General features: G+C 48.5%; 1 protein-coding gene across 1 annotated transcript; it reads right to left on the bottom strand.

The window, feature by feature from the left end:
- Window positions 1–5655: 5655 nt before the first annotated feature.
- Window positions 5656–49698, bottom strand: STUM (stum, mechanosensory transduction mediator homolog; the record flags this gene model as incomplete). Its single annotated transcript, XM_080940160.1, has 3 exons — window positions 5656–5690; window positions 10196–10375; window positions 49497–49698. 3 exons carry the CDS (start codon window positions 49696–49698, stop codon window positions 5656–5658), a joined length of 417 nt encoding a protein of 138 aa, XP_080796286.1.
- Between the last annotated feature and the right edge of the window lie 16593 nt (window positions 49699–66291).

The following is a 66291-nucleotide window of genomic DNA, read 5'->3' as shown; positions in this document are numbered from 1 at the left end:
GGCTGAGTTATGCCAAGTAGTCTCCAAGAATACTTGCAGTGTTTGGAATAGGCTGGCGATCCCCCCCCCCCAACTCCCGGAATTGGACTGGGGCATGTGGGGTCCCTGTGAGTAGAAATGAGAAAAGAAAGCCCTGGATCTTGTCAGAGAATGTGAAAATGTACAACAAACAGTTTATCTAACAGAGAAAAGCCAATGGCAACACCAAAACAGCAATTCACAACACAGTGCCTGCTCATAATTTAGTGATGCAGCCAGCATCTTCCAAAACAAAAGAGCCCCCCCCCCTTGCCCCGTGCGACGGAGCCTGGAAGGGCCAGCTACAACTCCATCAGAGCCTGCTGAATTCTCAGAACCCCTTGCTGGCTCCTGGGCTAGAGCAGGCAGTTCACAAGTTCAGAAATAAAATCCTGCTAGCATCAGAGAAGAGTATCAGGAAGAGGTCACTGCCCCCTCCTTCCCCACTCTGGAGCCCAGGGGCTACAGTAGATCTGGATAGGGTGCAGTGGGGATCCTCATTCCACAGACCCTAGGAGAGAGGGCAACCGGTGGCCACAGTGGACAGAGTTGATGAAGGATGACTGGCCGGGGTGAGGACAGCAGTTTCATGACTTCCTTGAGTTGTCATGCTGGGGTGTGACTTTTCAGTGATGTAGCTTACCAAGAGTCACCCATGCTCCTGTAACTTCATAAACTCCGTGGGTCCCAAACTTTGGTGGGATCATTTCTTTAGTCTCTTATGGGGGATTGTGGGATACTGGACCCGTGCTTGTTTTACCAGGAAGACACTGGGCTCTCCAAGCTTTGGGGCTGCCAGCTTTGTAAGTCATGTGGTCAGCATACCTTCTCTACTTGACTGGGTCTGGGCTTTCTAGACCCTTGGCTTTGGCAGGGTTGAGGGAAATGGCAGACTGACTTTCTTTTTCTTTCTTTTTGCATAAAACTATATGAATATATATTTTATTTTTTAAAGGTTTGATAGTATGCATTGAAATCTTACTAGTTACAATGAGCATCTGGCTTTATTTCTATACTGTAGATGGTTAGGTGAAGGACAAGCAGTTGTAAGGACATTGCTGAAACTAGACTATAGTCACCCTGGCCTGTGTATGGCACCCTGGATTGGGATCCACTCTGTCCTGGTGCATCATGAGACTGAGGATGGGTCATACTCAGAGTGCTCATACATTGCCTCTGTGAACACTCAGAAGCTCTCAGGAGTTGACAGGAAGACATATGAAGATAGACTCCGAGCCTTTTAGCCCACTACTTAGATGACCTCTTCATAATACCATCGTTTACTGTCCAAGATGACCTCCGTATCCCCTACAACCTGGGCACAGAACTCTCTGGAAGGAGACAGAGCTCTGCTTCTCTCCCCGAGCTTGCTGTCACTGGTGGAGGCTGTAGGGATGTGACCTGGAGAGCATCTTTCATTTGAGCTCAGGACCTGAGTATTTCAGCACTGAAGGAATACTTTCTAAGGGCAGAACCTCCTCACCCAGCGCAGGGAGCGAACCCACCCTTATGCTGGCAGATGGTATCCTGGCTTCCTGCTTCCACTAGGGGGAAACCTTGCTCTGTATCGGACGCACTTCTGCCCCGAGTAGGAGAGGCAGTGGCCAGTTTGTTCCCTAAGCACAAGCCCTCTAGAACCACAGAGACCAGCCTCTGGAAGCTCTAATAAGGCTGGGAGTGTCTTTGATCTCCACAACGGGCTTGAACATGATCCAGAGGGTTCAAGAAAGACCTACCGGGAGCCATTCCCACTAACACAGCACCCACTGCCTTTCTGGTCCCAGCACTTCTGCCCCAGAGCACACACACCCACCCCATCCCCCCAGCTGTCTTCACGCAGGTCATTCACCATCACTAAGGCCTTGCATTTTGAATCTGATTTAGGACCCTTGGGCCTTTAGGAGTATTTTCCTGGTCTTGGGGTTTCAGCCCACTGTATGCTAGCCTTAGAATCGGTGTTTGAAGTGTGAATGGTTTTTCTTTTGCACACCTTGATCCTTTTCTGTCTGGGGGACATGCTAACCACATGGTTCATTTACTTCTGACGTTTCCTATAGCTGATCTCCCTGCTGCTCCTCAGCCCCAGCATCCTATACCCCATGATATAGGTGCAGCCTCGGTACTGTGAGGGAATTTGGGACCTGGACCCCACGAGCCAGCTCTGAGCACTAGCCCTGCTATTTGCTTCCACCCTCCATCAGGGACCTGCAGAAGCCAAGGGACATGACTTTGGGGACAAATGAGCTCAAGGATCCAGGAGGGCCGACGACGAAGAAGTACTGCTCTCATCCTTCTGAGGTTCACTATCCCTCCCTGTGACTTCTGAGTGGTATGTGTCTTGGGGAGAAGCCTCTGGTCTCCTTGTGAAAGGGAAACACAAACTCCCCAGAAGTTGCTCAGCAGCAAAGGAAATGAGCAGCAGCTGAGCAGCAATTGGGCCACGGCCAGGCCATCGCAGGGGTGGGCTGGGGGGGAGGGGCCGCTGGGCTGGACGTGGGTCCGGGCCATGGAGGCAGGCAAGAGCAGCAGGTTTGTCAGTCTGAGAGTAGAGAGTGGGCAGTTCCATAGCGGCTTCCTGGCCACAGTTTGGGGTTCCTCAGTGGTCCCCACATTACACTACACAGTGGTGAGTAGTTTTAGCTTAACAAAACCTAGACTAGTCCTAAAGAGGAATTATTTAGAGCAGACTGGCCTGTGGGCTCCTCTGTGGAGGATTATCTTGTTTGACCGAGAGCAGCGCCAGTTCATGGGCTATTGGACCTTATAAGTTTGCATGAAACTGGTGGGGGCAGGAGGCACAGCATGGGTGTGTTTGTTTCTCTCGGCTGTTGACTACGGATGTGGTGACTTAGATGCTTCCAGTTCCTGCCGTCATGACTCCTCCGCTATGACAGACTGTTCATAACCTGGATTATAAGCCAAAAAACCCAACTTTCCTTTTCTGCTCTTTTTCTTGTCAGGATATTTTACCACAGCACCAGGAATGGAGTTAGGACACTAGGCTACCTGGTCCTCACTAATTGCTCCAGGGTCCCGGTTTGGTGGAAAGAATGGCCACTCTGATTACAATGGCACATTAGGTCCTGGCAGTGTCGAAGTCTCTGTGGATGCTCTCTGTATATCTGTGATGTCTGCCCCTGTGGATGCTCTCTGTGTGCCTGTGATGTCTGCCCCTGGCACGCATAGCCAGGGAACATTCTTCTGAATTATTTCCCAAGGTTGGGACCACAGCCCTGAGCTATGCCACCCAGGCAGCTTCGTCACTAAAGAGTCCTGGAGCCACTAAGCACATTCTGGGTTCATGGCCCTGCTTTCTAAATAGCTGGTGTTTAGTAAATGAACTCTGGTCACCCAGATCCAATGGCCTGCTTGGATTGTGTGGAGTGGATCAGCTGCTGGCCGTCGGCTGAGAATGAGTATGTTAATCAGGACTTGCCTAAGGGCTGCTGCTTGGAGCTGGTAGCAACCCTCAGACTCACTATTCTAGGGACTCCTAAAGTCTACCCACATCAGCCACCTGGAGTGAGGGGGTGCGAAGGGAGACAGCTTTCTAAGCTAACAAACCCCTGTATTAAGCCATCCCACACTGGAACTCATGGTGACACCTGTCATTCAGGAAAGTCCCACTTGAGTCTGGCTCATGTCACTAAACAAGCAATACAAATTGCTATCTCCTTTCAACTCCCCCAGTAGCCACCCCCGGCCCAAGCCAGGGAAATAGACTTCTCCCTCGCTGTGGGGGCCGCTCTTGCCAAGGCCTGTCATCACTGGCTGTGTAGGATAAAGAGCTGTGGGCTAGCAGCATGGGAGGGCGCAATGACCCATCCTTCCCCTCTCTGGTACAGCTTTGCTTCCTGAAGTAGCCTCCTTGAGAACAGTGATCTCCTGTGGAAAGAACCAAGCCTGGTCCCATACCACAAGACAGGGACTGCAAACAAACAGAAGCAACAGAAAGAAACACAGGAAGAAATAGGTCCCTGGCAGGCATCCCAAAGGTACAACTCGATCCCACACACCCATGGAAGGAACTAATGGGTAGACACAAGGTAGGACAGGCAAGCCAGCCCAGAGTCAGGGAAAGGAATGAGTACATTGTGGGACTACATCTCTTCATAATGTCATGGGCTGTCCAGTTGGGGGCCGATTTACGAGGGTTGTAATTAAGAAAACTGGCAGGGGCTGGAACTCCGGTGAAACAGGAGCTGCTTTACAAGAGCTTCCATCCACCAAGGCGGAAAGTGGAAGGCTCCTTTCTTTAGCCCTGGACACGCTGTGACAGAGCCTCAGGCAGATGACGATGATTCTCCAAGAGGGACCCACTGATGGCTCCAGGCCAGTGTGACCGGGAACTAAGCCCTGGGCCTGTCCCACATGTTAGCGCTTCCCACGTTAGAATGAGAATGGAGAGAGATAAATAGCCACCCCATCACCATCAGTTTGGATCAGCCTTTCTCTTAATCTCAGATCGGTGCCTTCACACTTTCTGTTGCTTTCTCTGCCTTAGTAAGGATCTAGCTCTGTATGGATCGGTCCCAGCTTCGCTGCTTAATGGGGCATACGCCATGCCAACAACTTCAGCCTGACCATGCGTCTTCTTGCAGCACATATGAATTTCAGGTCAAAGTCCCCAACCTCATGATGTTAACTCTGCAGGTCTCATGGTTCAAATGCAGTCCAGTCTCCAATGCCCCCCCACCTTGCTTGGGCCAGGCGGTTTACATTTCATGAGTCCCAGCGCATCTGACTATTCACAGAGTTCCTTAGTGATATCTGCATGTTTGGCGGTGGGTGGGAAGCTCGGACTCCGCTGGGGTGTCAGGAAACACTAATGAATCAATGCCATCATCTTCCTCAAAGCAAACCATCTGGATTCAGAAACACGTGGATGTCAGGAGGAAAAGGAGAGGGGACCAGAGACGGCAGTAAATATATCCAAGAAGATTACTGGTCTGCAGCCATTCATAACGCAGTCTGGTCACTTTGCATATAAACATCTGGATACTAGCAGTGGCAGCCCAGAAGTGGAGTGGGTGCCACCCCTCGAATCAGGTCACAAAGTCACATGAACACCCAGCAACTCAAACACTAGGGTATCATCAGACTCCTGAGGGGACCCAAGGACTTTTCCACACTGGGCTATCTATCTCCTGGCCTTTCCACACTGGTAACCCCTACCCTGATACTGCTCCTGGGAGACCACAGAGCAAATACAGGGAACCACATGGCTGAGCAGGGCACAAGGACCCAGAGGAAATGTTTCATGAAGTCCTGATGCTCCGGAGAGTGACTGATCACCTGCATGGGACCTACAGCAGCCCAGCCAAACAGGTCTGGGTGCCTGGTCGGTGTGTAGTTGGATAAGTATTCCTAGCATCCCTGGCACTGGGTCACTATCCCACCTCTAACCCAGTCCTGATGGCCCGTTCCTCCCGTGCGCTGTGGAGCAGGGAGAGAAGTTAGCCTCGGAGCCTGCTAAGAAAAGCAGGTGTGTTTTCCAAGATAAATAATATTTTGTAAGTACTCCCTTTCTACCCCAATCTGAGAAATGGCAGAAGAGAATATGTGAAGGTCCTTGTACTGAAGCCACCTGGCGTGGCCCTCACAGGACCCTGGACTTCCCCGGCAGGTCCTGTAGGCTCACAGCTGTTGTGGGATACCCTGATCCTTGTACCCTGTAAGAAAGAAGGAGAGAAGTAGTTAGGGAGACACTCCCTTTAGGATTTATCCAATATGGCCCCCGGCCAGAATATACTCATGAGACCTTGTGTTTACTGTGAGGACCTTATTTGTACAGGGAGCAGCAAAGACATTTACAGGCAAGGTTACTGGCAGCCCAGGAAGGGAACAACTGTCTGACATATGTTCAGCCAGCTGGGGAACTGGGACAGACGGGACTAGAGCACACACTGAGTCTTCGCTGTTAATCATGAGATTTTTGTTTTTCAGTATCAGAGTTGAGAGCCAGGCCCTCACACACATCAACCAGTGCTTCGCCTCTGGCTGTACCCCCATCTCTCCCTGGGAAAGTTGGAACACTGATGTCAGCAGACTGTTGCTAATCCGATTGGGTGAGATTACAGAGCTGAGATAACAGGGAAGGGTGTACTGAGCTGTGACTCTTCCATCCAGTGCCTTTGGTCTGAGGGGGAATGCCAGGAGCTCCAAGTGGGTCTCTTTCTACATAGCAGGCCACCTGTCAATCATGGGCCCGAATAATCCAGTGCTGTTTTAGGAGCATAGAAGCAATATAAGAGAGTGACCAAAGATGGTGTAGATGTTAGGAACCTGTTTGCTAAGTACTCCTTTCCACAGAAAAGTGAAAAATGCAACCAACAATTAACCAATGAAGAGGATGAGATGTCTGTGGGTCTACCAACAAACTCACCTTGGGAGACTGCGGCATCAGGGATTCAAGGCAGCAGAAGGAAGAGGAGAGAGGAGAGAGACAGTCTGAACACAAGGCAAAGCACCAGGAGTGTATAATAGGGGAGGGGCTCTACCAAAGAGACTGCAAAGGCAGGGCTTCAGCTAAGGGGCAGTTAGTCTTCCCAGTGACCAGCCAGATGGCCAGGAGCCAGCTCCGCCTGTTTCCCACCTCCCTGCCACTGTGTGCCCAGTGTCCCCTTTCGCAGTACCCACACTCCTGCTCACCTCCTGTCTTCATCCCTTTTCCTTTACTCCCTGCCCCCAGTCCTGCTCTCAGGTGCATTCTGAATGACTTAAGGGAGACAGATAGGACCAAGGCAGCTGTAACCGACAAGCTAAAGATCCTGCAGTGACCTGCCTTGTCCCAGTCCGGCTCTGACTGGCCTTTATGGTTAGTCCTTTCTATGGACTGGACCCATACTTACAAAGCCTGATGCACTGGGAAAGACCGGAGGAGAGAAAATATTTCGCAGACATCTTGGATCAATTGGTAATGACTGCCCAGAGCCTCGTGCTGAGACAAATGTCACGAACGATTACCAGTGTCTGCTCTGGATGTAGTAATAGCAAGAGCAGTCAGGAGAGCTGCCAGGCAAGTGCTGACCAGTGAACAAGACAAGCTATGAGCACTGCTGTTCATTATTAATATGAATGGAGTTTCTGTGTTCAGCCAAGGCTCTGACTCTTCCCTGAAGTTTTTAATTCGATGCTGTGTTTCCAGTGCCCGGGAAACCTGTGTTGTTTGATCAGCAATGCTGTAGGAGTGGAGCCTCTACCCAGCTGTTCCTGGGCCAAGTCAGGTCTAAGGACCTATTCCAAGACAACCCCACAAACATGGCTGCTCAGAGCAACCCCAGCTCAGCCTATGGGGGTGGTACATTCATCTTTGGAGGGTGAGAGCAATGATCAGAAAGACTAAAGAGGTAGTGGCTATTGAGATCGGTGCGTGGGTCTGGCAGAGGAGGCAGAGACTGATTTCCTTCTGCAGCCTACAAAAATCATGGTGAAAATTTTTGTGCTAAGACAGAATCCCTGGATACATATATCCCAGATACCTAAGAGGCTGACCAACCCACAAGGGAGCCGGAGGGCAAAAAGGAAGGGCTGGGCTGGGGGCCCTGACATCTGTTCAACCTGTAGCCCTACACCAGTCCACAGAGTTTTGGACAAGTCAGCAGCCTGGGAGACAGGCAGGGAAGGAGTGCATTGGTATCTGTTATCTTATCTAGGACTAACGGGGGGCTCTTGAGCTTATGACTCTGATCTAGATCCCTTGTTCCTGGGGTGGCGGGCAAATGACAGATGCAGAAAATTCCTGACTTACAGTGGTTCAACTCTTAACATTTCAAGGTTAAGATGTGTTACTTGGGGTGCTGAGCTCATTTTTTTGGCATGATAGTCCTGCCTGTGATGGCTTCAATGGTCAGTAATCCACAGGAAGCCAAAGAGCATCTGGAGACTGGGAAACTGCAGGAATTAGATTTGGCAACAACACGTTTACTGGCACATTCATCACTGACATGGCAGACCTGGAATATCCCCTGAAGGCCTAGGTGTGAAGGTTTGTTCCCCTGATGGTAAGTCTTCAGCTTACATGGGGCATTCTCTTGAGGGGGATATGGAGACTCTATTCTCTTTCCTTCTCATCCTAGGTATGAAGTGGGTGACTTTTGTCCTGCCATGAAAGTGGGTGACTTTTGTCACAACTCAGAACAACCAAGCCTGGATTGAAGGCTCTAAAATTCGGGTTCATGTAACTCATTTGTCTTGATAAGTTGATTTCTCTCGTGCATTTGTTACAGACAGAAAGCTGATTAGTCCTCTTACAAAAGTCCCAGCACTGCTGACACCAATGCCAGGCTGATGAGCAGACAAGCCAGTAGTGTGAGGTTGCTACAGCCTTCCCAGGCCTTCTAGAGCAGCCACAACTCCCAGAATCTAGCTGGGAATGGGATCTGGCGCCTGCAGACGTCCCACATGTCCCTGAGGAAGTGACCCAGTGGCCCCTGGGAAGTCTCGGAGCTATCTTTGGAACTCAGAGTGGCTGGTGGCACAGATGGTGGTATGCCTCTCCTGAAAGCAACTGTTGGACCCTCTCCAACAGTGCGAGTGAGCGCCAGTGGAGGGGTCACCAGATGCAGATGAAGGAGCTGTAAGTTCACCTTAATCTGACAGCTCTTCCCAGCAGGCAGGGTACATCACATCTGCTTGGTGCTCTCCTCTCCCTGACTGCCATCTGAGGGGTTAGCTCTGCATATGGAATATCCTGACAATCCACTCGCCCACTCACTGACTTCCTCTCTAAATTCCCAGAAGACCTGCTGTCAGCCCTGGCCACCCACACTGAATACCACTAGGCTCTGACACTTGGCTCTTCTCTGGTGGAGCAATTTGATTAGTCTCTGACCCCCGTCCTAGCACTGTGTGTGCACAAGCTCCTGTGTTCTTCCAAGGAATTCTAACTGAGGCTAAGTAAGTCCTAGATCATTCTAGACCATTCTAGATCATTCTATGGCCTTCAGGTCTTGGCTTTTCCTCCTGCCTCTCCTGGTACAGTTTGCCTCTACACTGAAAATTTAACCAGTGGACCTAGTGAGGAGCAGCAGATAGGAACAGGGGGTACAAAGAACAAAGTGGCTGAGGAGACATGGCTTTAGTTATTGAGACTCTCCAGTTAATGAGGCAGGAACAGGAACGGAGGTACAGGGACACAGCTGTTAAGACAGGTGATGTTGGGCTGAAGAGATGGCTCAGTGGTTAAGAGCACTGACTGCTCTTCCAGAGGTACTGAGTTCAAATCCCAGCAACCACATGGTGGCTCACAACCATCTCTAATGAGATTTGATGCCCTCTTCTGGTGTTTCTGAAGACAGCTATAGTGTACTTATATATAATAAATATAATAAATCTTTTTTTAAAAAAAGACAGGTGATGTCTGATGTAAGATTCTGCCAGATTATTTTTAAAATAATCATTTGTCTCTGGCAAATTTGATTTTGCCACTTTAAATGCTTCCACAAAGCACTTTTGTACATAAATTGATGTTTACATTAACAATGGGTGAATCATGAACACCTTCAATGACAGTGAAAACTCCTAAGGCTTTAACTCCAACCAACCAAAGACTGTAGTTTAACATGGTTAAGACTCACTCAGGTCTATGTGTAAGAGTTACACAAAATTCTGTGGGTGAAGACAATTCATGGCCCTGCTCTTCCTCGGGATGAAACTGTGATGGAAACATACAACCATGGGACATGAGGCTTACCCAGTTTTAGTGAGATGACCGCTTCCTTGGCAAAGGCAATGAGTGATGTCTTAGCTGGAGAGGACCCCTCCCTTGGGGACCCACCCTGCAGGGATGGTCCGGACTTGGTGGCCATGGCACCAGGGTGGCAGGACAGGTGTGGCCTTAGAAGCTGTGTCAAGAATACAGGTGTCTTTAAGCTGGCTCAGTGGTTAAGAGCACCGACTGCCCTTCCAGAGGTCCTGAGTTCAAATCCCAGCAACCACATGGTGGCTCACAACCATCTATAATGGGATCTGGCATGTCTGAAGACAGCTACAGTGTACTTGTACACATTAAATAATAAATAAATCTCAAAAATAAAAGAAGAATACAGGTGTCTTTAGGACGAGAGGTCCTGGACCAAGTGTAGGCCTCCTATTCTTCCCAGGTCCCTTCATAGCTCTGGCACCCTGGCTAGACCCCAGCCCACTATGCCCTCAGAACCCACTAGCAATTACTCACTGGCAAGGATGACCATGTCCATGCCCCAGAAGATGCTCATGATCCAGCCCACCATAACGATGGCCGTGAGCACCTGAATGAGGGCCGCAGCAATATTCAGCCAGAAGACGCAGCACACGTGCCTGTCCGGGAGGTCAGTGCGTGCCCCGCACAGCACAGTAAAGGCCGAGATGAATGTACCTGGGAGAGGCCAGAAGGGACAGCTTCAGAGGAGGCTGCAAGAGCCAGTCCACGGCTACTGCTCAGCCACCAGCGCTGGGAGAGGAGCTGGTAGGTCCTGCACCTCTTGGGTAGTACTCCTGCTCAGGTCCCCATCGCGGCTTGTGTCCAAGGTGAAGAGATTAGGATACTGCATGGAGGATGTGTGATGCAGGGCCAGGGTCTAGCACGGTGTCTATGGCTTCTGGTGACCCAGAAGCCAGTCTTAGAGCTGGAGTTTCAGACAGCTGGATAGACAGGAAGTAATCTCGGCCCATGTGCTAAGAACTAGGGGACAAGATTATTGGACCTGTGGAGTGTAGGACAACAGTCAGGTCAGTCTCAGCATCCTTGATGTTCTCACAACCACTTCAACCCCAGAGGGGAAGAGCCATCTGAGAGGCGATCCCTTCTTTTCTCTTTCCCCAGTCACCTTCTCTTCCCTTCCCCCTTTCTGCCAATGTCTTCTGTAGCGAGAATATCTTGTGTGTTGTACAGGTGCATCACCTGTCAATTAAAATAATACACGGCCTATAGGAAAGGGTAGACTAGAAGGTGGGACATCCGGGAGGCAGGAAGAGTTCTGGAGTAGAGCAAGGCACAGGAGATTTGCCGGGAAAGATGTGACGAGTACAGATTCATGGTGCTGGAGCACAGGTAGACAGCCACGTGGCAGGATGCAGGTTAGAGTAAATGGATTCATTTAAGTTACGCTCTAGTCAGAGGAGAGTCTAACTATATGCCCAAGGTATTTGTAAATATATTTTGAGTCTGAGTCTTGCATGGGGCTGGGACCAAGAATCAGGACCTAACTTCTACAGTCTTACCCCTACTGCTATGTTTACTGAGTTTCACTTACCAATAGCTCTTCTCCAGTGTGAGCCCTGAGGCCCATGAGGACTCCACCAGTTTGGCATTCTCCCTGTAGCCGTTTCCTGAGGGCCCTCACAACAAATACCACAGCTTAATGGCCTACACAACACAAATGCATTCTTCCTCTGCTTTGGAGGTCAGTGCAATCTGAATGGGGATATTAGGCTAGTATAGGAAAACCATTTCCTGTTGCCCTAGCTTCTAGAAGCTGTCTGTGGTCTTGGCTCACAGCCCCTTGCTCCATGGCAAGAGTCAGAAGCATAGCACCCAATCCTTGACTAGGACTGTGTTCCCATCCCTGAACCCTGGCTCTCCTGCCCGCCTTATGTGAGGACACACTTGGATAATCTCATCTCTCAAGATCCCTGCTTCATGGTGTCTCGGAGTCCCTTTTATCAGGTAGGTTTACATACTCACAGGTTTGGGGGCCAAACCGCCCCAGCTTACATATAGAGACTGAGAAAGTAAGTATGTTGCCCAGGGTCGCAATCACAAGCTGAGCCCACACTGGCCCCAGAGGCCAATGACCTGTCAAAGGCAGGCCAGGATCTAAATTGAGACTTTTGGGAAGTTGGACCATGGATGGGTGACCATTCTCATGACCCCAATCCTCTCTGTTTCTGCCTTGAGGACACTGAGATTGTCCATCCACTTCCAGCTAAACTTGGTTTCCAGCCCCACTTCCCAGCTTGATGACTTCTACTCATCTAGGGCTACAGGCTTTACTCTGGCCTGCTCTGGGAGTCCTGCTGCGGATTTCTTATCCCAGCCCTCCTCCCCATCTGAACTGCCACCCCCAGTGAAGGCCTCACCCTATCACCTCTTCTCCTCTACTTTCAGATCACCAGCAAGGGCTCAGTACCTCACACAACAGGCGGTATGTGGTGGTTAAAGGAACAACCCTGCCTTGGGTTCAGACCTTACACCATCACCTACAGCATTTGTCACAGACACAGTGAACAGGTGTCTGCACTGCCAAACAAACTCCCCTACTCCATCCCAAGGAATAAAGGAGGTCACTATGACAACCAGGAATCCGGCCTTGCATTGACCACACTTTGGCTTTTGCAGAGCCCGGGAAGGGAAGGGGAATGACCTAGGGCAGGAGACCCAATTTATCCAGTGGGGAGAGGGGCGTGAGCTCAGACAGTGTTGGAGCAGCAGTGATGACAAGGGTACTCAGATGAGATGAAGGTGAAGACTAGCAGGACCGTTGTGAAGGTGTCTGAAGGATGGGCGTGCTTCTGCCCAATCTGCAGAAAGCAGAGCCCCAGGGAGCTTTGAGCAGGAGAGGAATGGATGTGAGAGGAAACTTAAGGTTTGAGGGCCACTGGAAGGAGAGTGTGCCTTTCAGGTACCCTGCAGCCCCTGAGAGGTGACAAGGGCACAGGGGACTTGAGTACATGGCACGGTCCTTTGCTGCTGTTGGAAGATCATGTGTAGGAAACAGGAGGAGAACATAAACTGACAGCATTACACAAGAGAAACCTGCAGATGTAAAGATGGTGGGAGAGAAACCTGAACATGGGGAGAATATTAAATATTAAATTAATATTAAAGCAAGAGTAACACAGATGCCATTACAATGTGCTGAGCACACGCTACCCTCTCTCTACCTATACTGCTTTAAAAAAAAAAAACCCACTTAGTTATTTATTAGAGGGAGAAGCACATTTCTCTACGTTGTAGAGATCAAAGGACAATGCGCAAGAAATCGATTCTTTCTACCAAGTGAAATCCAGAGATCAGACTCAGGCAGCCTGCACAGCAGACACAGAAGCACGCAAACTTGCAGGCATGTATATGAACATATCCAACTCCCTGACACATGCAAAATGGACAAGACTTTTTTTAGATAGTTCCATGTAGCCAGGCCCACCCTGACCCCTCCCTGTCTGCCTCACAGTGCCACCACGTCCAGCTGAAAGCCTAGTAAGTCACAATAGTCACTTATCCACAAATCACTCCACCTGTGCTCTTCATTGTCAGTCACTGCGGGGTTTCTGTAACCATAACCTCCCTTCTTTCCTCCTGCTGAGGAAACCTTCTCTAAAGTAGGAATTCTTCCCCCCCGCAGGGTATGTTATATGGACCCGGTTACCGAGCTGAAATCTCTGCCTCAATCTCTCACCGAAAACACAGGGATGACTCCGGGAACTGCTTACTCAAAAGCATGAGACAGAGGCTGGGATGTGACTGAGTATCATGCATGAAGCCCTCAGTTCCATCCTCGGCACCAAAAATAAACAGAAAACAAACATTCCTCCAGATGGGCCGCTAGGCTTGAGAATACTCCCTCTGCGGGGTGCAGACCTGCCTTACAGACACAGCATCAGAAAACTATCCAACCAGACTGTGGAGATGGTTGAGAGGGTAAGCACATCTTCTGCGCAAGCAAGAGGACCCGGGTTGGAATCCCCAGATCCCTGGCAGTCACAGTTCCAGAGTTGTGGGGGTTAGGGGGGTAGGGATGAAGACAAGCAGATCCCAGGCGCTTTCTGGCCTAGAACACTGAACTTCCAGTTTAGTGAGAAATCCAGTTTCAAAAAATAAGATGAAGAACACACAGGGCACCTGTTCTTTTTCCTTTGGCCTCCATATGTGCACGCATGAGAGGAAGGTAGAGAGAGAGACTCAGAGACAGACTGAGAGATGGAGAAACACACAGAGAGAACTCTACCTTATCAATAAGCCAATGCCCATGGTTCCGACCTTTTTAACATGCTGCAGGGCAATGCTGCTCTAGGGCCTAGGCCCTGGGCATGCTGCTTCTGGAGGTAACCATATCAACGGGCACAAGATGATAACACGCTACCGTCAAGCACTGAAGTTTGTGCTACATAGCACCTGGCATGTAGGCATGGGCGTGTGTCCCACACATCCTACCGTGGCTGTGACAGAGATGGGCAGGTGGGAGCAGTCTGAGGAAGGTCTTCCCACAGAGTCACAACAAATGCATGCCATGCCAGTTTGCTACCATCCCCCTTGATGCGGCATCTGTGACCACCTCCCCCAAGGAACTTAAGATACAGATCTGAGCCAGGCAATGAGAAGTGAAATAACCCTCTACTCCCCTTCCTGCACCCCGTGGAAGTCCCCCAAAGGGCTTGCCTGGGGTGGCTCTCTGGGCAGAGTTCCCAGAACTTGCTTTCCATCCCCTCCCCCACTTCTGTGGGAATGAGAAGTGAGCCATGTAGTCACCCCTCTAGAAAAGGGGGTGGCTATGCTTACGAGAATAGAACCTGGGGACTGGAAAAATCCATCCTGTATGCTTGTCTGGGGTCCGGCTTCTCAGGTGCATCTCATGGGAGCTGTAGGAGGTGCTGGGTTGGGGTTGGGAGGGAGCCTGCTGATTCTCGGCGCTTAGAGAAGGGTAGGGCTGTCCTCTGCCCTTCAGTGAGGCTGCAGTTGCTGCAGTAAAAGATAACTTCTAGGCACTAGGCTGGAAATCAGGCCCAACCCCAGATGTGCCTGACAGCTGGTTCTGCAGTTGTTAAGTTGTATTGGTGGTGATGAATGAATAATATAGTTCCATAGAAGACAAGCTAAATACTTCCATCACTCGGTTGAACACAGTCATCCATCTTCTAGGCCTGCCTCTGAAAATAAGCAATGAGGGACGGAAAGAAAATGGCAAGGGAGCCCAACCCTGCTGTATAGTCATTTGGAAGTTCAAGACACACACACACACACACACACACACACACACACACAAAGCGTTTCTGAATAAAAACCCTGGGGACAATGTTCAGGGTAGCCTTGAATGCAAACAGCCTCACTCTCTCTGACCACAACCTGTTAGCTTCTTAGCACAGTCACCCTGGAGCACAGTCTGAGAAGAAAGCCGTGCTCAGTAAGGCAGAAGGGCAGACCCGGGGGACCCAACTGCAATTGGCATGTGGGTCCACAGTGGAATGACAGTTAGGCATAGTCAAGACTCTGGGTCCCAAGGCCAGCAGCAGCCTCGAGAACAGCTGTGTCTTCTATGAAGAACCGCACTGAGTCATTTTACTCACCCAGAGAGCATGAATACCTTTCAGTTTTGCAAAAACTGTAATATCATGAAGACACTACCCCTTCATGAGGGCACCAGCACCCCCTGACACCTTTCATCTCAGTACACTTACTGGAGCTCTCCTGAAGTCAGCAGCTCCTACTGACCTTCCTTCTGAGGACAAGGAGTGCGGAGATGAAACCAGCCTTCACCTCACCCTTCTCAATGCCTCCACCTTGACTTAAGGGTGACTGTCCCGCTGGTGGCCAAGTCAGCTGGAACCGGTCATTAATTTTAATGGCATTGGGCATTGCATCAGCTGCCCTGGGCTTAGCAAATCTCTGCTGTCAACCTCCCTTCCTGCTCCATCTCTGGACCTGGAGGGACTGTGAGGGGACTAAGGAACTGCAGAGCAGAGCCACACACCTGAGGTCTCCCTGGGGGTCTCTCTGGGATATTGGGGCATGAACAGGAGTTTAACCACAGAGAATGGCTTAATCCTCTAGCTCTGGGTCTTGCTCCTCAAAGATCCTGGGCTTCGGTGCCCAGTGGGAAGAGGACATGGGAGAAACAGAGCAGTATGAAGGACCCAAAGCACCCAGCTTTGTTTTCATCCCCACCTGGCATGTCCCTCACTGAAGACAGTCAGGTAGGTGAGAGAGTGGGAGATGTGTCAGCGGCGCTGTTGGCTGAAGAGGAGGAGGCAGCTTCCACTGCCTAAGAATTTATAACCTGGCCAGACGACATTTCCACGGATGGAGAGGCAGTGAGATTAAAAGCAGAGAGGGGCCCTACCCAAACTGGCAGCTGCCAGGGCCTTTCTGTAACCAAGGACATGAAGGATGCTGATGAAGTCCAGTTCTCCCATAGGCATTAGAGATGCTGAAAATGGAGCCTAGGCTTGCCTTTTTTTTTTTTTTTTTTTTTTTTAATGGTGTCCTTAACAGCAGGGTTAGACCGAGGTATATGGGCTGTTGGCTGAGCTCCATTCAATTGCCTAATAAGTAACATTATGAAATGCTTAAGTATTAAAGTCAACTCACCCTTTGTTTATCAACTGTAGAGAGAGCAGGGGCCTGGGTCCCCACCACCTGAGAGGGGGCATTTGGGAGCCAGAGGTGTCAAACACTAAGGGGAGTTCAAGTTAGGTGTGGCCGATCACTGGACGAACTAGAAGGAGCTGTCTTCGGGTGTCTGAAATAGTGATCACACACTCCATGAAAAAAAAGGAGTGTTCCCTGAGGTCTTTCCCCTGGTCATAGTGGGAGCTCTGGGGGACGGCTGACACATTACAGGTCATTGCAGAACTCAACTCAACATGTCAGACCTGGAAGATCCAGTCCTGGGTGCGAAGTCGTTTCCCAGCGATGACTGCTTGTGCCCTTGTCCCCAGGTTTGCACTGAGACCTTATTCTCCAATCTGATGATATTATCAGCACACAGGCCTTTAGCAGAAGACTGGCTTTTGCTGAGGTGCTTATATTGGTTCCCATAATAGATCCAGGCACTTACAGAGGACAGAGAGCCCCACACAAGCTCCCAGGGCCCTCTGAGTCTCCCTTCTACAAACAGACAGGAAGAGGTCCTCCTGAGCCCATAGCGGTTCCAGCTTTTCAATCCAGAGTCTCCGGAGAGACGGAGGCAGAAGACAGGACGCCACTGTGGGCACAGCAGGACCCTGGCACTGGAATACCAAGGTTCAAACCCACAGATAGGCTGTGAGACCCCAAGTCTCTTGCCAATGAAAGGGAATGTCCAAAGCCTGCTGAGTGAATAGGAAGGTAAAGGAATGTGTGACACACTCAGAACACAGACTAATAATGAGTGAGGGCCCTGAAAGGGACTGGTGGGGACAGTCCATCCTTGTTGTCTGGACGGCAGCAGAACCTTAGCAAGTGAGCTTACTCACTATGAATATGAAAATGAAATTGAAACAGAGAATCCTGGTCTCATAGTAGCCAATGACACTATTCTTTCTTCTACTATACACGTACATATACATATACACATACACATACACATACACATACACACACACACACACACACACACACATACACATACACATACATATATATGTTTGGCTTGCATAATGAATGGGTATCATGAGGTGTGCTCCCTGGATTCTGCATGTGTGTGGCTGGAGGTTGGCTGAGTGTCTCCCTCTATTGCTCACAATCTTACATTTTGAGGCAGGGCCTCTCACTGAGTCTGGAGTTCACCATTTCATCCAGACGGGTGAGCCAGCAGCCCCAAGAATCCACCTGTCTTTGCCCAGTAAAGAAGTTGGAGGGGTGTGTGGCTGCACATGACCTTTCTAGGAGTGTGAGGGTGAGGAAACCCAACCCTTACTCTTTCCCGGGTGCTATATTCCCAGCCCCCTTAAAAAAAATTACTTCAACTGCTAAGTTCGTTGGGTTCGTTTTACAAAGCCTGAGACTTGGTTTCCTCCATATGTCGACGTTTTGTGCAGCTGGGAAAAGTCTGACCGTGGCTATAGAGAGAGATGGGAAAGTACTTTAAAGTGAGATTACAAAAATAATACACATGTTGTGTGGGGAGATTATTTTAAAATATTTATGCATGTGGAAAAGAGCAGGCATGTAATAAACAAAGAAACAAAGTGAAAATTTTGACTTTACCATGCAAGACCTGCTGCTGATTCTTTTCTCTTACCAATAATAATAATAATAATAATAATAATACTCTCCTCAGTTAAAACAATATAAAACTTCACAAGCACCTGTTGAGATTCAGCTTTCTAAAGATGTCCCCCAGTGGCATACATCTTCCTGGCTACAGAGAAGGTGATGTAACAATCAAGCAAGGAAGGAGACAGATCACACACACACACACACACACACACACACACATACCTGACAGAAAATGACAGGTGCCCTGGAAATGGCCCTGAGCACCATTTAGAACCTAGAGCTTCAAGGAACATCCCCTGCTCTGGAGCCTCCAGGTCACAGGCTTAGGCACCCAGTGCTAATGAAAGACCCGGGATGGGGGATGGGGGTGAGTTCTGAGGATTCCATTCACTTAACAATAGAGGGGAGGTGACTCAGCTGAGCACTAGGGGGTGGGGGTGAGGCAGAAGCCTCGCTAGGGTAGCTCAGGCTCAGGTGTTCTTCCTCTGACTGATGACTCCCTCAGGCCTGTCTCCCTCTTTCCAGGCACAGTGCCCTGGGGGCAGCCCATGTCTACCCCTGTGCCAAGGGTGCTTTGCTGCCAGGGAAAGACTCAAGAAATAGAACTGCAGTTCACAGCACTGGGGTATTCCTTACTATAGGGAAGGGTTCCCCGGACCCTTATTTTGAACATAACCAACTGAAATGGGATTAATTTTCCGGCGAATTACTGGGAAAGCCCAGAAAGATAGACAGGGTAGTGGTTATGAGTTTTAGTGCTGACTTCGGCATTCACTGGCTGTGTGAGCCCGGGCAAGTCCCTGTCTTCTGTAGGCTTCACTCCACCATGTCTTACAGGGCCTGTATCCTCCCCGGAAAGATGTGGAGTGGAATAGCACCCAGGCAGAAAGAGCAGGGAACTAATAGGGATTATACACTTAAAGTGCCTGGAGCAAGCTTGGTGCTTAGTAATGGGTTGTTGTTTATTGTTAACAGTGCTTTTCATGGGGCCAACATCCCTCATGGTGGCGAAGCCACTGTCAAAGCTCCAGTTTTCACATCCAAATGCCACAAGTCCAGAGAAGAGCATGTCTGCCCTAGCATTCCAAACAAGAATCCTGAGAGATAACCAGACTAGAGTCTGTGAGTCACAAAAATGCTAAATCAACCATTAGCTTGAAAGAATGTGGCTACTGTAATGAACTAGATGTGGCTCAGCTTTACCCACAATGCCTAGCTGTACAAAGCAAGTATGGGTCCCTGAGAGAAACTAAGGCATCTTGGGTTCTAGAGAGGGAGCTAAATGATGCTGTGTATCAGCAAAGCTCGTGCTCAGAGAGGAAGCCTGTCAGAAAAGCCAGCAGAGAAACCATTTAATGTTTTTTTTTTTTTCTTCAACTTTTGTTTTCCAGGTGAGGTATTGATATCTTAAAGCATGACACCAGATTCATTGGCACTTCTCTTATGGATAGTCAGTCTTGGCCAGTAAGGTTATTAGCTATGAACATGGGCACTCCTGTTGGAGTTACCCTCCAGCTGCCACCCACAGAAAGAGATGGAGAAGACAGGCTGTTTTCCTAGCTTGGGAAGCTGGTACCTTTTACAACCCTGATGTTGTGCTATTAAGATGCACACTGAACCCACATGAGATTTGAGAGGTCTTGTGACAACCCAAGTCAGTATCAGCTAGCATATGATTGTACCCCTGCCACCAAATCACCCTGCACCTTGCCCTCCTGCTCAAATTTCTCACACCCAGAATTTGAAAATGTTGTTCACGTCATGGAATTGAGGGGTGGTTTAGCAGGGCAGCGGTAGATTGCTCTATTGGGTATCTCTAGGTCAATGTTGGCAGAAAAGAAGGAAGAGAGGAGGGAGTGTGTCAGGTCGTGTGGTTGTCCAGCAGTTGCGTGGAATCTGACTGGAGTCCTAGAAACCTTCTGTGCTCTGCATTCGGGCCCAGATATGTTTCTTCCCACTCCCCAGGGCTTCCCTAGAACCCTGGCCAGAAGACAGACACAGACGTACTTCCCACTGCCTTTGTCCCAGCCAAGTGTGGCTTCTTCAGGAGACTGTCAGTAGCCCCCTGGCTGGCAGTTCCTGTTGCCTATCCAGAACTCCACATTAAGTTTCACCCTTACATGTAGCTTATCTAACTGCCTACACAGTCTCTGAGAACCAGCAAGCCACCCTCCCCAAGAGGGATATGCACATTTATGCCACTGTGTCCTTAGCACCCAGCCTAGCACACAACAGCAACCTTGTGTCTGGAGTTGGTGTCTGATTGTGATACATGTGTGTTATAAAGTGGGAAAACAGGGACAGGGGTCCGTTTTGGTTCCTGCCTTCAGAGGTTTGGGTCCACAGTTGCTTGGCCTCATTGCTGTGGGCTCATGGAAAGCAGAGTGTCACAGTGGGGAGGTCTAGGGGAATAGGCTGTTCCCCTCATGGTATCTGGAAAGCTGGTGGACAGAGACAAGATATTCTTCCAGAGAACGCTCCCAGCGACCTACCTCCTCCAATCAGCACCCCCACCCCAGGCTTCTACTACCTCCCAGTAATGTCCTAGCATGGCATGGCCAGTTCAATCTTAAAAACAATGGCTGTGATTACCCACAAAGACTTTCCCAACATTGGACTTGGTACCGCTCTCCATAAGAAACAGGGCTGGTATCAGAGCCTCACTTAGATCTAGCCACTCACTCCCCCCTTCACTAGAGTGAACAGAGGGCAAAAGTTACCTAAAGGAATGACTTCATTCAAGCAGCTTGCCGGAGGACATTATCCATCCCAGTAGGACTTTCCAGAGTTACAACTGTTCTGAAGGGCCCTGTGTTCTTGCAAGTAATTCCTCACCCACACTCCTGTGTAGAAGCCCGGTAAACCCATCACTTTACAGACTGGTCTTGGCTGGAATAATTTTTTTTTTTTGGCAAGTCATCAGTGCACTGTCTAAGGTAAGTAGATATTTGCTGACATATCCACAGGTAAAGTCATCCAAGAGCCACCAAATAATGAATCCACTGATTAAATCAAGTCCTGAAACCAAGAAAAGCCTATCAGTAAGCAAGCCTTCCATGCCTGAGCCTTCCAGACCATGTCAGACATGTGGAGTCATCACCAGCTAGTCCAGCATCCCACTCCCCGGCCATCTCCTCGTATCACTGAGCTGGTGCCTCGTGCTGTCTTTTTTTTTTCAGCCTGTTACCGAGATATTGCATAAGCCATTCGACAGGGGACAGTATGAGATTAGGGCCAGAACCTTTCCTTTCAAAGAACTGGCAAGCATGGTGTATGCTTCAGGTTCATACACTAAAGCAATGGATTGGGATGGGCCAGGGAGTACACACTAGCCAAGTGATACTACTCAGGGTATGGAGAAAGCACAGGTGTGTGTCCTTTAGCATAGGAAACCCAGAGTTGGGGCCAACCGGATGAGAGCTTATCATTCAAGGCTGGGAACCTGAGTTCCGTTGAGGTTTGGTCTTTTGCTATGTATTGTAACACTAAATACTGGCCTCCAAAGCCTGGTTGCCAGGGGTGAGAAAATCTGCTTGTGTGCCCTTGCTCCCCAAGTTATCCCTGATTGATGAATAAAGATGCCTACAGCCTATAGCTGGGCAGAGTTAAGGTAAGTGGGGTTTGGGATCTGAGGAGAACCATGAGGAGAAAGAGGAGAAAAGAAGGAAGGCACCATGGGTTAGGTGAGTCAGAAAAGCATGACCATGAGCATTACCCAATTGGAAGGAAGAGCAGCCCAAACAGAACATGGCAAGTTACAATTCTGGATCATTAATAGGGAAATAGATTCTAATAGCTTACAGGGTAGATATCTGCCCAGCTCTAGTGCTTATTATAACAATAAAAGTAATGTATCTTGTATCCAAGAACTGAATAATCATAGGCCAAGGTAAAAGACCCTGACTGAAACGGAATAATTTACACAAGTTCCCATCCCATCCCAGAACCCATGGAAGGGTGAACTAGAAAACTGGGTTCACAAAATTATCCTCTGATTTCCACCAAATCTCTCTCTCTCTCTCTCTCTCACACACACACACACACACACACACACACACACACACACACACATACACACCAATAATAATGATATTTTTAAATATCCAGCTGTAAGCCCACCCTGGCAGTGTGGGACTGTAATCCTAGTCATCTGGGAGGCTAAAGTAAGGATATGACACACTCAAAGTCAGCCTGAGCTACAAAGGCAGTTCAAGACCAGCCTAGATCACTTAGTGTCTCAAAGTAAAAAAAAAATAAAGAACTGGCTGCTGATGTAGCTCGGTTGAGTGGTTTACCCAGTATTCACCAGGCCCTAGGTTCAACCCACAGCTGGCAGGGATCAGACCTAACACAGAGCTGTCGTACCTTGTCACTGTGTATCGCTTTAGTTCTGGACGCCTCTCTTCCAAAAATGCAACTTCAGTTTCTGTTAAGTCCCCATTTTATTTCATTGCTTGGGAGAGAGCTCAAAGGAGAAAACCCTGATGCTGAAAGGACATCTGAATAAAACTGTCTCAGAATTTCTATTGCTATGAAGAGACCCCATGACCAAGGCAACAATTTAACTGGAGCTGGCTTACAGGCTCAGAGGTTCAGTCTATTATCATCAGGGCAGGAATTATGGCAGTATGCAGGCAGGCATGGTGCAGGCAGAGCTGAGTTCTATATTTTCACTGAAAGGAAGCCAGGGGCAGACTGTCTTTCAGCTAGGATGAGGGTCTCAAAGCCCACTCCCACAGTGACACACTTCCTCCAACAAGGCCACACCTACTAATAGTGCCACTCCCTGGACCAAACATATTCAAACCACCACAAAGACTCAGAGTGTGTGGCCTTCAAGGATATGCACATCTACCCAGTAGGGCAGTAGCAGCAGGTGGGGCCGCTTGCCTTTCCCATGGCCCTCAATTCCTCCTCCTCAGTGGTGCTCTGGACAGACAGAGGGAAGACTGGCTTCATTACCATGTTTAGTCAGCACCTGTGACCAGGAGAAACAAGAGGGAAACCCACACACCTGAGCAAAGCCACCTCCTCCTGTGCCACTCCAAGGCAAAGCAGGTGGGTCCCCAGCACTCATCAGAAAGAGCTGCCTCTTTGAAAGGAGACCAACTTGCTAGGACAGCATTTAAGACTATTGTTTGTGAAAAGACTGGAGAAAGGGATTTGGTAAGAGAGCAGTAACTGAGGATGAATAAAACCCTGGGTTCTACTGAAAAGAAGAAAGGCATTTGAAGAAGTGCGTGTGACCATGGTGCTGAGATCAGCTGAAGATGCTGAGGCATGCTGGGAAGCTGACAAACAGCCATGACCTCACCGTCCTCCACGGCTCCCTCTCTGGTCCCTTCGTTCCCTGGGATCTCTGTACTCCTTGCCAGCTGAGTGGCATAGCCTCAACTCAGAATAATAACCAGATACGTTGTGGTTGCTCTTACTCCACTGGTGACAAACTGCCCTGGGGTCCCAGAGGCACCTTCAGCTTCCCTCCTGGAAGCTAAGGGAGTTTTTCATTACGATTGTCTAACCGGCCAGGCTTGGTGGTGCACATCTTTAATCCCTGAACTCAGAAGGCACAGACAGACAGGTGGCTTATGAGTTGGAGGCCAGACTGGTCCACACGGTGAGTTCCAGGACAGTAAGGCTATGTAGAGACCCTGCTTCAAACAAGGAAACAAACAAAAAACAAACAAAAAAAAAGATTGTTTAGCCATAAGTAATCCTTAGTGTGTGCCTGTTTCTGTGTGCATGTGCCTGTGTGTATACATGTGTGCTTGTGTGGATAGGTGTGTGTTTGTGTGTGTTGGCATTGATAGTGTGGAGCTGAGGGCCAGTGGATCAAGAGGCCTGTTCATGAGACAACCCTGTCTTCATCTCCAAGCTTCCCTGTGGCCTGGAGCCATTTCTGACACCTGGTTTGTTTTCTGTCCTCTTATTTACTGAGATCAGTGTACCCGGCCACAGTGAGGACAGTCCCTTTGCTGAAAATCATCCCAGGAAGTGACACTCCATCCCCTGCATGAGCTACAAGAATGGCCTGCTTGGTTTCGAACCTGGGTCTGCCACTCCCTACCTATGTAGCCTTGGACAAGTCACATCACCTCTCCATGTGACCTTGGACAAGTTACTCACCATTTTGCCCTTTCTCCTGAAAATGAGAGCAATACCCTGTACCTCCTCGTGTGGTTATGAGCAAGAAGGAGGCTCTGGGTGCCTAGAGGAGCAGGTGGCATCCAGAAAGCACGAAGCTATGGCTACCTAAGAAACAAAGCACATCATGCTTCCGCTTATAGTCCAGACAGTAGTGCGGTACACAGGAGCCTGTGAAGAAAACAGCGCTCCAGAGCATCCTCAAGCCAAACAGAAGGCAGCTGCTGGATTCTGCCACCCTGTTCTCAGGTAGCTGCCAAAGGCTGCAGGGGGTGGGGTGGGGCACACAGCTGCAGTTCAAGGGCTATAGACATGCTGCTCTGGAGTGTGTCTCATGGAAGTGACAGTTACACAAGTTCGAATGTACTTAATGCAATGAAGCTGCGCCCTTAAAAACAGTTAAGTTAGGACCAGAGAGATGACTCAGTAGGTAAGGGAGCTTGCTGTGTATGACCAGAGCTGGGCCAGTGGAGGAAGTGGGTGCCCGAGTTCAATCTCTGGAACACACATAAAGGTGGCAGGAGAAAACTGACACTACAAAGTTATTCTCTGATCTACGCATGCACACAGGCACAGGCACACACACACATACACACATACACACATACACATACACACATACACACACACATACACACAAACACACACACAAACACACACACACATACACACACACAAACACACACATACACACACACAAACACACACATACACACACACATACACACATACACATACACACACACACACACATACACACACACATACACACAAACACACACACATACACACACACAAACACACACACACACACACACAAACACACACATACATACACACAAACACACAAACACACACACAAACACACACACAAACACACACACACATACACACACACAAACACACACATACACACACACAAACACACACATACACACACACATACACACATACACATACACACACACACACACATACACACACACATACACACAAACACACACACATACACACACACACACACACATACACACACACCACAACTTTTTAAAAAATAGTTAAGATGGTAAGATTGGTGTGATAGCTACCAATTTAGCACAACTTTTTAAAAACCCCATGCTAGTTTAGATTTTGGATTTTTCTCCAAAGGCCCGTGTGTTGAAGGTTTAGTTTCCAGCTTGTTGTTCCTGAGAAGTGGTAGAACCTTTAAATATGAGGGAATGGGGAGGGGGGAATCCCTCTCTTGGTTTTTTTCCTTCCTAAACAAGAGGTGAACTAGTTTTGTTCTGATGCAGGCTCCTACTGCAGCACTGTACCCCACCCAAAGCTGAACCTGTGACCCCTAAAGGACCTTACCCTGTACAAGCCAGTTTTATCTAGGATGTCTCTTATAGCAACAGGAAGCTGGCTGAACCAGGCCTTTGGATGCCCACCAACTTACTGCTCCCTGAGGACTTCAGAGAGAGGCAGGTCTTTCATAAAACACGTATAATCTCAATTAGGCAAAATTTCTCCTGGGGCAGGGATTCATTTAGTGCAACTTTCGGCACGAAAGGGACAGTCCACTCTAGCAGGAACGTGGAGCCACCTCTGTGTAAACACCAGGGGCCGAGCAGCTGTAAAAGCATCTCCTGCAGGAGGACCTAATTGATTAACCAAGGATTGCTGGTGCAGACAATGCCAGCCAATCAGGAACTGCTGTTTAGAAGAGATGCTTTCTTGAGACCAATGGGGCTCCGGTGGAGGGTGTTAAAGGAGCTGCAGCAGCGTTCAGATGAACTTGCTGCAGCATTTCTCACCTGCTCCCAGAGTCTGTGTCATTGGCTCTCCACCACCTCACCTCCAACCACCAAGGCTGGGTAAGCTGTGAGTAGTCCAGGGCACAGGCTTTCCTGGTGTGAGCATCAAGCACCAGACCCCTGAGAAGAGCTGGCTCGAACACCAGAACCGGGGCTGTTAGCACATGACATTTCTCTAAGTCTGAGAGTCCAGAATTCCTGCTCTAGCTGTGCTTCTAATTAATAGTCCCTTGGCCCCAGCTGTGTCCCATAAACACACGGACTCTCCCAGATCCTGGGGTTTCTAGCCAGCAGCTTGACAGATTACCATCTCCTTTTCTTCTAAGACCTGGAGTAAGACAAGAAGTCCCTGGAAGAACAGCTATGTTCCTGCCCATTGAACCTGAGGTGGGGGGGGGGACCTCTGCCACTGACATTGCCCCAAAGCAGGACTTGCTAGGAAGAAGCAATATAAAGGGACTTGGAGGCAGGGCCAAGGGGTTCTCTTTCCAGTAATCTAAGCAAGCAGGGAAGGGATAGAGCTAGCAGCCCCAGACAGGAGTCAGCCCAGCCAGATGCCATAGCAGGCCCTGGGGAGAACTTGCTGAGATGTTTCCTATTAGGGCAAGAAGCAGCAGATGAGAGGGAGGAGCATGACTCCAGCACAATTTCCTTTAACATTTTCAGTCCTAGGGAGCCACTGGGGCTCCAATGATGCTAAAAAGGGCTGGGACACAAGAGGCGGGGCAGAGTACACAGTCGCTGTAGGGGTGGTGGGGTTTTGGTTTTGTATTGTTTTAAATGCCATTTTTTCTCCTTTTTCCCCTCCTCTTGGAAATGCTATGGCATGGGGAACCTGGTACTTTGGCTCTCTCATGTCACTGGATGATGGCGATGTTGAAACAAGGGCTGACTGGCGGCCAGTCCTCTCACCCTCTCTACCCAAGCTATACATGGTCACTCAGTCACCCCATCCTGCTCTTTACCACCCAGTAATCAGCTAGGAACTGTCCCATCTAGAGCCCCTGGGAAGCCCGGCAACCCATGGTGGGGGAGCCTGGATACTTGACCCAGCCCACAAGGTCACCCTGATGCTAGACACTATCTTGGCACTGGTCAGAACGGTCACTGGGTGGAAGGGATTGTCCATACTTGTTCTATTTGCTGACATCCACACTCTCTGGGTGTCACATCACCAACTCAGACGCAGCCTCAGGACATTCAGATGTCCCAGCTCCTCAGTAGATTTTAAAGGGCTCCTTTAAAAGATGTTGATGCAAATAGTTTTCTGAGAAGTGTGTCATTCCTGCCTGTGAGCTTCAGTGTCTGTGTCTAGAAGTGAGAGACTTGGACTATATTCTCATGGGTCCCATCTTAGGTTCCCTGGTGTCCACCGAACCTCAGCTTTCTAAGAATATCTTTGTAGACCCTAGATATAGTGGAGAACCTTCTACATCTTAGACACTTAATAGGTGCATATCAAAATTATTAATGGGGGGAAGACTGAAAAATTGTTTCAAGAATCTCAAAGAGATTCATCTTTTCAAGTTCAAGTGACTTTTCAGTGGCCTTGACCCGAGAAAACCTGTGCTGTGAATTATTTCTGTGAAGAAAGGTAACACCGTGGGCTTACTGAATGGCACACCGACAAGTTCTTACAGCAGCTGAAATTGTCAGTACCTGTTTTCATCTGTTGTGTCTGTCTTGCCACTTCTGTCTGTCTGTCTGTACATGCCTGTGCAGGTGTACAAGAAGCACGGGCTTCCAGGCAATGGAAAGAAAATGGAGACAGGAAATGGCTATAAGGGGGTAGCCTGTGGGACAGAAAAAAAAAAAAAACAAAACCTCAATTCCCACTAACCTCTACCTTGGTTCAAGCATCTCTTTCACTGTGAGAGCAGGCACCAAGCTGGACTTTTACCTGGACAGAGTTTATGCAGTCCCATGAGCAATGACAGTCTCAGAGTACCCTTCACACCACCACTTCAAATTACAGTTGCCATTACTCCAGGGGCCGGAGCTTCGTGCTTAAATGCCATCACGTACAACGCTTGCACTGAAAAGTGCTTGTTGAGAAGCCAAACCTATTAGATACCGTTCAAAATTATTTTTAAACAACGCTGTTGTCCTGAGAACGAGCCAACCGTAAAAGGATCTGATGGTGCAAAATGGGGCTGAGAAAGGGATTGTGGGTTCCTGACTGCTCTTCCATCTTCAGGCTAACAGGTTCAAAGGCCCTTTGAGTGAACATTGGGTCTCTGGGGCTGGGAAAGATGAGGCCAGAGGAGGGAGCAGGTTTATTGATGTTCACAGAGAGAAGGAATCTACTGTGGGAGGGAAGGAGGGAGGGAAGGAGGGAGGGAGGGAGGGAGGGAGGGAGGGAGGGAAGGAGGGAGGGAGGGAGGGAGGGAGGGAAGGAGGGAGGGAGGGAAGCAAGCTCCTGTATAAGAGAAGAAGGGAAAAAGGAAGGGAGGGAGAGAGGAAGGAGGAAGAGAGGGAGACAGAGAGGGATAGATGGATGGCCAGATGGACAGACAGATAGATGGACAGACAAAAGGAGGGCAGAGTGCGGCCAGGCCCAGTGCTCACCCTGATGCTCTAGACTCACCCCACAGCATCTACATCTGTCTGTGGTTCTGAGTTTCCCACCTGTTGGAGGAGTTGTGCTCAGACCCTGGCTCCTGTTCAGGACTTTGTTTCGTTGTTGTTGTTGTTGTTGTTGTTGTTGTTGTGTTTTGTTTTTTAATTTTACACGGTGTTTGTGGACATCCAGCATCAAGGGTGTTCTAACACTGCCAATGTGCTTTGGATGAGCCCTGTTGCTAAGAAACAAATCCCAGATGAATCTTTAAACACTGCTCTAGAAAAGCACATTCCTCCTCACTCAACTCCACAGAGTCTTTCCTCGGGCCCTGTTTAGTTTATGTGAACAGCTACTTGTCAAAGGCCACATTTTAAACCTTAAGGAAAAAATCCAACAAATGCTCTGTTTGCTCCCTGGCACCACTTTTGGGGCGTAGAGCAACGGCGTGGGGTATACAGGAAGACAACATAGCAACCACAGCCACCTGCGAACATCAGGCAGGAACTTGGGAAGGAGGACCCTCAAGGAGAAGTGAGCAGTATGGGCCAGCCCAGCCTGGAGCTCTAGTAAAGCCTTGCTGGGGTAGACTCTGAAGGACCAGTGAGCCATGGTTCTGTATGGCCAGTGGCTTCTTCCATTTCTAAAACGGCATACCTTACCACTCCTTGCCAAGGAGTTCCATGCTTAATTTGATTGAAACATTCACTTAGACCCTTAGTCCCGGAAGGCTTGGGTCTTCTGGGTTGATCATACCAGTCACAAGGGCTCCCAGGGAAGCTGCCACTCACTTATGCAGTCCTGCACACGGACATCAGCAGGAGCCACACAGGCAAGTTGCTGTCAGAAGCAATCACCAGGGGACTTCGTTTTCCCAAGCCCAAGCTTCAGGGTCACCTTCCACTGACACCTCCCTGAAGTCCTTTCTAGACTGTGGAGACCACAGCCTACTCCATTCATGATCAAAATCTTTGAAGAGGGAAGACTTGCCAGACTTCTCAAGGGATTCTGATGTGCATGAGGTCAGAGGTCAGCAGCATAGGATAACATACCAGCTGAAACACTCTAAATTAACTAAGTGTGTGCTTCCAACTAGGCTGGGCACCAAGCTTAGAGACACAGGCCAGAAGAGGACCTCTTCTGTACTAGACCACCCCACGGTCTAGTGGTCGTACTAATTCAGACAGCATCAGGCCAGTGGAGCTAGACCATGGAAGTTGAAGCGACTTTACTACAGTGAAATTTCATGTACAATAATCAAATTTAATCTCTACGACATGCAAAGTACTATTCTAGGACTACCTAAGTAAATAACTCAAATAACTCTCTTTAAGAGGGTCTAAAAAAATAGGTACTATTATCCCCATTTTGCAGATCAAGATACTGAGGCACATATGGAAACAGTAGAAAGCCAATGACGATCAAGCTTCTAGAACATACATGAGGCAAAGTTGGTGACCCGAGGTCAGAAAAAAAATTGCTAAAGTAGAACGAATTTAAAAGGAAGAGAAATGCAAATAGGGTAGGTCATTTGGTCAAGATTACACAGCTATCGTAAGGTAGAGTACAAGCCGATGAGTGTTCTTTCAACTAAGAAGAAAATAGCCAGAAAAAAAGATCATCGGGGTTTGGGGAAGGACACACGTAATTGTTTTCACACAACACACCCCGCCTCAGCGAACTGGGTTCCTAATGAAGGAGCATCAGTATGGCTTCACTGAGGAGCCAGCGAAGGATGTTCCCTAGCAGGCGTTGTGTAGCAACTGGGTGGTTTTATTTTTGTTTCTTGATTCTCAAAGAACAAACCTGCTGGCTTTCTTCACACCTTAAACTGTCCATCCAGGATCCTCTCCAAAGCTCAGCCCAAACAGTGGTCCTCAGAGGGGACAACAGGCAGCAAGGCCCTGTGCAGGGTGAAGCTTTCTTCCCTCACTCAGCAGGATGCTCTCTCTCCTGGCCACCCACCAGTGCCAGGCAAGCTGCCAGATATGGGTGCTCCAAACATTTTCAATTAAGCATGTGTTGCAGGAAGAAGCTGGAGCCGCTCAGCAGGCTACGCACCAGTTCCCACTTCCACCCTGGACTGGGTGGTGCCCCATCATCCTGCGGCTGCCCCTGCCAAATTACTCTGGGCTATTTTAGAGCACACAGAAAATGCCTTGCAAGTCAGTCCCCAAAGCAGCCCTGGCGGGCCCTCAACAAGCCGCTGCCAGTGTTGACAGTTGGACAGGTGGGTAAGCAGGAGGAGTACACTTCTCCTGAGCCTAGAGTATGGCTCACAGTCCAGAGCACTCCAGAAATAAGCCCTGTCCAGGCCTCATGCTCCACGGAATCCTAACACCTCTCATTCATCATTTTTTTTTTTTTGTTTAAAAAACAAAAACTCAGCAAATCACACATCACCAGCAGCTACCAGCTGTCTGGGCCATCTGTACAGGGAGACGTTGTGGGCCTTTCCCCACAGGTGTGAAGGGCAAGGCTATGTGTCATGAGACTGGTACAATGCATCTTTCTAGTATGTACAGACTTCCCAATACACACTTGTCCTAAACACAGACAGAACAGCAGCAGATATGCTCAGACCTGCACACCTCTGGCACATACCACCTCATGTTTGGCCAGACTCCACATCCTGCACTTCCTCTTCTGGGTGGTCCTCCTTGTGTTCCTGACACTACAAAAAAATTAATAATAACAGTCAACACGATGACTTTCTAGTAATTCATAATTCCTTATGAGTCATAGTTCCGAGTGATTCAGACCCTTTGGCTATGCCCAGGTGCTCACTCAAGCAGTGCTGAGCAAATCCTAACCTGCTCTCTTGAGAGCCCTTGTGGGGATTGTACTTTGCAGAAGCTTTCAGTTCCTATGGCCTTCCAAATCCTTTCTTCTTTGCCCCTCCCCCTCCACATCTTCATGTTGTTCACACCTGGCACACGGTGCCTCTGTAAATCAGCACTGATACTTGGCTCTATTGACGAAAGATGTTGCCACTTAGTGCCGTTGGTAGAGCTAGAGTTCCTAGAGCAAACGCCGCAGTTCTGGCAGTACCAACAGCCTGGGCTTGCAACACCCATCCTAGGATGCCAATTAAAGACAAGAACAAGATATATCTCACAAAGAGGAGATTTACCCAGTGTGCTCATACTGAGAAGAGAGATAGATAAAGGGGTCCAGTGACCCAAAAATCTATCTCTGGGGTTTAAATACAGGAAGAGCTGGAGCAAGAGACAGGAAGATGCATAATTAAACAGTCCTGGTCAAAGTATATGGGCCTGCCGGCATCCTTACACAAGTCCAAACACTGGTTCTCAGGACTGTTGCTGCCCTGGGATACAGCCCTATCCTGTTATGAGGTGAGGGACTGTCCCAGGAAGCTTTGGTCTTCCTGGAACCTTCCTGGGTTTAGGACATGACCCCTTCTGAGTCTTTAGCTCTGAAGAGCAAGGAGACCAGTTAGGTAGCCAGGCACTGGCCGACTGATTACCATGTCTATGAGGGTCAAACAGGAGTCTGAAGCGAAGTAAAGGAGACATAACAATCTGAAGACCGCAGCGCCAGGCTCCCCCTCTGCTTTTAGTTACTCTGTGGGCCCTTGTGAGGGCTCAGTGCTTTCTAGCACAAGCAACTTCAGAGCCTGTTCCACTGGGACCTTCCATCTCTTCTGACAAACTTCTTTTTCTTTAACCCTTGCTGTCCCGGTGAGGAACTTGTTTCTTAGTACTTCCTGGTTTGTTTAAGAGCTTAGTTTTCCTCTATCTTCCTTTGCAAGCCTTTCCCTCTTTAGCAGTGGGATGTACTCAGAGGAACACTAGGCAAGCAAGGGTGGCTCCAGACTATCTAGTCCCCAAAGGCTTTTTGAAACCTAGTAGTTTAGGGAGAGGCCTAGGGAACTGTGACCTGGACAAGTAGCCAGCAAAAAAGGTTGTGAGCTTTCATCCTTTATTTCCAACCTGACTAGATCCAGGGCTGTGAGTGGTGTCTGTGCAGACCTAAGACCCTGCTGTGGCAAGGATTCTTGGAATGTATTTGCAGCATTTGAGGGAAACAGTTACGGGGTGGCTGCCAAATTCACCACCTACTCCCCCCACCCCAAACACTGCATATCAACCTCATCCTTCAATGTGCAAAACTCCCCACAAAAATCATGTTTATGGAAATTATATCACCATGGCAACTGCAAAGGTCTCACAAGTATTTTTAAAATAGCAAATTAACCAAAACCCACTTACAAAAAAAAAAATCGAAAATCTGTTCCTTTATGGATGTATTAACAGACACATGGACTCAAACAAAACACACAGCATGTTCAACAGTGGAAAGTCAGTGAAAAGGGCTCTTGACTCCAGATTAATCGGGAGCAGAGGGCCGACTCCGTAGAGCACAGTTCGGTCTTTCTAGTAAGAAGTTGGACTTTGGATTTATTCTGGAAAATAGCACCAAAGAGTCTTCTGGTGCAGAAGAAATGTGGCTGAGAGACTCAAATTGCTGAGATACTCATTCCTTCCTTTCTATTTTCATATCACTGATATTATTACCTTCCCCACTCTGCAAGACTATTCCATTTTTAACTCACAGGTTTTTAGCAGTTGCATAAGCCTCCACCACTGTGATTTAGCCTGGCTGAATCTCTCTTATAAAACCTGTTCATCTCAGAAGTCTGCCCACAAATCACATGGGAAGGGGTAGGGAGGGGTGGGGGCAGATTTGTAAGAACCCAGTCAGAACCTCTCTGCTTTTTAAGCACACGATTGATGTGGCTAGCAAAGGGGGATGCTTTTAAATAAAAGATGCGCTAATTTTTTGGTGTCTTTTCTAAGATTTAAAAATGCAATAGGCGTGTTGTGATAACTCAGCTCATAACAAGGGATCCCTGCGAGCTCGAACAATGCAAACACGGGGAGGCTTTTCCTGTGAGTGCCGTGAGGAAAAGCAAATTTTGCAACTAATGGCTTCATTCCACATGGATCTCCAGAAGGGGAACCGGTCGTTGGGCAAGCAAGCAAGCAAAATGGGTGGGTCCTGAGAGAGGGCAGTACACTGGATGCAGTGAGTACTTGCCTCCCTCCACCTTACCTACCGCGAAGAACAGCAGCCTAGCAGCATCAGCACCACCACAAGCAGATGTTGCACCTTCCAAAATGGGGCTCCAGGCAAAAGAAAGGATTGGCACTATCAAGAAGATCCAGCCGAAGTCTGAATCCTGTTGCTGGTGGTACTCAAGGATGGAGCAGGTGGTACAGGACTTTCAAAGCCAAGCAACCAGGATCCAGACTGCCCGGGTAGGAGCTTGGCTGGGGAGTCCTATCTGCACCTTCTAAAGTGGCCATCCTTCCCAGACCCAGTCTTTTTCATACACACCTGGGACCATGGCATCTCCTGAGCACCAAGAGCCATCTGGAAGCTAGCCAACCATGCTTTTCAGACAGCAGGCAGTTCAGGCTCCAGAGCTATCAGAAGCTTCCAGCTTCCGGAAGGAAGAACATAGAAACCAATTTTTTCATGAAAAGGGGGAGCAGAGGGCACAGTGAGATCCAGGGCTGGCAGCCCAGGGTTCCATGGTCCAGTTGAGGCATGTGAGATGCAAATGCTAAATTAGAGGAGCTTAAAGCAGAAAGTAAAAGCTTACATACCTAGGCCTGAAGGGGTGGCCAGAAGGCTGGGTTGGAGAATGGAGCTGTAGACTACATCCATGGCCATAGTCAGCCAGCCAGAGGAAATAAAAAATGCCTGTGGTGGTTTGAATAGAAATGCCCCCCATAGACTTGTGTGTGTGTGTGTGTGTGTGTGTGTGTGTGTGTGTGTGTGTAAATTCTTGGAGTGGGACTATTAGGAGGTATTAGTGTGGTCTTGTTAGAGGAAGTGTGTCACTGTGGAGGTGAGCTTTGATGTCTTAAAAGCTCAAGTCTGGCCAATGTGACTCAGCCTCCCTCTGCTGCCTTTGGATCAAGATGTACAACTCTCAGCTCCTTCTCCAGCACCATGTCTGCCTACATACTGCCATGCCTCCCACCACGATAATAAACTAAACCCCTGAAATTGTAAGACAGCCCCAATTAAATATTCTCTTTTTAAGAGTTGCTTTGGTCATGGTGTCTCTTTACAGCAATAGAAACCTTAAGACAAAGCCCAAACCCCAACCCCTCTTCTCTTCTCCTTCACCTTGCCAGAACCTTCCCAAGACATGAAGCCAAAAGATGGTATGATGCAGGCCCCAGAGGACAAAATTCAGGTGCAGAGCAGGTCGCAAGAGGATAGAGATAGATGAGGAGACAGAGAAGGCAGTGGGAGCCCATTCCCTAGTCTTCTCCCCACCTCTGTGAGGGTAGAACTCCTCATGCATTCAGTACATGAAAGCATGAGAAAGACAGAGGTTGTTACCTGAGCTCCCACAGGGCAACACAAATCTAGGTACCTCTGGGCCTGATTTTATCTCCTTAACTATCTCATCACAAACAAGAAAGCAAGACTAATAACCACCCAACAACAAATGGATAAAAAGTGGGTCTAGGCAGGCTCAGTGGGCACCATCATGGTAAGAGTACATTTATTGCAGAGTTGAAACAGGAAGCCAGGAAGCCAGGACTCAGCCCAAAGGCACATTGCCCAGGTCATCACACCAACAGGAATACTAGAATTCTATTTGGGGCTCTGCCCTGGGTCACATGCTGGAGGAGACACACAGAAGTTTCAAAAGGACCAGACTAACCTACATGACATATCAGAATACCCCTGTCAGAGAAGCAAGCAGACCATGTAGCTTGGAAGAGTGACTTCCTGGTTTCTATACATGATGGCTTTTCATTCTCCCGTGATCATTTCCCATCACAGTTGGTGGCAGTCCCCAGAGGACCCATAAAAACTGAAATGAGGAACCAGAAAAACACATGGGAGTAGGACCATCCACCCCTCCCTTCCCTGAGTCTACTTCCTCAGAGGACTTCCAACCTCACCCAAAGTAGACTTGGCTCTTGGGCCTCATTAGAACACACCAGTGGCCCAGCCAACCATAGGCCTAAGCAAGTCAGTAGTATCAATACATGACAAGCCCATGACGTTGCTCTGTCTCCTTAACCTCCAGTCCAAGTCAGTCCCAAAGCTCTAAAGCCCTGTAGAACCTATCAGCCTCAGTCTAGCCATGGGCAGCAAAGCAAGGACCACGCAGGCCTCTGGCCAACCAAACCTCTGAGCTCAGGGCCAACAACCTTTCTGTAGAAGAATCCAGAAGCCTAGCAGTTTGGCCCTAAGATGGTCATGTTTACTCTTTCTCTTCTGAGTCAGCCAGGGGCTGACTCCTGGACTCATCCCTTTTGTGCGTTCAACCCAAGTTACCCCTGTAAGCAGCCAAGGACAAGGCTCACAATGCCTGGGCTTGGCCTGGCTCAGGCATTGACTACTGGTTTGAGCTGGTTTATCTGAGACCCATGAATAATTCCTGGACTCCGAATGAGATGGAGAATAACCAAGAAAAGAAAGCCATCCAATGGTGGTGTGCTACCCACATCTGGTCCCATTCTGGCTGAAACATCAGATTCTTGATTGGTCCCAAAGGACCTGTCAGGCCACCAAGTGGAATCTGGCCTTGTGCACTGCCTTTGCATGATGGGAAACTTGCCAGAGTAACAGGCCAGACTCCCAAACAGTGGCAACTCTGAAAGTCATCTTTCCTTCCTTCCCTTTTTCCTTCTTTCATTCTTTTATTGCTTGCTGGGGGTGGGGGAGCAGTCTGGAGAACTGAGAATGAACTTGAACCCCTAATCCACCTTCGGAGTGCTTGCATTTCAGGCATATGCCCATCACAATGTTTTTGGGTGCTAAGGATCAAAGCCAGATATTGGAGCTGGCTCTGCAAATGTTCTATCAACTAAGGTACATTTCCACACACACACCCTTTTAACTATTTGTGCATAGGTTGCCGACTTCACGGCCCTGTATACATGCGTACATTGATATATGTTTCCAGAGAATGGAGATATTCATTTAAATATTTATAGCACAATTATAGAACTCAAGATGTGTAATATTAATAGATTATCAAGTCTACACAGCCCACGGCCCCATTTTGTTAGTTTTCTCAGGGTCCATACTGGTAACTCTTTCTTCTCCAGAATCTTATCACTGTGTAGACCTCACCATAGAATCTAGTCCAAGGCTACTCTTGCATATCACTGTGTAGATCAGGCTAGCTGCAGCACAGGATCTAGTCCAACACTTGTCTATCACTGTATAGACCAGGCTAGCCTCAGCACAGAATCTTGTCCAAAGCAACAACTGCCTATCACTGTGTAGATGGTGTCAGTTTCAGCACAGGATCTAGTCCAAAGCTACGCTTGCCAACCACTCTGTAGATCAGGCTAGCCTCAAACTTGCAGCAATCTTCCCATGTCTGCCTCCCGAGAGCCGAGATTACATGTGTGTACCACCTCACTTGGTTTGTTGTTGTGTCTTTAAATTTCTTTAGTACTTTCATGATGATTTTCATAATTCAGTTTGAGTTTGCCTAATTTTTTTTTTCAAGAATAAACTCAGCTTACTCAAAACTGGTGTTCACATTAGGAGGTACGGGGTATCTACTTGTACCTTACTTGGTGACATTAACCTCTAAGCAGCTTTAGTTATTTTTCACATATATTAAAACTGTTCTGTTAGTAATTTTGCAGCTTTTAGTGTACTTGCAGGGTTAGGCAAGCATTGTCACTCTCTTTTCAGGATCCTGGGGACATTCCATTGCCTTACACACCTTAGTGCCCAGTCCCCACTCCTGCAAGATCAGAACCACTTCCCCATCTTCTATTTCCCAGTCTCTATGAAGACTGATCAGCTCAGGGCTGGAAAGATCTCTCTGTGGCGAAGAACACTAGTTGCTCTTCAAGAAGACTCAGATGTTATTCCTAGCACCCACATGACAGCTCATGATAGTCTGTAACTTTCTTTCCAGGGAACCCAGAGTCCTCTTCTGGCCTTTGCATGCACTCTCGTGGTATACAGATATGCATGCAGACAAACAACCCATGCACACAATAGTAAAGGTAGTAATTTTTTAAAAGGTTGATCAACCTCTCCACTTCCTGAACACTTATCAGTGGCTAGAAACACAAGTTTGAAGGACACTGTGAATGAAGGGTAGTGGCCTTCAGCGTGTCCCCCACAGATCAAATTACATGAACCTTAGCTCCACATTCCTCTATTGATAGTTCACAATCTCACACTACTCCCTCAGTCACCCTCTCCCTACATGGGGTCTTGAGAATGCTAAACTACTTCCTCCAGTCCAGGAAGACTGAGAAGCAAGTAGAAATGTGTGCCTCTTCAATATGCGCATAGTAGGTTCAGAGAGCAAGGACCCTGTCTTTGTCAGCTCTTCACTACCATAACCAAATACCCAAGAAAATTAACCGAAAGGAGGGAAGGTTTATTTTGGCTCACGGTTTCAGGAGCTCCTGTCCCTGGTTGTTTGGCTCCATCTGTTGCTCTTAGGCCTATGGCAGATGAGACAGCACCTGTAGTGGATAAAGTTGCTTACCCCTTGGCAGCCAGGAAGCAAAGAGGTAGGAAGTGGTTGGGATCAAAAACATCATCTTCAAGGGCATCACCCATGACTTAACTTCCACCTACTAAGCCCACCTCTTAAACATTCCACCACCTCCTCAAACTATCACAGGCTTCGGATTAAGCCTCTGACATCTGAGGAACACTTTTTCTAAACTATAGAAGACCTACTCCACTCACCATATAGTAAGAATGCAAATGTATCTCAAATACCCACTGGAAGAGCAGAAAGTGTCCCAGAAGGTAGAAGGTTAGTAGAGCACATATCAATGATATGATTTCACAGGAGAGGGATAAAATGGTCACAAAAGAACCAGCCTTTGAGGCAGAGAATAACTCGAGTGGATTGCCAGACCCATCCAAGGAAAGAGGAGTTGACCTCACTGGAATGGTGAAGTCACTTTCCAGAGGAGGCTGCTTGAGATGGATTTGGGGGCTGTACAAGGGCTAGACAGTGAGGTAGAGGCAGAAAACAGATGGGGCTAACTAGACCTTTGAGGTCCAGTGTGGATTATGAACTTAGTTTGGAGAATGATGAGGAGTTACCAAGGCTTTCAGAGTGGAAGACACAATGACCAGAGTTGAGACTTGGGCAGACACGTGCTCAACCTAAAGCACAGAAATTCTACTACTGTTGCTTCTCCATTCCCCCAACTTGGCCTCATAGTGTCACTTATTCTGTATGATGTCATCCATCTGACCAGGGCCAAGGGCAGGGTCAGAGAGAGTTGTTCATGTGCCATGTTCATACCTTGTGTTCAGTGTGTGTCAGGGGTACTGTGTCATTCTGCCCCTATCAACTTGGGAACATGCTTCTTTTAAAAAGAGGCCAGCAGCCTTTCAGAAAACGGCCCTGAGCCTCTAAGTTGTGGTGCTGAGGTAGCTTTGCTCTCTGAGTTGGGCACTTACATCCATACCTGGTTCTGAGACAGCAGGGCATAAGGCCCTCCGACATTGCTCTGCTTGCGAGGGCATCCAGATGAAGAGCATTTTGGCACATAAAGCTTCAAAAACTTTTCAACAAGAGACTTGTGTGGCGTGGTGTACTGATGTATATAAGCATTTACCTGATACAATAAGTATAGCAATGGCAACCGAGTGTAATGAGTTGAGGCATGAACATGAGACAGGAATGTGCTGGCAGCTCTGGCCTAGCCATCCTCCGCTGGTCCAATGGCTGTGTGCTTGTCCACAGTGCTTACACACACACATTTTCTTACTATCACACAAATCTAGTGATCCTCCAGGAACCACACGGGGAAACCATGAGGCTGGAGTGATGGATGGTGGAGTGGACATGAGCATTAGAGAGAAGGGGATCCCTTTTCTCATCTGTAAAGGGAGCAGGTTAGAAGGCCCTCCAGTTCCGTTATCTTAGAAAAGTTGGACTGTTTGATCTGTGTTAGTTTCTCCACAGATGAATGTCCTCCACTCAAAATCAAATTCCTTTTTGCTTCAAGGTTAAACTTCTCAGTCAACCAAATTAATAACATGCTCAAGGGAGGATCCTGGCTATGGTACCCACCCATTCATGTTTAAGGACCATCTTGGTCATGACATCCACCCACTCACGTTCAAGGTCACCCTGGTCTTGTGTCTTCTTAGTCTTTTCAAGAACAGTTGCTTCTTTATGATCTTTCATAAAAACGAGTGGTATCCTAGAGAACAAAGCTGATGCTTTGTTGACGCACATTAATGGATAATGGCATTCCTATCCATTGAGTGTCTTCCTTCCTTTCTTTATTCCTTCCTTCCTTCCTTCCCTCCTTCTTTCCTCCTTTTCTTTTCTTTCTTGTTAACAAAACATGATGATCTGTGGGGCTGCCAGGCAGGCAGAACAACTCAGAGAGGCTAAGTGAGCTGTTCACAGGTCCCTGACACGCAGGAACCACATGAGGGACCACACTCAGGTCTGAAGCCTTCTGGTTCGCACACTGTACCCATGGTGCTTTGTGGCAGCCCGAGTCTGACAGAGAGCAGGAAGCATCTTGTCCAGCGCCTGCCCTGTTGTTCTACTGAGCTTGTTGCTTCCTCCCCTTCCTTCCTTTTCTTTCTTTCTTTATTTTATTCTTATTTTGACTTGAGATGGCTCTTACTATGCAGCCCAGGCTGGTCTGAGACTCATGACCTTCCTGTCGCTGCATCTCAGGTACTGGGATCACAGGCTCAAGCAACCCACCAGGCTCTCTGCTGCTCATTTTCCAAGTCTCAAGATTTCCCAGGAGAAGCATCCTCTCACTGCAGCTGACTATGTCAACTGGGGTTCCGCCCGCCCTCGAGAGAGCACACACTCCATTCTGATCTATTTGCCTTCCTTCTTGGGGAGACAATTAGCTCCTGAGTGCTAGGATTTATCTACTGTGTCTTTGGATGTTAGCTCCAAAGAGCAAAGCTGTCACACAGTAGGTACATAGCACAGATCTGTCCAAAGGCAGTCAGGAATCAGCTCCTTTGCTTGGCAGGTTGCCTACTTGTCACTGAAATGCCCCTGGCAGTAGCAGTACCTGCTTCTGGCTACAGTTAGTTTCCAACTCATAGCTCAGAAAGAAACATGAACACAGCTCACCCGATCATTTGAAATTCTGCAGGAATAAAGCACATGCTGGATTTTGTCAGGTTTTGAAAACTTATTACACATCAAAAGAAACACTAAAGTCCCCCTGATAATTTAGTGTTGGCTGTATATTGAAATGATAATACTTTAGACATTTATGACGTGAAATATATTGTTAAGATATATCGTTTTGGTTTTTTTTTTTACCTTCCGTATTTTAGGTGCCAAAAATTGCTGAAGTCCTATAAAATTCTTATAATGTTCCACTGAAAATTCTGACCTAGAGTTGTACAAATTATAACAAGGCTTGAGATTTTAGAGTGCTGTAGGAACTATTTGGGGGAAGAGGGTTAGTTTGGTTAAATTGTGTGTGTGTGTGTGTGTGTGTGTGTGTGTGTGTGTGTGTGTGTGTGTGTGTGTGTTTGCTTGTTTGTTTTGAGAGTTTGAAAACAAGAGTGAAATCATCTAATGTAGCCACATTTCTACAAGACTGATCTAATGATATGTTGAGACCAGACTACAAGAAACACCAGTAAGGGGTGTACCATGAAGGCAAGAAAACCATTTAAGAAACCATCAAATGCTGGAGAGATGGCTCGGTGGTTAAGAGCACTAGTTCGATCCCATCATCTACTTACTGGTCCAAAACCATCTGTAACTCCAATCACAGGCGATCCAACGCCCTCTCCTGGCTTCTATGGGTACTGCATGCCTGGTACACAGACATACACACAGGCAAGACACCCATACACATAAAATGTAGGAACTATTCTCTTTTTTAAAGAAGCTGATAAAGGTAAGTGCCAGGGCTCAGGAAGCCTGCCCGGACCACAGAGTGAGACCCTTCTGCAAAATCCAACGGGCTAGAGAGATGGTTTGATGGGTAAAATGCTTGTTGTGAGAATGAGAACCTGATTTCGAATCCCTCGAACGCATGTAAAGCCAAGATCATAGTGGGAGTACCCAGGAGCTTCTGTAACCAGGACTCCTATGGACAGATGAGAATTGGAGAAAGAAGAATTTCAGAAGCTCACAGTCCACTTGGTCTGGTGTGTGCAGCAGAAAAAAAACAAGAGACCCTGTTTCAATAAAGCAGAAAGTGATAACTGATACCTGGGTGGTTCTCTAATGCCTGCATGCATTCTATGTGCACTGTACACACACACACACACACACACACACACACAGCATCCCCACATAATAAACACATACATGCACACACAGAGACTATACACAAAGTACCCCCACACAATACACACACATATATGTACACAAACACACACTGTCCATACATACAAAGCATCCCAACATAATACACACATGTGTGCACACACACAGAGACTAATCATACACAAAGCACCCCCACATAATACACACACACACACATGTACACAAACACACACTATTCACACACACATGCAGCTATCACAGTAGTTTAGTTTGGGCTAGAGAGTGGCAAGTTGTCAGGTATAGAGTTTGAACGCAGACAGGAACACCTCCCAGGTATGATGGGTGACAGGGAGCACGGGGCATGAGCCCTGGTTCCTGGGACATCCACTGGGAAGAAGAAAGGTTTGGGGGAAGAGCAGGCACTGGTGTCTGCAAAAGCCAAGTTCAAGATGTCTTATGGTTTGGGAGGGAGGTGCTGGGTTGGATACGGGACTCTCAGGGTTGAGGCAGGGGCTGATCTAGGGCTCTGAGCTTGGAAGTCATCATCATGAAGCTTCGATTTAAAGCCAAGGCAGCAAGTGTGGGCAGAAGAGAGACGATCAAAGTCAAGATGGAGGCCCCAGGGAACTCCCACATCTAGAGGTTGTGGAGAGGAGCAAAGGAAATGAAGGAACCATGGGGAAAAGGAACCAGAAGCCAAATGAAGAAAACATTTCAAGGATCAGGCAAAAGCACCGAGTCCAAGGCCGGGAAAGAGGAGCACGGGAGTGTCCCCGGATTCAGCAACCTGGAGGAGAATAGTGAGTCTGATGAGGGACAGCTAGCTAGGTAATTAACAGGTACAAAAACCTCAGAAAGAGAGAAAACATGCCGGGGACCACAAATGCAGACAGCCACACTTTCAGAGAGCTCCCTATACAAGAGAGGACCAAACTATAAAACAGCCCGAGGCAGACGCATGATCAAGAGTCTGTCTTTGAAGGATGAGACACAATTTCTGTGTGTATAGATGCTGTTGGGATGAACCAGAAGAAGGAAAAAATGATGATACGACTCCTCTTCCTAATCTCCAGGGAGCACGTGCACTGCTGTTTATGCTTCATCGCAATCAGCTTGGAGCGTCTCCCTTTATTCTCGTTCTGACTTCATTCCAGCATCCCCCCACCCCCGCCACTGCTCTGTCATCTCAACGTGTTACTAGTGTGGTGTATCTATTGGTCACCCTGGTATTAACCTACCAACCATAAAAAGCTTCACTTCTCTCCCCACCATATATGATGCTATCATTAATACCCGTGCCCTATCCGATACCTGCTAGTCAGCTTCAGTGCATCTTCCGAGACCATAATAATGAAAACGAACAACATCTTGGTTCCAACTTAAGTCTCACAAGGCATACCCTACTTCCAAAGTGCTGGGACTCTAGCTCTGCCAAGGAGGACACAACCTCATGGTGCCTCTGTTCAGAACAGATCATCACTTCCACTTATAAGCACTGGGACAAAGCAGCTCACAAGCCAAGCCCAGTGTCAATGGGCAGAGGAGGAGGTAGTTTCCACAGACAAGCCATATGGCACCGGGCGAGACTGTGCAGCTTTCTTTCAAGACGAGGAATGGGGAGCTAAACACCCCCCCCCAGCCTTCCATGTCTTTCCTATTGTGTTGTCTGGCTTCTCTAGACTGGTTTTCTTCTCATATTGTAAAAGTCGGAAGTCTTTATATGTTCCTCTGCGGGTAGTTCACGTGGTTTGCAGGGTGTTGTTGAATTTAGAAGGTGAACCCCCATAAGGCAGAATTTATATCATTATAACCAAGCAAACAGACCCTCCCACTCTGGATCCAAAGAGCCCATATCCTCTAACACTGCACCAAGGATGCTTCCTCACAGGCTTAGAAGACCCCTGTCCACCGTCTATCCCTTACACTGCTCACCAGTGGGCCACGCTTTAGACAATCCCAGCTTTAGCCTCTGCCACTCATGACACTGGGCTTGGTTTGTTCTCATGACATTTCTGACTGCCTTTCTTGTTTTCTCCTTGATAGAAGAAACATGCCTTACATGACACATCCCCTGATAACAGCCCCCAAAAGCCTTTCTCAGCCATTGTTTGAAATCTCCCTCCTTCTCTTCGAAGTCAAAGGCTTTCTAATCTAACTGAGCAGGTGTCCCCACACTTGGATCTTAATGCTTCTGTATGGCCCCTTCATTTACTACCATTACCAAACCCCCCTCCTTTCTTTTAGTTTTTAAACAGAGTCTTTTTTGCTAATGTGGCTCAGCCTTAAATTTGAAATTCTCCTGTACCAGCTTCCTTAGGAAAGGGATAACAGGTATAAACCACAACACTAAGCCAACTAATTGCCTTCTGTTTCTCTTGTTTGCAGTATTTTTTCCCATTAGAATCTTAATTTTTTTGTGCTTTCCTAGGAACAGTCTCTACCGTGTACAGTGTTGTGGCTTCATGTCACCCTCAGAGACCTCTTTAATGGGGCTCTCTACCCCTCCTATCTAATGAATACTGGCTGTCTTCCTGGCCTAAGTAGTGCTGCCAACCAGATGGATGGGGTCCTTTTGCTCTACCCCAGGTAGAAACTGTAAGTACGCAAGGAGAAGTTCTTCAACTGTACGCACAGGCAGTTTTTATTGCCACCCTCCCTGTCCCTTCCCCCACTCAGAACTTGGCAGCAGGTAGCCACAGATAGCATCATCCCATTACACTCTTCATCCAGGACTCTGGTACCAGGATCCTTAGCCCTGCAGGTGTTTCAGCCTCTGTATAGACATGGGAATTTAGAAGTCAGCCCTTGACAATCTAACAGTTGTGTTGTTTTAAACCCAGGAATTGGGGTTCTTTAGCCCTTAACCCAAGTCAGAGCTCTTGACTTGGGGGTCCCCAAGGCCTTTGTCCCTAAAGGCTTTACAGCTCACGAGTCAGGCAGTGGCAACACATACCTTGAATCTCAGCACAGGGAGGCAGAGGCAGGGGGATCTCCGAGTTCAAGGCCAGCCTGGTCTACAGAGTGAGTTCTAGGACACCCAAGGGGGTACAGAGAGAAACTCTGTCTTGAAAAGCCTAAATTAGAGGGAAAAAAGACTTTACAGATCTCTGAAACTTCTGCAGCCTGCAGTTTCTCTTCTCTGCCCTGGGTAGCATTTTATACTTCTCTGGTCTCGGCTCACCACCCTCCCCTGCCTTCTCTCTGCCTTGGCATCCTCCTCCTGATGCCCTAGCCAGGTGCTCTGAAATCCTTCAGTTCCTTCTTTGGCTGTCATCATTAAAGCCAATTGTGATCTTAAATTTTTAGCAGTGCTTAACACTAGCCCAGTGCCGAGGGGGAGATGGGTTTCCCTCCTCTGTCTCAGTAAAGTCCACTATTTCTGAGAGCCAACAAGGTTTTCTTTCATATACTTCCTGACTCTGCTGAAGAAGCAGCTTCAAGGAACTCCCTTAAGAGAACTGATTAGTAGATAAGTTCCCTTGGTTCTCAAACCCTCAGGGCTTTCTCACTTATGTATTATATGAAGGTGCTGGACCGGGCGTTCTCTAACGCTTACTCTAGGAGTATAATGTGGTCAGGGCCTTTCACTCATTCATAGCATCTGAGTCCAAAGACAGAATGTTAAGTAGCTGCTGCTCTCGGGGGATTTGCAGTTTCTTTAGATGAACACATATCAATTCTCAAACAAGCATCAGAAAGTCATCAGAGCAGAAGACACTGAAAAGTCAGGGCTGATTGTTCATCGACTTGAGCCTTGGGCTAAAGGAAAGAGCTGGAAACTGAGCCCACCTGAGGTGTTCCTGCTGGAAGATCCTTGTAGTGTTTGCGTTTAAGCAGTGACTTAGGGAGGGATGGCTGTCTATGACGGTCAGTAGACTAATGACCAACATTAATTAAATATGGTCGCATAATGATGACTTATGTGTCATCAACAGACAAGTTTTCAGACCATTTCAGAGCACACAGCTAACTTTCATTACATCTACAGTGTGCTTAAATCTATGACTTCCATATATATATATATATATATATATATATATATATATATATATATATTCTTGAAACACAGAGGGCCTAGCAATCTTTATTAGCAGTTTACCTGAACTATGATGAAGCTGTCTCTCCTCACCATCCCATCACCAATAAATAAATTTAAGTTTTCACTGGGACAATGGGAAGTGATTATAAATCATGTCTCCTTTCCGTGCGTGCCCCAAGCAGGGAGCATCGCTCTTATGGCAAGATCTTATTCTCCAAGGAACACCATGTACTGGCTGGTTTTGTGTGTCAACTTGACACAAGCTGGAGTTATCACAGAGAAAGAAGCCTCACTTGAGAAAATGCCTTCATGAGATCCAGCTGTAAGGCATTTTCTCAGTCAGTGATCAAAGGCAAGAGGACCCATTGTGGGTGGTACCATCCCTGGGCCTGTGGTCATGGGTTCTTTAAGAAAGCAAGCTGAGCAAGCCAGGGGAAGCAAGCCAGTAAGCAGCACCCCTCCATGGCCTCTGCATCAGCTCCTGCCTCCAAGTTCCTGCCCTGTGTGAGTTCCTGCCTGACTTCCTGTGGTGATGAACAGTGATATGGAAGTGTGAGCTGAATAAACTCTTTCCTCCCCAACTTGCTTCTTGGTCATGATGTTTTATGCAGGGATAGAGTCTAACTAAGACACACCACATGGAGAGGCCTGGATGTGGCCTCTGCAAGGCTGGTCTCACAGACTGGTGATGGTCCTGAGACACCAGCAATGGGGTGGTGGGTAGTCTTCATTCAGCCAATGCCAGCTTCCCTCTTTGTTGCAAAAAGTAAAAGAGAATTTTCTAAGAAAAGAAATAAAGGAAAGAACTTGCAAGAAAGGGATTTTTCAGCAAAAGAAAGGATCTTTGTGTCAATGGTCTGAGCAGTTTCTAAAGAGTGGATAATGTAGGGAGGGGGAGGAATGCATGGAGCCAATTTTCCAACTATCCCCCCCCTCAAGTATCCTTTAACAACCCACCCCACCCCAGGAATAATTAACTACTGCTAAAACTCTCTGTCCCTGCTTCCCTCCTAACACTGAGCAAATTCAGAGTTTATATTAATTCTCCTGCACAGGCGCTGGTCTTGGCTGCTTAATTCATCCGCACATTCCCAGTGCCTGGCATATGGTGATTCCTGCTTTGGCCCAGTGAATGGGTAAGATGGATTAGAAGAAGCAGCATTTCATCAAAGAGTAGAAGAAGCAGTCTGAATATTCAGATGGATCTCGAGCTTTGAGCAAGCCAGAAGGATTAGCAGATGCAGACCTGAACCAAGAAGACTTCCAGGAGCTGAAACCATCCAGACCACTCCCTAGCCAGGGCAGGGCAGGGGTTGCAAGAGAAGAAATACTTTCAAGGCCTGTGATGCAGAGAGAAGAAGAAAGATGAGGCGCACTTTCCACTGTGCCAGCTACCTCACCCAGAAATGAGACAAACAGGGCAAAGCAGAGCGTGGCGGTATACAATCCCAGCACATAGAAGTCGGAGGCAGGAGGACTGCTTTGAGTTTGTGGCCAGCCTGGGCTCCCCAGCAAGTACCAGGACAGCCAGAAATACGTGACAAGACCTTATCTGAAAAAGAAAAGTATGGAACACACACACACACACACACACACACACACACACACACACACACACACTGGGGGAGGGGAGAGGCAGAGACAGAGAACAGAACACATGGATTCATTTCTAGCATGTTTTCTGTGATCAGCCTTGTGCTTTGACGGCTCACATTTCATCAACCCAGTCTCCTGGAGGACCAAACATCCCAGACTTATGGATGAGAAGCCCAACCCACCAAGGACCTGAGATCTCCCACTCCTCGTGGGTAGGTACCAAGGCCTGCACCACTACCTGGGCTGAAAACATGCTTTTCCACATTTCACATTTCTATATTTCTTGGGTAGTTTTTTCTTTCTATCCAAGTTTCTTAGAAAGGTGTGCGTGCGTGTGTATGTGTGTGTGTGTGTGTGCGCGTGCGTGTGTGAGTGTGTACACGCGCTTGTGTTTTGAGGTAAAGAATCCCACAGTATTCGGATCTACCAATGAAATCGTGAAGGAGAGAAAGCTAGATCTGTGAGGTAAAGTTTTAGAGGCAGGTAGAGTGGGTTCTATTGTGGCAACCGGCTTAGGGTAGAAAGACATCTAGTGCTTCACACCAAGGACATGCACTGGTGCATCCTGAGCAGGTGGCCCTGGCTACCTCCTCAGGCTGTTTTCCCACAAGCCCACTTTCCTCTTCAGCAGCACCTCAGTGCACTCCTACCCACCCGATTCTTTTGTTTTCTCAACGTCTATGTTAGGATGTCGTTATTTCAACACTTATCATTCTAACAGCATGCGCCATGCCTTGTGGTCTTGGTGTCCTCAGAGAGACAGGTAGGTGGTCTCTCTTTACTCCGGTAGGTGGACATTGCTGACGCGTGGAAATGAACACCAGCTTGCCTGCCTGCAGTAGTTTAGAGTTGGCCTGATGACTTGAACTGTGAGGCAGTCTGCTAGAAGCATCTCAGGGGAGAAGCCCAATTAAAGGCTCCGACTTTTTACTCAGATGGGACTCCTAGCCGCAGCATCCCTCCCAGACTTAGGAGTCCAGGCAAAACCAACAGGTCCGGTTTGAGTGGGTGTGGTCTTCAACATCACCACAGATGAGGTCTCTGCTGAGCCCGCTCCCTAGGAGCCAGGCCGTGAGAAAGGCCAGAGTGAAAGGAAAGGCCACTTCTGGCTGACCTCTGCTTTTGGGAACTTTGCAACCATACACAGGCAACTAGCCGGCTGGCAGCAGCAGACTCTCTGAAGAAGACATAGGACGCCTGCCTCTGCAGCCCTGCACGCTGCCGAGGAGGATGCTTCCTTGGTGTGCTGGGTCCACCCGCAGCAGGAGAACAAGTTGGAAGTGGGGGAGGGGCGGGCAGGCAGAGAAGGGGGTGGAGAGAGGCGATCAAGAAAGCTCCGGTTCCCTAATTCTACTTACCCTTAGGCACTATTTTGAGACAGCAATGGCACTGGGACGTGTCCAGGCAGCCAGAGCCTAATACAGACTTATGGGGCGCACCCTTCACTTTATTACCGGCTCACTTCTGGTCATATACCATCCAAATCCACACGCGTGTAAACTAAGTAATAAAATCAGCCTTGGTGTGCTGCGGGATGTCAGGCAGAATAATGCAGGCACCAAGTAAAGAGATTCTGGCTAAAAAACTGTCACCTCCAAGGGCTCTGCACAGCGTGAAAGCGTGACCTGGTGCAGTGTTTCTCCTGAAACTGTCTCCTCCCTCCTCCTCTCCCCCCCTCCCGCCAGCTCAACCGAGTTCTCAGACTCCCTGGAGCCTGGTCAACTCCGTCACAGCCATGAGTTCTTCCTGCTCAGTCTCCTCTCCTCCCGAAGTAATGGGATCACAGAAAGATGCTTGATGGGGAAGAAGGGTCAAGATTCCACTCTCCTGGACTGTAGCCTAGTCTGGAGCCAAAGAACCATCGGGTCCCTGTTAGGGGCTCCAAGATTCCCTGTCAAGTTTATAGCTCTTCTCTGCCTGGCCTGCCTGACCACCTCACAGCCCCACCCCCTGCGTGGTATCTCTCCTCTAGGATGCCCACTCCACAGGCTTCAGCCACCTGCTAGAGACCAACCGTGGGAGCACAGTCTGAAGCTGGTGGGCACATTCACGGGTCTCAGCCAGTGCCTACCTCTGCCCTGCCCATTCTTCATCAGGCAGCCCAGGTCACAGGGACCGCAGGGGTTAAAGGGGTCACAAGGGTCGTCCCCCCTCCCACACACACTTCTTACCCAATCCCGGCACGAAAGTGTTGAGGAAGAGACAGATGACAGCCACCGGAAAGGGCATGTAGGGGATGGCGGCGCGCAGGGGCCCCTTCTTCTCTCGAACCTGCACGACCACCCCGCTGGACGACGATGCCCCCCGGGGATCTGTCGCTGCCACAGCCGCCGCTGCCGCCGCCGTCTCGGCGTCTTTGTGCAAAGGTTCCATGGCTGGACGAGCTCTCCAGGAACCCGGCAGCCGCCCAGGACACCAGGGCAGACGACGGCCGGCTGCGGGCTCCTGGCTGCACGCTCTGCGCCCTTCTCAGGAGGGCAGTGCGCTCCGGGTGCTGCGAGGCTGGCGGAGAAGCCCGCCCTCCAGCGCTCCACGCCCCCACTCCGGGCGGAGGGCGGGAGGGGCAGCGTGACACTCAGTGACAGCGCTCCCTCGCCCCTCCCCTCCGGGCCCCTTCCCCGCCCCCTCCACACCTCTCTGCAAAGCCCTTGGTTCACCAGCAATGGAGACCCCGGTGAGGGAAGAAAGCGCAAGGATGCTGGTGGTCCAGGGACCTAGAGGGATGAACGCGCCTCACACTCCTAGCGCAGGTGAACTCAGAACCTCACCCAAGGTCCTCGAAAGCCGGGCATGCACTAGGCTGATCCAGTTGGAAAAGCCTCAAGGTTGAGTCTGTCTTCTGGAGTGTGCATTTAATGCTAGGGAGGTGGGGGCTAGGAACGCGTGGAGCCTGAAACCTAGAAACACTCTATGTTTCGAGTCACGGAGAAAAAGTAACGTGTTTAGAGTCACAGATGCTGATAGGACTGGAAGTGAGAAATGTAGCTTAAAGCTTTATAAACCCATGCATGTCTGCAAGAGATGTTCCACACACACGCGCGCACACACACACACACACACACACACACACGCTGTATAAGTTCACACACATAGAAGCAAAAAAAATGGAAAGGAATGCTCTGGCTTGAGGGAGCAGGTAGTGGGAACCATGCCCTGACCATCTGGGCGGCTTATGACTACCTGGTGAAGATGCGGTGCACCCACAGCGCCCCCTCGTGTTGACCAGTGGGAATAAGCGGATGGGCTTGGCAAGAGTCCAAGCCAACAGCCTAAGCAACTCTGTCTCCTCAATCAGACCTTTCGTCTACTCCATGAATAAGTGAGCCGATGAAAGCAACTTCCTCTAGCTGGACATAGTGCTTGACGGCTGCTACCCCAGCCCTTGAGAGGTGGAGGTAGGAGGCTCTCTTCCTTTTAAGTTCAAAACTACCCTAAGCAAGACCATGCTTCTAAATAGATAAATATTTTAAGTCTACACTGTAATCCACAGTATAGTAGTCATTACAATGATAGTCCCACAGAGCCAGTGACAAATATGGGGTCGAAGACGAGCTGAAGGTGACGAAGATGCTGTGACTGGGACCTTCCTACGCAGCCAACTGTAGAGGAGACATAAGTCACTAAGGCCTCTCCCAGAAAGTGACACAAGTCAAGACTTCATGAGCAAAGAAAACTACTTGTAGGTGCGTTTTATTTTGGACATTTATCACAGCTCCTCTATTGGGCAACATTCTAAACTCTTAACCATGTATAATGCTTGCCTTAACTGTACAAAGCATTCCCTATCACTCTGTTTTCTGGGTGAAGCAATTCAAGCGCAGTCATCCAAATAATGTGAAGCAGGTGATCCCTATCCAAAACCCCACATGCATAAATACCATTCCATCTAAAGATCCTGAAACTAACCTCCATTCTATGAATACCCCTTTGCAGACTATCTGGACCTCTTTTCGGGTCCTTTGATCATTATTAGTTTCTGAGGAAAACAAACCCAGAGAGGGAAATAGATTTCTATTTCCCTAGTTTCCTGTGACTGTCTTTGTCACACCCAAGCAGAACCATTGTGGGTGCCCACACATGGAAGCCTGTGACAGCATAGTGAATCCAGACCTGCAGTAAATGGGCCTGGAGCTGCTAAGGTGGTCAGGAAGCTGGCTCTTGCTGGAAGGCAGAGGGACTGGAACTTTATTCTATTGTCTGGGAACTGCTGACATTTTAAGTGGACTCAGGGAATCATGTGTTCTGTTTATTCCTACAATGTAACAAGTGACCCTGAAATTGATCAGCTTAACATGGCCATTTTTTGGATGGTCATTCATACTCTACTGTAAGAACATAAGAGAAGCAGCTTTTCTCCCCTCCATTGTGTGGAGATCTGTAGCCCGGAAACTGAAATGGCTGGTGGCTGAAACTGCAGGGACCAAAAGATCACTTCTAAAAATATTCTCAGGTCAGTAGTGTCAGCAAGAAAGCTTGAAAGCTGGAAGCCCAGGGGTGGTTCTTCAATGCCACCTCCATTGTCCACAAGACCTGGATGGTTTACAGTAAAATATGACCGCCAGTTTCTAAGAGAGAACTTGCTGAGAGGAGTTGGCCTTGAGAATAGAGACTGCAGAACCAAAAGAAGTATAGACTCCCACTTCTCCAATAGTTACACAGTATCCTTCTGCATCACTATGCTACACTGTATCCTTCTGCATCACTATGCTACACTGTATCCTTCTGCATCACTATGTTACACAGTATCCTTCTGCATTGCTATGTTACACAGTATCCTTCTGCATCGCCATGTTACACAGTATCCTTCTGCATCACTATGTTACACAGTATCCTTCTGCATCACATTGTTACATAGTCAACCAACAACCTAGGGGACTTAAATACAGAACAACCCTCCTCTTAATGGAAGAATGAGGACCCAGGCTTTAAAACCAACAGTATGACTATGTCAGCTGGGAAGACCTCTTAGCCAAGAGAGGAGGACGGCTGGAGAGAATCAGGTCACATGCCCACAAGGACTGAGGTCAGGTGAGACTCTTCTTGACTTATAAGCACAGAGCATGGGAGAGACAGTTCTCCGATGCTAATTAGGCAGAATCGGCAGACAAAATGAAGCTGCTGTGTTTAAGTGCACATTGCCCACTGTTCCATTTGCTGTGATCAAATGCTTGACAAAAAGTGACTTTGGGATGAAGGTCATGTTTTAACTTCTAGTTTAGCAAAAAACAAACTATCCATCGTGGCAGAAGGAAGGCATGGCGGGAGGATCATGACTTGAAGCAGTTTATTGCCCTGTTTAGCTCCCAGTAGTTGCTGGATGATTACCCCAAGGCTTTGTCCTTAGGCCCACACAGCTCCCCCAAACTCATTTCTCTCCAAGTGCTCCAGCCCTCTTCCCCACTCTCCTTGGAGTTTCTCCTTGCCACACCCTGACCCATTTTCACTCCAGCTTTTAGCTTCTGCTCCTTTTCTGTAACAACCCAGCCTCACTCAGCCAATTACTTGCTGGCCCACTTAGCTCCTAATAAATCTATTAAGCTGTAATCAATCCTCAAGCATCCTCAAGACCAACTCTCTTGATTAAACCTGGTGGTGATTAAGTCTGAGGGTCTCTGTAATTACCACCGAAAACCTGAACAATAAGTCAATTTGGTTGGCAGGGGGAGAAAACAGTCTAGCCAGGCCCTGACCATGTAACTCTCTGCCATCCTTCTCCTATGCCCCAAAGGCTGAGGATCAAGATCCCAGTAGCTTTTGAGGAAGCAGTCTTTGAGATAGACAAGGAGCCTGCAGCTTTCTAACTTCATCACTGGTGAGAATATCAATCTTGCAGATCTTGTATAACCAGTTTCTCTTTTACGCACTCCCTAGATCTCTTTCCTACCACATGTACACAACCAGAGCGGGACTTTCTGGGAGATGTCAGTCTCTGAACTGGTCTAGAAATTCCCTGTGGTGTGGGGCCATTTCCGACAGAAATGTAAGTAGACTGCAGGCTTCAGTGACCTGACCAGAGTGGGCATTGTAGACAGAGGTTGCTAGGAAACACAGATGATGAGTATGCCCTGGAAACTGAAGATCAGGCTCCCTATCCCCACCCTAACCCCCACTTTGCCAAAGCACCAAGTAGGGATGGAACAAGTCCACTGTACAGAGACACCAATCATCTGTCTCGCTATCATCTGAGTGTCCTTATGATTAAGTCCTAACTTTCCAACTTATTCCTGGCAGAAGCTGACGCATTCCGGGCAATCATCAGTGTGGACTTAACTTGCTCACTCGTCCAAGTGCCAACCAGTACACCCCTGATACCTCACAATTCACTGATGTCTTCTCAGAAATAGGAATCCCAGAATTTACGACTCTCTCCAAACTGAGGACAGCCGGGGAAATGGAGGCAGAGTGGGGCAGTAGGAAGTGACAGTAAAGGTAGGGTGAGCTTGCCTCTGATGTTGAAGGTCATCTTTTCCAAAGGAAGTGCTCACCTTTGACCTTCAAAGTCATCATTTCCAAAGGGTGTGTTTGCTTTGACGTTGAAGGTCATTGTTTCCAAAGGGAGTGTTTACCTTTGACCTTAAAGGTCATCTTTTCTATACCACAAGAGCCTGTGTGCTGATCAGTTTTCTATCACTGCTACAAAACACCTAAGGTACTAAGTTTGTAAACAGATTTATATTGGTTCATGGTTTCAGAGGGTCTAGACCATGACCCATTCATTGGCCCTTACATTTCACCTTGTGGTGGGAGCATGTGGTGGGTCATACTGGCTAAAGAGAACAGAGAGGATAGAGACCCACAGTCCTCTTTGAGAACATAACCCCAATAACCTAACAACTCCTACAAGTGTCTTTCTCTTAAAGGTACCACTATTGTCTTATAGTGCCAAGGTAGGGACCAAGCTTTTGGCACATGGGCATTTAGGGAAGATTCTAAATCCAGGAGACAGTGGATCATGTGCAATCATACTACTGTGGCACAAGCAATATCCCATAAAACAGAGCAACAAAGAGCTGAGGCTACAGTTCAGCAGAGTGCTTGCTCAGCATGAATAAAGCCTAGGATTTTGACCCCAGTATCACATAAACCCAGCACGGTAGCACAGACCCATAATCATAGAACTTGGGAGGTTGAAGGAAGAGAATCAGGAGTTCGAGACTATCTTCTCTGATGTAGAACTGTCAAGGCCTGCCTGAGATACCTGAGACCCTGACTGAAAAACAAAAAATAAGAAAAGAGAGCAACAGCAAAAAACAGCTGAAAAAACAGGTGCTAGGTGGCACCCACAAGTTACCAAGGATGGTTCAGCAGAGACTAGTGTATTAGTGAGCTACATTCAAGTCTGTCTCTACAGCCTCTCTGGGAGGCCTAACCAGCACCCCTGGCCAGCATCCCTGACCAGCACCCCTGACCAGCACCCCTGGCCAGCATCCCTGACCAGCATCCCTGACCAGCACCCCTGTCCAGCATCCCTGACCAGCACCCCTGGCCAGCATCTCTGACAAGCATCCCTGTCCAGCATCCCTGACCAGCACCCCTGTCCAGCATCCCTGACCAGCACCCCTGGCCAGCATCCCTGACCAGCACCCCTGGCCAGCATCCCTGACCAGCACTCCTGACCAACACCCCTGACCAGCATCCCTGACCAGCACCCCTGGCCAGCATCCCTGACCAGCACCCCTGGCCAGCATCCCTGACCAGCACCCCTGGCCAGCACCCCTGACCAGCACCCCTGACCAGCACCCCTGGCCAGCATCCCTGACCAGCACCCCTGGCCAGCATCCCTGACCAGCACCCCTGGCCAGCACCCCTGACCAGCACCCCTGGCCAGCACCCCTGACCAGCACCCCTGGCCAGCATCCCTGACCAGCACCCCTGGCCAGCATCCCTGACCAGCACCCCTGGCCAGCATCCCTGACCAGCACCCCTGGCCAGCACCCCTGACCAGCATCCCTGACCAGCACCCCTGACCAGCATCCCTGACCAGCACCCCTGGCCAGCATCCATGACCAGCACCCCTGACCAGCATCCCTGACCAGCACCCCTGGCCAGCATCCCTGACCAGCACCCCTGGCCAGCATCCCTGACCAGCATCCCTGACCAGCACCCCTGACCAGCACCCCTGGCCAGCATCCCTGACCAGCATCCCTGACCAGCACCCCTGACCAGCATCCCTGACCAGCACCCCTGGCCAGCATCCCTGACCAGCACCCCTGACCAGCATCCCTGACCAGCACCCCTGACCAGCATCCCTGACCAGCATCCCTGACCAGCACCCCTGACCAGCATCTCTGACCAGCACCCCTGACCAGCATCCCTGACCAGCACCCCTGACCAGCATCCCTGACCAGCACCCTTGACCAGCATCCCTGACCAGCACTCCTGACCAACACCCCTGACCAGCATCCCTGACCAGCACCCCTGACCAGCATCCCTGACCAGCATCTCTGACCAGCACCCCTGGCCAGCATCCCTGACCAGCACCCTTGACCAGCATCCCTGACCAGCACCCCTGTCCAGCACCCCTGGCCAGCATCCCTTACCAGCACCCCTGACCAGCACCCCTGACCAGCATTCCTGACCAGCACCCCTGACCAGCACCCCTAGCCAGCATCCCTGACCAGCATCCCTGACCAGCAGCTTGAGCTGCCCAGCAAGGCGCTCCAGCCCTTCTCCTGCCTCACGAGGCAACACACTGGCCCCAGCTGCTCTGGCACGGGTTGCGTGGTCCCCTGCTTCCTGTGATGACACATGGGGACACGAAGCTCTGTTATTCTGGCAGGCACCACAGACTGGTCTCTCTCAGCATTTAGTTCCTGGCGTAGGTTGGTTTGTTTCTCTCTTAACCACCCGGCACGTATGTCGGTACCTCTGAGGCTTGGCAAGGTGGGGGAGGGGTACTGCTATGCAGCAAAGAGAACCAGGATGCTCAGGGGCAGCTCTTTCTGCCCTGTTCCCAGAACCCTTAGCACCTCTCAGGGCAATTGAGGCATTTTTGGGAACCCTAGCCATGACTAATCCCAACCATGACTAAGTTCTGAACTTGTAGAGGGCACATGAGACCTAACACTGAGGACAGAATGGACTCTGTCTGCAGGAGGAAACCCTGCTTGGTACTGACATTCCAGGAAGGGCCCGTACCTCTTGCCACTCACCAGCGTTATAACCTTGGGCTTAGACTCTCAGAGGTTTAGTATCTATATTTCCAAAATAGGAGAAATTGTACTACCTGCTTCCTAAGGCACACCGGGGAGCTTCAAAGAAGCTAACTAAATACTGTACTGGCCCCTAGGAAATGCTCAACTAATGGGCCTATTATCATAATCAGCTTTACTAACCCTTTAAAGAGGAGATAGAACAATACTCTTAGTATCAAATATCTGTAAAATAGCAACATACGTGTGCAGGTGACTGGCAAGTCACCCTCTGAGGTACCAGGAGGTAGAGGGATGATCCTAAGACTCTACAAGAGATGCTCTCCTGTGGGATGCATCTAGATGCATCTAGATGTTCTAAACAGAGTGATTAAGAGTGGCCTTTCAAACACCCAAACACACCATTATTTGACCAATTTATAATGGCTGTCTTTGTTTACCCAGTCACTTCCTCAGGATAAGGCCCCTGATGGTACTAACACACTGCCCCCTTTGGGTGATTCAATCCCTACTCCAGTTACTGCTACCTTCCTTGACCAACAGCTAGAAGGAAACTATGGAGGAGTAAGATGAAAAACTGTCTTAGGTCACTACAGGGACAATGGATTAGGAGAGGAACAAAAGGTCACAGATAGCCAGTGAGGGAAGGGCTTAGGGCATTGGTGCCTGAATTCTTCACAGCAGATAGGGAAAATATACCCTCTGATGCCTCAGAACTCCTACACCTTAACATTCACATCCTGCATCGCCCCGCTCTGACGTGGTCAAGTGGCTGTAACTAGTACAATATGGCAAAGGAGGTATCACTGAGGTCCCAAATGTACTCATTTTAGTCCATCTCAAGAAGATTGTCCTGGCTGGACCTGACAATCAGATAGCTACCCTTAAAGAGAATCTGTGACCTCCAAGAACAGGGTCTCTCTGAGGAGCTAGTGACCTCAGATCTGGGCAAAGCCTTCAGCCAAAGCAGCAAAGGCAAGGATGCTGGTGGTCCAGCTGCTTGGATATGAGCTGTCACACATGGAGGGCCCTTGGAAGTAACGAGGTGTTGAGAGCCATTTGTGCCTCACCCAAACATGGCGCCGGCTTCCCGCCGATGACTCAGCAAACAGAGCTGTTGCCCAGCCCAAGAGACATAGTGCGCATGTACCACAGACGTCACAGCCCGCTCTCAGGGCATGCTAATGAGATACTGGAGGGCGCACCAATCAGGTAGCGACACGAGTCTCCTGGGCATGTATAAGCAGTGCATTTTTCTTCCATGTGGTCCCTTGCTCAGAGTATTGTACAATAAAGGTTGTCCGCAGAAGAATCCTGTTGTCGCACGCCATTCCTGCCGGCGGGACGTGGGGAGCGCGACAACGAGGAATGCAGTGGCAGCTAACCCTTAGTGGCAGCCCAGGAAACACTGGGATGGATTGAATAAGAAAGAACCTAAAAGAGTCCCAGATGGCCAAGTTCAGGCTCTGGGTCTATAAAGCCTTAGGACAATCTGTCATTTCCAGTGGCTAAATCTATGGCAATAAGAACTCTTATGGGGATATCTTGGAACATAGTAGGGCTACAGAAGACAGCTGTGGGCCTTAACTTGTGGCTTCTCACTGGGAGGTGCTACTCCCATGGACTGGCATCTGCCCTGACCACTGACCATTCTTCTGTTTCATATCCATGTGGAAAGGTCTGGCTCTGTTGTTTTCTAGGACTGATCGCCTGACCCTGAGACAAGGCAGAGTTCTTCCTAAATCCCACTGCCAAGTACCCAAGGACCAGTAGGGCTCTAGAGCAGAGGGACCAATCTGCTCATAAAGACAGGCTGCTGGTGTGGTGTGAATTCTTTAATCAGATCTCCCAGAGGATTGGTACCTTCACTCCTGAGAGTGGTCTGCAGGCCTCTCACCACCTTTACCTGGATGGAACACAGGGCTTCACAAACACTAACGTCTACTCTAGCCATGTCCCAGCCTCTTACTACCTCAGGTAGACCAGTGTCACCCTGGGCAGAAGCACCAGACTACCCAAGACCATATCAAACCAAAGTGCAGACTGTGCATGTGCCGAGGTAACTTGGGACCTGCCCTACCTGCCCCTACTTACTCTGCTGCCATCAGCAAATACCAAAGGCATATGGAGCTGAGTCTTTCACCCCCTGGTGCTTGTATGAGGCAGTAGGTCTGGGGACTGGGAGTATTTTTCCTGGTGGAATCTCTAGGTGGGTTCTCTGTCATTGACATTTAGCCCTAGAATCCTCTTTTAAAACTATGGCATACACAAAAACACATGTCATCAAAACACATGCCATCAAAACTCATGTCAAGAAAAACTCATGTCATCTCAAGAACACAAGGGTAGAGCTCTAATGGACCAGATCCCACAGGGAGGAGGTGGGAGGCTAGCCTTATCTCTCTCTGTCTTCTATCTAGTGACAAGCATTGAGAGATTCAGTGGGGCCTACTTGTTTTTTGTTTGTTTGTTTGGTTGGTTGATTGGTATGTTGGTTTTTTCCCCAAGTTTGGACATTTATATTCAAGACCAAAGAGGCCTTCCTGATTGCTTTTTCTGCAAGACAGAAAGTCCCACCTTCTCACCTTCATGCAGTCGTCAATAAGAGCACAGAGCTGGCTCTCAACCCAAAGAAGCTAACTAAAGCCCTAAATCTCCAACTCTGACTATTTCCCACCTGGAAGGCGACAGTCCCTATATCCAGCCCTTGGCAAGTAGCCTAACATGTGAATTTGCTATCTGTGAGACAAACATTCTTGGCCTGCCAGGGAGTCTTTAAGTAGATTTAGAATTAAAAGGAATCCTATCCATTATTTAGCCCAGCTCCCCTTGCAAGCGGGAATCCTCTGCACCCCCAAGAGGTGGTCCTTAAAACAAATAAAAAGACAATCTTCTCAAGGAGTCAGATGGTCTCTTCATATTTCATCTTATTTCTTGAAACAAAGTCTTGCTATGGGACAACCCAAGGTGATCTTGAACTCACAATCCTCCTGCTACAAATTCCTGAGTGTTGGGATTGCCACCATGCCTGCAAAGGGGTAGTGTCTGAAGAGTCAGCATAATGGAAAACTCACTACCTTACAAAGCAGATGTTTCACTGTTGGGCAGCTCCCCTTTCCCCTAACCCACTAGCTTTGCCTCTGGGGCTTAAAGACTGGGAAGCTAGCCAGGAAGGTTCGTTCCTCCCTTGCTAGGCTCTGAAGTAGAGGATGCTGTATATGTGGTTAAACTGGTGGCCCACCAGACCATATATTTTGGTATCCGAGCCCATCTCCTGGACTCTTAGGTTGGTCCTGTAACTTACTGCCAACAGAATACTTGTAAGCATTAGTTTTGTTTGTTTGTTTGGTTGGTTGGTTGGTTGGTTGGTTGGTTTTGGAGTGGTTTCTTGAATTTTGTTTGGGCTTGAAGCTTTTGTTACTGTTGAAATAACATTTCATTGTGTATCTTTAACTGGTCTGAAACTTACTGTATATACCAACCTGGCTTCAAACTCACAAAGTTCTGCCAGTCTCTACCTCCTGGCTACTGGGATTAAACAGGTGTGCAACCACGCCAGGCCCAAATATTAGCTTTTAGAAACACTTGCAAATTAGGGTTTGCCTACTTAGAAACCCCTATAGTGTTCCATTGCTATGCCCAAGGAAACGTAAGGGTTCTTTGGAGAGTCATTTGTGTTGGATGGTGTTTTGCTGGGGCAAATTTGAAGGAGTGTTTTCCTGAAGTGGACAGAGGTGAAAGACTAAGGCAGACTCATAAAGGAAGGTTTCACTGAAGCAGACACAGGTGAAAGTGTGTTCTGCTAACATGTGAAAGGACACGTGATGAAGGATTCTTTGCTAACAACACGCATGTATTGGTGTGCCTGACATTGCATAGTTGAGCTGCATTTGTCGGGACTCCATAGACATGGGCTGACTGAATGCACGTGTTGAGGCAAAACCCGTGCTGAGGCAAGGCACATGGTGTTTGGAGGGTATTAATAGAACTCGATGGAGTGACAGAGGCAGAGCTTGGCTTGCTGTGCAACATTTATGGGTCTCTTATCTTCGATGACCTTCGCTGTGATGAGAGAGGCGTGGCTGAGAACGTCTCCTGATGTTCATGTTGGTCCTTCCTGCTGACTAGAGCCAAGGCGGAGGCCTGGCTGTCTCTGGTCTTGACACTGCTGTTGCTAACCTGACTCTACCAGACTGGACTGCCTGTGTATTCATGGGGTTATTTGCTAGTGGATCATTCTGCTGCTTCCTGCTAACCTGGAAACTGAACTGCCGATTGCTAGACAACACAGACAGGAGTTGCTCCAAAGAACCTTTCTAAACAGGTCCACTTCTCACCCCCATATTCTTTCTTTTCCACTACCTCTGGTGAGTGGTGGGCTAAAAGGGAGGTTAAAGCATTTAAGAACCATCATTAAAAATAGAATTTGAAAAAGAATTAAAGTTATAGCCCAACACAGCTTAATTCAAAGGAACCGAGTTCATGCTTGAAGAAGCCAATATTTCCCTCCCATTTACCCATTCCTCCCTGCCAGAGATGCTGGCAGGGGGCAGCTCTTCAGTACCTCTGCTAGACCCTGTCTCACCCACCGTAGGAGAAGAGATGACCCTAGAAACATAAGCATGGGGTCGTACCAGATTCTGAGGAAGCAACAAGAGAGAACTAGGGTCAGTCGGATCCAAAGACGTCAGGAGATGGGGCAAAAAGCCTCCCACTAACTAATGGTGTGGGAGTGTGAGCTTCCGAAGGGTAATAAAAGATATAGACAGGTCAAATGTATTAAATTCGGGAGTCTGTGATGACTAGAGCAGCTCCCCGGAATCTACCGAGGATACTAACAAACTAATCCATTGTTTTGACAACTAGCATTAAAAAAGAGAAAATTAGGCAAGCAATAAAAATAGAAAGAAACTGCTTTGGTCAAGAGTAAAAACAAACAGCATACCCCAAACGAGTTCAGCCTGGACAGAGTCCAAAGTAAGGAAAGAAAAGCAGAACCTCCAGGGGATGCTCTTTGGGGATGTGCCCTCACCCTGAGCGTGGCAACGGTGGGGTTGGGGTGGGGTCCAGGGACTAGGTCTTCCTGATAAAATGTTGAGCTACAAAACACAAGCAGAAAATCTCATCTCAGTGGTTTGGGGTGGCATAGCAGGTCAGAATGCTCCAGAAAGCCTTTGAGGTGTGGGTAAAAAAAAAGCAGAAAGCAGGCAGGGGAGTGAAGGCACTGTGGTGCTGCTGTGAGAACTCTACAAAGCTTCCGTAGAGTCCGAGAGAAAACAGCTGGGGCTGCTACTGAAAATGGAAGGACCTGCCAGGGTGGGAAAGCTGAGGCCCCGGGATCCATCTCCAAGGGAGAGAAAATAGGAGCAGGACACATTGAAAGAAGGCTCTGAACCTGACCCTTCGGTTTGTTGGTTTTTGTTTTTTTAAGAGTGAATACTCCTAATCCAAAATTTCCAAATACTTTAAAATCTACAACATTTTGAACAACATCATGACACCACAGGTGAAAAACTCCATGCCTGACTTCACGTGGTGAGCTGGTCAAAAACTGTGCACTAGAAATATTATACAAAATTAACTGCAGGCTGTGTGTGTGTATGTGTGTGTGTGTACGGTATACATGAGACAGATGTGGCTTCTGTGGTTACACTTGAGTCCCAAACTTTCTTATTTTACAAATATCCCCCAATCCAAAGACCTCCAAAATCTTCCAACATCTTCACATTTGGAGTAGGAATGTTCATCCTATGCAGGTGAAATTCTGCTGTGCTTAAGGATGTCAGTTCCTGGGTATGACTCGAACTTCACCAATAGCTTGATGCCTCCCAGCTGGGAGAGGACAGGCACCTGTGACAGGAAGTTATAAGAAAGTCCTGGGGTTCAAGCCCCGCAAAGCAAAACTAATATGGGGCTCAGCGGGCACCCAAAGACCCTGCACCATAATGAAAGACAGCCGGGACATGTACTAACGTGGGTTTTTTTATCCTGGGTCTTTATTCAAGAAAGACCTTTTACAGCATCCAGAGACCCAAAAGGGAGGAGAGAGATGCCCAGGAGATATTCCAAAGAGACCAAAAATAAGATAGCAGGGTACGGTCTGGAATCAACCACCAGAAGCCAGGTAGGTACAAGAGAGAGAGAGAGTGGGGTGGGGGGAGGAGCCTTCGAGAGGGCTCTGAGGAGAAAATGGAAGGAGAGAGAAGGGATGGGAGAGAAGAGCTAAGAAGAGCTAGTTGGGGAAGCGGGGTGGAGACACTAATAAGTTCTCTGTTTAGGACAATTGCTTCATGCTGTGTGAACCCCAGTTCTGATGAGGACACTGGGAAAAGCCTGTTCTCTGGTATCCCAGAGGAGTATGGCAGGGAAGAAACATCCAAAAACATCTCGACCAAACTCTCAGAGAAAAGGAGTCTGGAACACCTGCCCTAATGTTCAAGGGACTTCGAAAGTGAGTAGGGGTCTCAGTACGGTGGGACAGATCTGCAACACTGAGATTCTTCTGCACTTTGTCCAACCTCTCCCCTCTATAAAAAAGCCTGGCTCAGCTGATACAGGGGGCTGGGTGGGAAGGGATGTGCAGCCCTCTGTCCCCCTGATGATGGGAGGGAACACAGAAAGCACAGAGAGCGTGTTTCATATGTGAGGCGTGGGGCAGATTGGTCCTGGCTCTGAGAGACAGGCTGCCCTCACCTAGGCCTTGGCCATGGTCACCATGGAAACCTTACTGTAAAGGACCAAATGGTCTCAGATTTTGCCTTTCATCTTTCGGAATAGGTTTCGAAGGCAGACAGTGGCTGCTGGGTTCTATTTCAGTGACAACCAGGCAGCACATGGGTCCTGGGGGCTGGGCTGGAGTACCACCAGCTCACCCAAACACATGTTTGGGCATCTCTCTGAGCAATCATTCACCCCTGGTTGGCCACATGGCCTATTGATCCACTCTGACCTGATCTGAATACCTCCACAAGAGTCTGAGTACCTCCACAAGAGCGTTGAACGGTGAAAGAGAGCAGTCACTCGGTCAGGACAAGGGATGCAGAGAGAGTCTGAACTGCAGACGAATCAGGGAAACACAGGAATGGTGATGGTGGAACCCTATGGGGGGTGGGGGGTCACCTTCCCTGGTTTCAGTCCCCAGTGGTTACTCGTGTCTGAAACTACTAAATGAAGAAGCCCAGAAATAAACAACTCATAAATTTCAAATTGTGCACTGTCCTGAGTAGCATATGAGTCCTTGTCCCATCCTATCTGTCCCACCCAGGTCACAAGTCATTCCTTTGTCCAACCTACCCAGGCTGGGCATGCTTTCCACCCAGTCACTCAATAGCTGTCTTGACTACAAGGTCAGCATGGTATAGAAGTACTTAGGTTCAAATAGTTTCCATTTTACTTAATAACGGTCCCAAATTACAATATTTTATTACAATAAATTGTTATCGCTGTTTAGCTAATTATTAATGGTTACGATTTTTATGGTAGTTAATTTACATATTAAACTTCTTCGTAGGTATATATAGGCACACCACACACAGAGTTCAGTATCTGTGATTTCAGGGTGTTGGAGCATCCCAGAGGAACAGCTACTGTCCCCATGTGACTTGACAAGGAGGGCGATAGAGTGGTAAAGGGTTTAAGGACAGTGGTAAAGGTTTAGCTATCGGTGAAGGGGGCTCGGAGAAGCAAGCTAAGCAGCTGCTCAGTGGTACTGGATGACCCTTGACGCTGTTCTGCGGGTCAGTCTCTAGAAACCGTGACTTTTTTCCAGCAGGCCTCAGCTAGGAAGGCATTAGGGAAGTCTAACAGGGAAGCATTACAGAAGATTCTAGAATAGAAGCCAAGCTGGGAACAAAGGTGGGTGCAGGGCATGCTGGGGACAGGGCAGCGAACAGGCATGACGTCAAGTTCTAGGAGGTAGAGACGACAGGGATGCCACCACAGGAAGATGTTAGGCAAGAGGTCAGCTCCACAGGGGACTGACCCACAGGTCCCTTCAAAATAAGACATTAACATGATAGTTGGTGATGGTTACCCCAGCTGGGCCCTCAAGCCAGATGGGACAGTACCAGTGACTTTGGTGATATGGGTCACCAAAGTGGCTCAGCAGGTAAAGGCACTTGCTGTGCAAAACTGGTAACCTTAATTCAACCCCTGGAACCCATGTAATGATACAAGGAGAGAGCCAACTCCAGAAGTGATTACCCTCTGACCTCTACATGTATGCTGTGACTCATGCACCCTACACACAAACACATTACACATACACACAATAAAAAGAATAGCAAGTAATCAAAATGTTTATAAAGATAGTGTTAGCAGCTGACTCTAGGTGAGCCAGCTCAGGACCCCAACAATAGGATGTAAAGAACTGTAAGGGTCCGTGATTCACCAAAGAATGAAACCCAGGTCTCATGTAGTAAGGAACCACAAAGTGTTTTTTTCTGCAGAAGACCAGCATGCTGGGGTCTCCCATTGTCACAAGAGAGAGACAACTAAGTGAGCATTCAAGCCTGATTTAAAGCACATTTGGGGAATTCCAGGGTAGATGAGCTTTGCCTTAGTCTATTTATAGGCATTCCAGAACCATTACCAGGGAGGGAGGAGTGGTGACCGAAAACAGTTGCTGAGGGATCCCTGGGTAGGTGGGCTTTGCCTTACTCCATGTCTAAGGACATTTTATTACCAAGGACTAGTGGTTGGCTGAAAACTGCTTCAGGCCAGGTTGATGGAGCAGTTTCTGACTAGCTGCCTGAAGCTTGGGTTTTTAGGCTTAATCTCCTGAACTGCCCATCTGATGCCTGTCATGGAGTCAGCCTGTCTCATCAGAACAATAGATGGTGTAGTCAACTCTAGACTTCCTCAGCATAGAAGCATGCCCACAATGTTATTGTCCAACTTTTCCTAGAATACTAGTCAGCTTTAGGGGTTCTTAAACTCTTACATTTGTTTTCACATCCTATACATCTTCTTATATTAAAATTTAAGTACGAAAGGCTTCTGAGAAAAGCCTGGTCCTTTAATGGAGAGGCCCACTCTGGAGGTAGCACTGGGGAGGGGACCAAAGGAGTATAAGACCCCATGCCTTGGTTTTGCCTGCTCTATTTCTAAAGGGTGGCATCCTTGCTTCCCTGCTTGTTGTGCTTAAACTCTTGGATGTTTGACCTATGGCTGTATCCTGCCTAAACACTGTTCTTTGGGGAACTCAAAAATCAAAAAGGCTGCTAGAGACCTGCTCATAAGAGGGACAGACAATGCCATCTTTAGGACCGAAGGGATGAGGTCAGGAATGAAAGAGAAGACAAGAAACATCCTAGCACCTCGGGGTCCCAGCACATTGGGTTTTCAGCACCTCAAGCTCTCTTCCCCTTGGAACTGGAAAGGCTCCATGAAACACTAAGGAAAAGTGCCCTTCTCTGCCCAGAACCCCTTGCAATGAACTTTGGTATTTACTCCTGTCTCACTGTGCCTGGTAGATCTCTCAGGTCCATTGGGAGAGCTGAGTATCCCATGGATTGCAGAACCCCTACCTCTGCATTATCCAACCCCAGGTGAGGCAGACATGACTCACAACAGGACATGGAGTCAAACAACTGCTCCGATGTACATGTGTTATCCTTAGCCTACTAGAGAGACCTAGGAACCAAATAACAAGACACTTCCCCTCCTCCACTGCAGCAGAGATGCAGACTGGGGTTTGGGGGTTGGGTTGGGGGTTGGGGGAATCCTATCAGATTTCTCCCTGTTGTGTTGAATGAATGAATGAATGAATGAATGAATGAATGAATGAATGAATGAATAAAAAGAATCCCAAGGG

The sequence above is a fragment of the Micromys minutus genome, assembly GCF_963924665.1.
Source record: "Micromys minutus genome assembly, chromosome: 1".
Taxonomy (NCBI): Eukaryota; Metazoa; Chordata; class Mammalia; order Rodentia; family Muridae; genus Micromys; species Micromys minutus.
The sequence above is the reverse complement of the archived record's forward strand: the minus strand, read 5'-3'. Positions and strand labels throughout refer to the sequence as shown.